Here is a 72,089-nt window from a genome sequence, read left to right as displayed (position 1 = left end):
CTGGTGTCATTATAAGAAGAGGAAGAGATACACAAGGGCAAACACCAGGAGAATGTCATGTGACAATGGAAGCAGAGATTGGAAAGCTGTGTCTATAAGCCAAGTAACATCAAGGATTGCTGGCAACAACAAAAGCTAAGAGAAAGGCATGGAACAGACTCACCCCTTGAGCCTTCAGAGACAGCGTGGACCTACAGACACCTTGATTTCAGACTTCTAGCCAGAACTTTGTGAGAATAAATTTCTGTTGTTTGAAGCCCCCATGTTTGTGGTACTTTGTTACGGCTGCCCAACTGTATCCCATTTGGGTAAAATGAGATAACGAAATATTTCTAAAATGAAATCTAGCTCTAAGGTTGGTGGATTTTATGGATAGTAATTAGTAAGGGTATGAAGGTAAGCACAATAAAGTATTTGGAGGACCTGGAAATGATTTCTAAAGCACGTCTTATTCCTCGAAGGTAAAACTCTCTAACCCAAACTCTAATATTTCATCTGAACCAGTGTTACCTCAACCCTTGGAGCAAAAACATGACCTATTTGATTCATTAAGCAATTAAATTCCTCATTAAACTTTTGCCACCAGACCTGGAAGAACAGGAAATCGTATTAGGGTGATGTTAGAAGATGTTCTTATTGTTTATTTTAATAGCTATAATAGTTTTAAAAGTCATGTACTGATAATAATGTTACATCAGCCTTTTAGGACACCTTTGAACACAAACTGTATTAACTCAGTTGGTTCATCAACAGTAATGGAATTATTATTGCTATAAGCCACAATTTCCATGGAAATTAAAATTGCAATTTTTTAAATACTATAAATGATGTTTGGAAGTCCTGTAATCCTTGAATCAGAGAACTTACATTTTTATCTGTATTTTCAAGATCAATTGTAGTGTAAGAAGCACATTGGAAGAAAATCTATTCATATATTAATTTATAAAAGTGGTAAATATTGAAAAAGAAATTGCCGATGGTTGAATGCTGGGTCGTGAAAAGAACGTGGGCTAGAATCGCAACATCCAGATCCTTCCCAGACTCTGCTGCTTACCTGATGGTGGGACCTGGGGCTCCTCACTTCCTCTTTGGGCTTCGGGATTCCAAAACTGTAAAGTAAAGGTACAAAGGAAAGAACTGCATTATTTACAAGATCCTTTCAAGCTCTAAAATCCTGTTGCTTGTGGACAGTTTGTTCTCATTCCTCTGCAGCATATTTATATGGGCTCAGGATTTCATAGTCAGGTTTTCATCCTTTTTTTAAATCAACAAATCTCTCACTAACCTCTCATTCCTCTGCCTGCCAAACAGGCCAGCCAGAGGCTAGGACTGAAGGAAGGAGACTTGAAGCAGCATCCTGCAACTGGTACCTCACCTACAATTTTGTAGTCTATTTATTGTGCAACCTTGCCCAGTCCAGGAGACAAAGGAGCCTGAACTCCAAACAGAGCTCCCCTTGCCAAGCCATGCACCCATGAGGTTGCATCGCCCAGTGGCAGCACCTTTTCCTAATTGCACAAAGGCACCAAAGAGGTTAGCAGCAGTCTTGCTCCCACCCCATTGGGCTTCACAGTTTCTTTGAGAGGCTGCCAGATTACTTTCTTGCTTCAGAGAAGACAGCTAAAGAACATATTTCTTACTATCGCTATTAATTTATTACTGTTTATTATTATTCTTAACAATGATGAAAAGCTTACATGCACATGAACCTAGAGAACCCTCAAAAGAAACACATTAGCTATATAATTTCAAAAATGAAAAGTTGTCCTTACACCACCAGACTACACACATGACAACAATCTAAGTCGTTAGCTGTAGTTTAAATTGTTTAGCTTAAATTGTTAGTTTCATGATTTGTTCTATAATCATATTATCCTGATTATAGTGTATCTCAGTTTAACTTCTATCCAAGTTTCTTTTTTTTTTTTTTTAACTTTTTTACTTTTAACTTTTGTGGGTACCTAGGACACGTATATATTTGTGGGGAACATGAAATGTTTTGATACAGGCACACAATGTGAAATAAGCACATTATGGAAAATGGGGTATCCAGCTTCTCAAGACATTCATCCTTTGTGTTACTAACAATCCCATTATACTCTTTTAGTTATTTCAAAATGTACAATTAAGTTATTATTGAATATAGTCACCCTGTCAAGTTTCTGATATCAGCTTGCTCTCACACCATGCAATTCACAGAAACTTGAAGCTAGGACAAAAAATATATAGGCATGCAACACAGACTCAGCACAAGGAGTAAAGTGAAACCTCTTCCATGCAGGTGAGCAATCTCTTGGATGGATGGCCCATACCTCTATCCCCTCCTGAGCCACCTGGACTCCAAGTTACCTTACCTTGGAGACACAAGTAGATGCATTGGGTCTTGATATCAAGCCTCTGGCTGGGTGGTTTCCCTGAATCTTTTAAAGAGTTTTTAAATGATCCATCAAGATCCTTGTAAACACTGCCTCCATCATTGGTTGTCATTGGCTTGTTACACTTGGGCGAGGTCTAATTGGGCTGGATTGAGGCTAGTTCTTGTCCTTCCTTTTTTCCTAAATAAGACCCAAATAGGAATTTACTGTGAAGCTAATAATGTTTAAGCTTCAGAAACCCCTCACTTGTACCAACCCCTTCCAAACTTCTGGGAGGGACCTTAGCAATTCATTTACATGGTGAATTTTTTTGTAGTAAATAAAATATATCATCAGCAAAAACTATACAGCCAAAAAACACAGGCTAAAAATTATGACACTGAACTTCTACTTTGGGCCAAAATTGAATAACAGGAATTGTGTTTACCGTCCCACCTGAAACAACAAAAAACTAGATATGTATATGTGTGTGTGCACGTGTGTGGGGGGTGGTGGGCAGTGGGTTCAGACTTTGGACATCAGGCAGTGCAAGTTAGTGATCCCTTATTAAGAAAGGATGTAAGCCCTATGAGTGCCCCAGCTTACTGCCTTGAAAAAGTGTACGGCTCAAGTAGAGGGAGGACAAACCCAGTGGTCTGAGTTGAGTTGATGAAGCTGGGAGTCCACTGAGGCCAAGACGGCAGGGCAGAGTGTGGAGAAGAGAGTTGCACAGAGAAAAAGCTTTGAAGATCTGTAGGTAAGTCTATTTGTGTCTTCAGCTAAGTAATGATCAACATATGCATAGGGAGAAACCATCCAAGGCCAGGAAAAAACATCTGAATGATTAAAAACAAAACAAAAGAAAACAAAAGTCCCTAGAGCTCAAACAGGGGGAAAATCATTTGTGTTTCTAAGAGCCTGGTGGAAAGCAGAGGAGGGAATAACATTCCCAGGGCATGAAGTACTCAGAAGGATATCGCTTCAGGAATGTTCAAAATTATCTCTGGAGAAAAGACTGATCTCTAACAAAGCTTAAAAATCAAGCTTTGAAATAAATTGTTCCCAAGTAACTGAAGTGCATCTAAGAACAAAGATCAAGAATATCTACAGAATACTAAAATAATCAGCACGCAACAAGGTAAAAATCTGAATTATCTTTTACATGCTGAAATTACATTTAAGCTTGGAAAATAGAAACATGGAAGATGTTAAAATGACTTGAATCCAGAGAATTATAAAATACAATATCTGAGGGTTTTTTTAAGATACACTAGATGAGATTAACAACAGATTAGAAACTACAGAAGAAAATATTAGTAAACTCAGAAATACAGAAACAGACATATCCAAAATGAAACGACGAAAAAATTGAACAAAGCATCAGCGAGTTGTGGGACAACCTCAAGTGACTAAATATACATATAATTGGAGACCATAAAGTGGGGAGGGAGGAGAAAGAAAACATATATGAAGAAATAATGATTAGAAAATTTCCAAATTTAACAAAAACTCTCAACACAGACTAAATAAGCTCAAGAAACAACAAGCACAATAAACATGAATAAACCTACATCAAACACATCATAGTCAAATTGATTTAAACCAATGAGAAAAGAGATCTTAAAAGTGGCTACAGGAAAAAAGCTGCATTCTGTGTAGAGGAACAAGAATGATGGTAGACATCTTGTTGGAAACAGAGTAAACCAGAGTTCAGTGGCAGCATATCTTTAAAGAACTAAGAGAAGAAAAAAAAAATTAATTCTATAGCCAGCAAAAATATCTTTAAAAAATAAACTGACACAAAAACTTGTTCAGCATGCAAAAGGTTGTTAACGTTAGCCTAAAGCTGTCTCTTTACACATTTTAAGTTTGACCTAACAGTTTCTCTGTACACAGTGAACTCTAACCTAACTGGACGAATAATCTACTCATGAGCTAATCACTGAGTTCCAGCCAATCAAAGGCAGCCAGCTGTTCAAACTGTGTTCAAATAAGCCAAATGCAGGGCTATAACCAATCTGGCTGTTTTTGTCCCTCACTTCTGTTTTCCGTACATCACTTTCCCTCTTCTGTCCATAAATTTTCTTCTACCATATGGCTGTGCTACAGTCTCTCTGAACCTATTCTGTTTCAGGTGCTGCCCAATTCTTGACTCATTCTTTGCTCAGTTAAACTCTATTAAAGGTAATTTGTCTAAGGTTTTTTTCTTTTAACAAGGTGAAAGAATCCATCCTCAGCAGACCTGCACTATAAGAAATGCTAAAGGATGTCTTCAGGCAAGAGAGAAATAGTGTGAAGTAGAAATCTGAATCTACACAAAGAAGTGAAAAGTACCCTGAATTGTCAACCTATGGGTAAATATGAGGAATTTTTTATTTTTTAAATAAAACTGACTGTTTAAAGCAAAAATAACACCATATTGTGGGGATTTTCACACATATGTTAAGTAAAATGCATGATAAAATTAGCACAAAATTGGGAGTTTAAAATTGAATGAATATTATTGGAAGGTTCTTATACTATATATGAAATGGTATAATATTACATAAAAGTAGACTGTGATAACTTTAAAAATACACCCACTTCACAGACACACACAAAACCCTAAAACTACTCAAAAATTAAAACAAAAAACTTTAGATAATAAGCCAACAGAGAAGATAAAATGGAGTTTTAAAAATATTCAATTAGTTCAAAAGAGGACAAATAAAGAGGAAAAAGGGAACACGAATAGAAGAGATAAGTAGAGGACAATAGCAAGGTGGCACATTTAAATCCAGTGATCTCAGGAATCACATTCAACACAACTGGCTTAAACACTCCAACTAAAAGGCAGAGATTGTCAGACTGGATAAAAAGGCAACATCAAACTATATATTGCCGACAAGAAGTGCACTTTAAATATGAAAATACAAATAAGTTTGAAGTAAAACATAGGAAAAGATTATACAATGCTAATAAAAAAATGAAACAAATTGTAATTGCAATGCTAGTATTAATTTCAGAAAGATTTTAAAACAAAAATATCAGAAATAAAAAAGGTAATTTAATAATGATTAAAGGGTCAGTTTAATATGAAGATATAACAATCTGAAACATTTATGAACCAAATAACAGCTTCAAAATACATAAAACAAAAACAGAACTAAGTTGGTGATGGTAGTTCATTCCTGTAATCCCACCTACACAGGAGGCTGACGTGAGAATTGCTTGAGGCCAGGAGTTTAAGACCAGCCTGGGCAACATAGTAAGACCTTATCTATTAATTTTTTTTTCTTTTTTTTTTTTACTAGCCGGACATGCTGGCATGCACCTGTGGTCCTACCTACTCAGGATGATGAGGCAAGAAGATCACTTGAGGCTAGGAGTTTGAGGCTGCAGTAAAGTATCATCACATCACTGTACTTCAGCCCAGGTGACAGAGCAGGACCCCATCTAAAAAACCAAAAACAAAAAGGGTGGGAAGCAGAGCAATATGGCTGAATAAAATCCTCCACTGATCCTCCTCCTCACAGGAACACCAAATTTAACAATTATTTACACAAAAAAAGCACCGTCATAAGAAACAAAATCAGGTGAGTGATCACAGTACCTAGTTTTAACTTAACATCACTGAAAGAGACACTGAAGAGGGTAGAAAAGACAGTCTGGAATTGCTATGCTACCCCTCTCCCATCCCCCAGCAGCGGACATGTAGTGTGCAGAGGGAATATGTGTGCTTGGGGGAAGGAGAGTACAGCAATTGTGGGACTTTACATTGGAACTCAGTGCTGCCAACACCAGACAGAACTCAGCGGACACCCACACAGGGAGCATTTAGACAAGCCCTAGCCAGAGGGGAATCGCCCATCCCAGTGGTCAAAACCTGAGTGTCAGCAAGCCTGACCACCATGAGCTAAAGTGCTCTAAATAAACTTGAAAGGCAGTCTAGGCCACAAGGACTGCATGTCCTAGTGCTGTGTTGGGCTCAGAGCTAGTAGACTTGGGGGGCACATGACCTAGTGAGACACCAGCTGAGGCAGCTAATGGAGTGCTTGCACCACCCCTCCCCCAACCCCAGGCAGTGCAGCTCACAGCTCTAAAAGACGCCCCTTCCCTCTGCTTGGGAATAGGGGAAAGTAAAGAGGACTATGTCTTCCAACTTGGATACCAGCTCAGCCACAGTAGGATAGACACCAGGCAGAGTTGTGAGGGCCCCATCCCAGGCCCTATCTCCTAAATGACATTTCCAGATACACCCTAGGCCAGAAGAGAACCCGCTGCCTTGAAGGGAAAGACACAGTCCTGGCAGGATTCATCACCTGCTAACTAAAGAGCTCTTGGGCCCTGAATACTCAGCAGTGTTGTGAGCCTTGGGTGAGACTCTGAGATATGCTGGCTTCAGGTGTGACCCAGCACATTCACAGCTGTGGTGGCTACAAGGAGAAGCTCCTTCTGCTTGAGAAAAGCAGAAAGAAGAGTAAAGGGGACTTTGTCTTGCAGCTTAGATACCAGTTTGGTCACAGTAGGGTAGAGCACCAAGCAGCCTCTTGGGATCCCCGATTCCAAGCCTCGGCTCTTAGACAGCATTTCTAGACCTACCCTGGGCCAGAGGGGAGCCAACTGCCCTGAAGGGAGAGATTCAGGATTGGTAGCCTTCACCACAAACTGGCTAAAGTGCCCTTGATCCTTAAGTGGACATTGTCACTGGCACTACTCCTTGTGGGCCTGTGATGATGGTTGACATGGGGAAAGACTCCTCTGCCTGGGGAAAGGAGAGGGAAGAGTGGGAAGGACTTTGTTGTATGGTTTCTTTTTTTTTTTTTTTTTTTTTTGAGGCGGAGTCTCGCTCTGTCTCCCGAGCTGGAGTGCAGTGGCCGGATCTCAGCTCACTGCAAGCTCCGCCTCCCAGGTTCACGCCATTCTCCTGCCTCAGCCTCCCCAGTAGCTGGGACTACAGGCACCCGCCACCTCACCCGGCTAGTTTTTTGTATTTTTTAGTAGAGACGGGGTTTCACCATGTTTGTCAGGATGGTCTCGATCTCCTGACCTCGTGATCCGCCCATCTCGGCCTCCCAAAGTGCTGGGATTACAGGCTTGAGCCACCGTGCCCGGCCTGTTGTATGGTTTCAATGCCAGCTCAGCCACAGTAGAATAGAGGACCACATAGATTTCTAAGGTTTCTGAGTCCTGGTCGTGGCTCCCTGACACTATCTGTGGACCCACCCAGGGCCTGAGGGAACTTGCTGCCCTAAAGAGAAGGGCAAAAACCTGGCTGGCTTTACCACCTGCTGACTGTAGAACCCTAGGGCCTTGAGCAAATGCAGGCAGTAGCCAGGCATTAGTTACAGCAGGCCTTGAGCAAGACCCCATGCTGTGCTGGCTTTAGGTCTGACTCAGCACAGTCCCAGTAGTGGTGGCCACAGAGGTGCTTGTGTCACCCCTCCCCCAGTTCCAGGCAGCTCAGCACAGAGAGAAAAAGACTCCATTTCTTTGGTAGAAAGTAAGGGAACAAGAGTCTCTGCTTGGTAATCCAGAGAATTCTTCCATATCTTTTCCAAAACCACCAAGGCAGAACCCCTACAAGTCTCCAAGAACCATAGCATTACTGGGCTTGAGGTGTGCCCTACCAAAGATATGGCTTAGATAACACCACCAAAGTCCCTTCAAATACCTGGAAGGCCTTCTCAAGAAGAACAGGTGCAAACAAGCTCAGACTGCAAAGATACAATAAATACCTAACTCTTCAATGGCCAAACACTGATGAACATTCATAAGTATCAGGACCATCTGGGAAAACATGACCTTGCCAAATGAACTAAATAAAGCACAAGGAACCAATCCTGGGGAAACAGAGATATGTGTTTATTCAGACAGATAATTCAAAATAGCTGTTCTGAGGAAACTCAAAGAAATTTGAGACAACACAGAGAAGGAATTCAGAATCCTATCAGATACATTTAACAAAGGGATTGAAATAATTAAAAAAGAATCAAGCAGAAATTCTGGAGTTGAAAAATGCAAGTAACACACCAAAGAATGCATCAGAATTCTTAACAGCAGAATTAAGCAGAACAAAGAATTAGTTAGCTTGGAGACATGCTTCTTGAAAATACACAGAGGAGACAAAAAAGAATACAACAGAATGAAGCACACCTGTGAGATCTAGGAAATATCCTCGAAAGGGCAAATCTAAGAGTTATTAGCCTTAAAGTGGAGGTAGAGAGAGATAGGAGTAGAAAGTTTATCCAAAGGGATAATAAAAGAGAACTTCCCAAACCTAAAGAAGGATATCAACATTCAAGTACAAGAAGGTTTTAGAACACCAAGCAGATTTAACCTAAAGAAGACCTACCTCAGCCAGGCGTAGTGGCTCATGCCTGTAATCCCAGCACTTTGGGAGGCCAAGGCAAGCAGATCATGAGGTCAGGAGATCAAGACCATCCTGGCTAACACGGTGAAACCCCATCTCTACTAAAAATACAAAAAATTAGCCGGGCGTTGTGGCAGGTGCCTGTAGTCCAAGTTACTCAGGAGGCTGAGGCAAGAGAATGGCGTGAACCCGGGAGGCAGAGCTTGCAGTGAGCAGAGATTGCACCACTGCACTCCAGCCTGGTCAACAGAGCGAGACTCTGTCTCAAAAAAATAGAAGATCTATCTCAAGGCATTTAATAATCAAACTTCCAAAAGTCAAGGATAAAGAAAGGATCCTAAAAGCATTCAGAGAAAATTTAAAAAATAACATACAATGGAGCTCCAATACATCTGCCCCAGACTTTTCAGTGGAAAACTTACAGGCCAGGAGAGAGCAATATAACATATTTAAAGTGCTGAAGGAAAAAAAAAATGTTATTCTAGAATAGTATATTCAGTGAAAATATCCTTCAAACATGAAGGAGAAACAAAGACTTTCCAAGACAAACAAAAGCTGAGGAATTTAATCAACATCAGACCTGCCTTATAAGAAATGCTAAAGGGAGTTCAATCTGAAAGAAAAGAATGTTAATGAGCAATAAGAAATCATCTGAAGATACGAAAGTCACAATAGTAAGTACACAGAAAAACATAGAATATTATAACGTTATAATTGTGGTGTGTAAACAACTCATATCTTAAGGATAAAAATGAAAAGATGAACCAATCAAAAACAATAACTACAGCAACTTTTCAAGACATAGGCAGTATAATAAGATATAAATAGAAACAACAAAAGTTAAAAAAGGGGGAGATGAAGTTAAAGTGTAGTTTTTATTAGTTTTCTTTTTGCTTGTTTATGCAACCAGCATCAAGTTGTCATCACTTTAAAACAATGAGTTATAAGATAGTATTTGCAAGTTTCATGGTAACATCAAATCTAAAAACATACAACGAATGCACAAAAAAGTAAAAAGCACCAGAGAAATTCACCTTCACTAAAATGAAGACAAGAAAGAAGGAAGGGAAGACCACAAAACAACCAGAAAGCAAAATCAAAAGACATAAAGTGGCTGAATGGATAGAAAACATGACCTAACAATCTGTTGCCTACAAGAAACACACTTCACCAATAAAGACATATATACTGAATAAAAATGGATGGAAAAAGATATTCCACACAAATGGAAACCAAAAAAGAACAGGAATAGCTATACCTATATCAGACAAAATAGATTTCAAGACAAAAGCTATAATAAGAGACATAGAAGGTCATTATACAGTGATAAAGGGGTCAATTCAGCAAGGGGAAACAATGATTATAAATATATATGCACCCAATTTGGAGGCACCCAGTTTAGCAAATATCATTAGAGCTAAAGAGAGAGATAGACCCAAAACAATAATAGCTGGATACTTCAATACCCCACTTTCAGCATTGGACAGATCATCCGGTCAGAAAATCAACACAGAAATCTTGGACTTAATCTGCTCTATAGACCAAATGAACCTAATAGTTATTTACTTAACATTTCATCCAATAGCTGCAGAATACACACTCTTCTTCTTAGCACATGGATCATTCTCAAGGATAGAACATATGTTAGGCCACAAAACAAATCTTAAAACATTCAAAAATTGAAATAATATCAAGTACCTTCTCTGACCACAGTGGAACAAAACTAGAAATCAGTAACAAGAGGAATTCTGGAAACTATACAAATACATGGAAATTAAACAATATGCTCCTGAATGACCAGTGAGTCAATGAAGATATTAAGAAGCAAATTGAAAAATTTATTGAAACAAATGAAACACAACATACCAAAACCTATGGGATACAGTAAAAGCAGTACTAAGAAGGAAGTTTATACCTGTAAGTGCCTATATCAAGAAAGCAGAAAAACTTCAAATAAATGATCTAACAGTCTTAAAGTACTAGAAAACCAAGAACAAATCAAACCCAAAGTTGGTAGAAGAAAAGAAATAATAAAGATCAAAGCAGATATAAATGAGATTGAAATAAAATAATACAAAATATCAATGAAACAAAAAGTTGAGTTTTTGAAAAGATAAATAAAATGAACAAATCTTTAGTCAGGCTAAGAAAAAAAAAGAGAATAACCAAATAAATAAAATCAAAGATGAAAAAGGAGATGTTATAACTGATACCACAGAAACTCAAAGGATCATTAGAGGCTACTATAAGCAACAACATGCCAATAAATTGAAAAACCCAGAATAAATTGATAAATTCCTAGACACATACAATCTACCAAGATTGAACCATGAAGAAATCCAAACCCCAAACAGACCAATAACAAATAATGTGATAGAAGTCATAATAAAAAGTCTCCCAGCAAAGAATAGCCTGGAACCCAATGGTTTTCCTGCTGAATTTTACCAAACATTTAAAGAACTAACACCAATCCTACTCAAACTATTCCAAAAAATAAAGGAGGAAGGAACACTTCCAAATTAATTCTATGAGACCAGTATTACCTTGATACCAAAACCAGACAAAGATACATAAAAAAAGAAACCACAGGCCAATGTCCCTGACAAACATTGATACAAAAATCTTTAATAAAATACTAGCAAACCAAATTCAGCAACACATTAAAAAGATCATTCATCATGACCAAGTGGGGTTTATTCCAGGGAGGCAAGAATGGTTTGAAATATGCAAATCAATGTAATACATTATATCAACAGAATGAAGACAAAAACTATACGATCATTTCAATTGATGTTCAAGATGCATGTGATAACAAATTCAACATCCTTTTATGATAAAACAAAAAAAAACTCAAAAAGCTAAGTATAGAAATAACATACCTCAACATAATAAAAGCCATGTACAGCAGACCCACAGCTAGCATCATACTGAATGGGGGAAAACAGAAAAGCCTTTCCTTTACAATCTGGAACATAACAACGATGCCCACTTTCACCATTGGTATTCAACATAGTACTGGAAGTTCTAGCTAGAGCAATCAGACAAAGGAAAGAAATAAAGGGCATCTAAATTCAAAAAGAAGAAGTGCAATTGTCTTTTCTTTGTAAATGATATGACCTTATGTTTGAAAAAACTTAGACTCCACTGAAAAATTATTAAAACTGATAGACAAATTCAGTAAAGTTGCAGAATACAAAATCAACATTCAAAAATCAGTAACATTTCTATATGCCAATAGTGAACAATCTGAAAAAAATCAAGAAAGTAATCCCATTTATAATAGCTATAAATAAAATAAAATACATAGGAATTAACCAAAGAAATGAAAGATCTCTACAATGAAAGCTACAAAACATTGATCAAAGAAATTGAAGACACACAAAAAGATGAAAAGATACCCCATGTTCATGGATTGGAAGAATGAATATTGTTAAAATGTCCATGCTGCCCAAAGCAATCTACAGATTTAATGTAATCCCTATCAAAATACCAATGACAGTCTTCATAGAAACAGAAAAAAATAAAAATAAAAAAAAAATCCTAAAGCTTATATGGAACCACAAAAGACACAGAATAGCCAAAGCTATCCTGAGCAAAAAAAAACAAAACTGGAGGAATCATATTACCTGACTTCAAATTACACTACAGACCTATAGTAACCAAAATAGCATGGTACTGGCATAAAGACAGACACAGAGACCAATGGAACAGAATAGGGAACCCAGAAACAAATCTATACATCTACAGTGAATTCATTTTTGACAAAGGTGCCTAAAACATACATTGGGGAAAGGCTAGGCCCTTCAATAAATGGTGCTAGGAAAATTGGATAAGAATAAAACTAGACAGCTACCTCTCACCATACACAAAAATCAAAACAAATTAAAAACTTAAATCTAAAACCTCAAACTACGAAACTACTAAAAGAAAACACTGGAGAACCTCTCCAGGACATTGGAGTGGGCGAAGATTTATTGAGTAATACCCCACAAGCACAGGCAACCAAAGCAAAGACAGACAAATGTAATTATCAAGTTAAAAAGCATCTGCCTGGCAAACAAAAAAATCAACAAAGTGAACAGACTACCTACAGAATGGGAGAAGATATTTGCAAATTATCCATCTGACAAGGGATTAATAACCAGAATATACAAGGAGCTCAAACAACTCTATAGGAAAAAGAAATCTAATAATCCAATTTAAAAATGGGTGGAAGAGCTGAACAGACATTTCTCAAAAGAAGATATACAAATGACAAACGGGTGTATGAAAAGGTGCTCAACATTTTGCTTTCTGTTCCCAGCAATAAGGACTATTTGAATCATCTGGATTTGGTTAATTTACTATCCTAAATCTTTATTTGAAATAGACCCTGTGTGTTACATCTGACACAGCTGCCCACAACTGACTTTTAGCGTTCTCTGGATGCATCTTCATCTAGTTCTCCATGGTTCTCTCTAAAAATTCCCAGATTCCTATTCCTACCCATCCATTTAATGCAAATGTCTACAGGGTCTTTTCCTCGGACAGTTTCTCACATGCACTCTTGGTGAGCTCATCTACTTGCCTGATTTTAACTATCATTGTTTGAAGATTACTCCCAAATCTGTATCTCTAGCCCAGACCTCTCTCCTGAGCTCCAGGTCTATATCTACCACAACCTTCTGGAGTCTCCACTTAGATGTAGCAAGGTACCCCAAGTTCAGTACATCTAAACCCCATAGCCAGGTGTGGTGGGACATGCTTGTAGTCCCAGCTACTTGGGAGGCTGAAGCAAAAGGATCACTTGAGCCCCAGAGTTCAAAGCTGCCGGGAGCTAGGATCATGCCACTGCCCTTCTGCCTGGGTGACAGAGCAAGAACCTGTCAATGAATGAGTGAATGAATGACCCTACTTCTTGCCCTGGATTTCCCTACCTCACTGAGTGGCCCCATCATCCACCCACATACCGTCACTATAAATCTCAAGAGTCACCTGAATCCTCCCACTTCCTCACTTGTGGTAGGCAGAATTCTAAGAATGACCCCCCAGTGACCCTTGCCTTTGTATATTCTCCTCTCTTTGAATTACGAATATGATTAGTTGCCATTCCCATGATTATGTTATGTTACATGGCACAAAGGGAATTTTTTTTAGATGTAATTAATGTTACTAAATCAGTTGACTTTGGGTTAATCATAGAAGAGATTATCCAGTTGGGACCAATTAAATCACATGACCCCATTAAAAGAGAATTTTCTCTGGCCAGTGGCAGAAAAGGAAGTCAGACAGATTCTAAGCATGAGAAGAATCTGATGTAAGCTGTTGGCTCGAAAATGGAAGAGGGGAATTTGAGAAGAAGGTGAGTAACCTTTAGAAGCTGAAAGCAGTTCTCAGCTGACAACTAGGAAGGATGTGGGAATTGAAATCTGTCCCAAACCTAAATGGGCATGGAACTGGATTCATCCCCAGAGCCTCCAGATAAGAGCCTACCTTATCTGACATCTTGACTTCAGCCTTGTGGGATCTTAAGCAGAGAACCCAGGCAAGCCTTCTTTAACTCTGACCTACAGAACTGTGATATAATTTTGGCCGGGCGCGGTGGCTCAAGCCTGTAATCCCAGCACTTTGGGAGGCTGAGGCGGGCGGATCACGAGGTCAGGAGATCGAGACCATCCTGGCTAACACGATGAAACCCCGTCTCTACTAAAAATACAAAAAACTAGCCGGGCATGGTGGCGGGCGCCTGTAGTCCCAGCTACTCGGGAGGCTGAGGCAGGAGAATGGCGTGAACCCAGGAGGCAGAGCTTGCAGTGAGCCGAGATCGCACCACTGCACTCCAGCCTGGGCGACACAGCGAGACTCCGTCTCAAAAAATAAATTAATTAATTAATTAATTTTAAAAAATTTAAAAAAAAGAAAGAAAGGAAAGTACTCAACATCACTGATCATCAGAGAAATGCAGATCAAACCTACAATGAGATTTCATCTCGCCCCAGTTAAAATGGCTTTTATCCAAAAGACAGGCAGTTACAAATGCTGGTGAGGATGTGGAGAAACGGGAACCCTCATACACTGTTGGTGGAAGTTTAAATTGGTACCATCACTAGGGAGAACAGTGTGGAGGTTCCTCAAAAAACTAAAAATAGTAGCTCATACTCCAGCCTGGGCGACTGAGCAAGACTCCGTCTCAAAAAAAAAAAAAAAAAAAAAAAATTGGAGCTCATGCCTATAACCCCAGTACTTTACGAGGCCAAGGCAGGTGGATCGCCTGAGGTCAGGAGCTTGAGACTAGCCTGCTTAACATGTCAAAACCCTGTCTTTACCAAAAACACAAAAATTAGTCAGGTGTGGTAGCACTTGCCTATAGTCCCAGCTACTTGACAGGCTGAGGGAGGAGAATCAATTGAACCTGGGAGGAGGAGGTTGCAGTGAGCCGAGATCATGCCACTGCACTCGAGTCTAGGTGACAGAGCAAGACTCCATCTAGAAAAAAAAAAAAAAACACCCTAAAAATAGAGCTACCATATTATCCAGCAATCCCACTGCTAGGTATGTACCCAAAAGAAAAGAAATCAGTATATTGAAGAGACATCTGCATTTCCATGTTTATTGCAGCATTATTCACAATAGCCAAGGTTTGGAAACAACCTAAGTGTCCATCAAGAGACTAATGGATAAAGAAAATGTGGTACATATACACAATGGAGTACTATTCATCCATAAAAAAGAATGAGATCCTGTCATTTGTAACATAGAAGGAACTGGAGGTCATTATGTTAAGTGAACTAAGTCAGGCATAGAACGACAAGCTTCCGGTCGGGTGTGGTGGCTCACATCTATAATCCCAGCACTTTGGGAGGCTGAGGCAGGTGGATCACCTGAGTTCAGGAGTTCAAGACCAGCCTGGCCAACATGGTGAAACCCCATCTCTACTAAAAATACAAAAATTAGCTGGGCATGGTGGCAGTGCCTGTAATCCCAGCTACTCAGGAGGCTGAGGCAGAAGAATTGCTTCAACCTGGGAGGCAGAGGTTGCAGTTAGCTGAGATTGCACCACTGCACTCCAACCTGGGCGACAGAGTGAGACTCCATCTCAAAAACAAGAAAGAAAGAAAGACAAGCTTCACATGTTCTCACTTATTTGTGGAAGCTAAAAATAAAAGCAATTGAACTCATGAAGATAGAAGGATGGTTACCAGAGGCTGGGAAGGGTAATCAGGTGGGTAGAGGGGAAATGTGGGGATGGTTAATGGGTACAAAAAAAAAATAGAAAGAATGAATAAGATCTAGTATTTGATAGCACAAGTCACTATAGTCAATAATAATTTAATTGTACATTTTTAAATAAGTAAAAGAGTATATCTGAATTGTTTGTAACACAAAGGATAAATGCTTGAGGGGATAGATACCCCATTTACTCTGATGTGATTATTACACATTGTATGCCTACATCAAAACATCTCATATACCCCATAAATATATACACCTACTATGAACCCCACAAATATTAAAAATTAAAAAGGAACCAAACTAAAAGAAATAAACAATCCACAATCCAGTTGGAAATTTCAAGACTTTGAATTGATAGAAAAAGCAGACTGAAAATTATTAAGTATATAGAAGATTTGAACACCACTATCAAGCAACATGACCTAATTGGCATTATAGATTACTTCACTCAACAAAAGCAAGACACATTCAAGTGCATGCAAAACACCACAGTGGATTAAAACTGTGGACCGTAAAAACTGTCTCAGACAATTTCAAAGGAATTAAATCATACAAACGATGTGTCCTAACCATGATGAAATCAGTTACAGAAAGATCTTAGAAAATTCTCAAATATTTGCACACTAATTAATACACATTTCAATAACCCATGGATCAAAGACAAAAATCTAAGGGAAAATTATGAAGTATTTTGAACTCAATGAAAATGAAAATACAACATAGCAAAATTTGTCAGAATACAGCTAAAGCAGTGCTTTGAAGGAAATGTATAGCACTAAATACTGTATTAGAAAAGAAAGGTCTGAAGTCAATGACTCCAGTTCACACTTTAAACTAGAAAAAGAGGGCAAACTAAATCCAAAAGAAGAAAAAGAAAATAAATAATAAAGAGCAGAAATCAGTGAACTACAAAAGAAAAATTGATGACAGTGAAATCTGATTATTTGAGAAAATAAATTGATCAACCTCTAGCTAGATTGATCAGAATAAAAAGAGGAAGACACAAGTTAACAATATTACAAGTGAGAGAGGACATCAGTATAGATCTTACTTGTATTAAAAGGTAATAAGGAAGTATCATGAATAACTTCATGGCAATAAAGTTGACAACTTAGATAAAATAGACAAATTTCATTAAAGATACACAACATCAATGCTCATTTAAGAATAAATAAACAAGGGCCAAGCATGTGGATGTGTGCATGTAGTTCCAGCTACTCAGGAGGCAGAAGGAGGAGGATCTCTTGAGCTCAGGAGTTTGAGACCAGCCTGGGCCACATAGTGAGAACCCAACTCTAAAACAAAACAAAACAGAACAAATAAACCCTAAGAATAAATAGCATGAATAACTCTAAATCTAGTTTTAACATTGAATTTGTAGTGTGAAAGGCTATTCCAGGCACAGGTTGGCTTTTTTGAGGTATTCTTCCTAACAATTTGACACAAATTCCTTCAGAAAAGTGAAGAGAAGGGTATTACTTTCCAACTCATTCTATTAGGCAAGCATGACCCATATAGAAAAAAACTCAGACCAATTTAAATACATTTAATCAAGTATCAACATACGTTGAAATGAATTTGAAAAAGGTCTGGGGTTGGAAGACCAATTCGTAGGCTACAGAAACAGACTAAAAGGAAAATGGCAATTCTAATACTACAGTTACTTTTCTGCTAGAGTGATTCTACTCCATGTAACTAAAATCATACAAGGGCATACTTAAGATATTCCAGAGGAAATGCAGAATTGGGAGGACTTAGCAGATGTGACTGAGGGTGGGGACAAGATGGAAGTTGCAGGCATTCTCAGGAATATTAGGGGTTCAGTTCCAGGCCACCATAATAAAGTGAGTATCACAATAAAGCAAGTCACATAAATTCTTTGGTTTCCCAGTGCATATAAAAGTTATGTTTTATAACTATGGCCTATTGAGTGTGCAATACCACTATATCTAAAAAAGTATACATACCTTAATTTAAAATGCTGCTAAAAAATGCTAGTGATTGTCTAAGCCTTCAGTGGGTCATAATCTTTTTGCTAGTAGAGGGTCTTGCCTTGATGTTGATAACTGCTAATAAATCAGGGTAGTGATTGGTGAAGGCTGAGGTAGCTGTAGCAATTTCTTAAAATAATAAAGTTTGCCACACTGATTGACTCTTCCTTTCACAGATTTCTCTGTAGCATGTGAAGCTGTCTGATAGCATTTTACCCATGTAGTACTTTTAAGATCAGAGTCAATCCTTTCAAACCCTGCCACTGCTTTATCAATTAAGTTTAATTAATATTCTAAATCCTTTGTGGTCATTTCAACAATATTCATAGCATCTTCACCAGGAGTAGCTTACATCTCAAGGAGCCAATTTCTTTGCTCATCCATAAGAAGCAACTCTTCATCTCTTCAAGTTTTATCATGAGATTGCAGCAATTCAGTCACAACTTCAGGCTCCACTTCTAATTCTAGTTCTCATGCTATTTCTACATCTGCAGTGAAGTCCCTCACTGAAGTCTTAAGCCCCTCAAAGTCATCCATGTGGGTTGGAAGCAGCTTCTTCCAAGCTCCTGTTGATGTTTTTATTTTTATTTTTATTTTTTGAGACCGTTTCCCTCTATTGCCCAGGCTGGAGTGTAATGGCGCAATCACAGCTCACTGCAACCTCCGCCTCCCAAGCTCAAGCAATTCTCATGCCTTAGCCTCCTGGGTAGCTGGGATTACAGGCATGCACCCGCCATGTCTGGCTAATTTTTGTATTTTAGTAGAGATGGGCTTTTGTCATGTTGGCCAGACTGGTCTCAAACTCCTGACCTCAACTGATACACCCACCTCAGCCTCCCAATATGCTAGGATTACAGGCGTGAGCCACCCGGCGTGGCCTCATGTTGATGCTTTATTCTCCTCCCATGAATCACAAATGTTAATGGCATCTGGAATGGTAACTCTTTCCTAGGTTTCCAATGTACTTTGCCCAGATCCATCGGAGGAATCGCAATCTATGACAGCTATAGCCTTATGAAATGTATTTCTTAAATAATAAGACTAAAAAGTCAAAATTACTCCTTGATCCATGGGCTACAGAATGAATATTGTTTGTATAGGCATGAAAGCATTTAATCTCCTTGTACATTTCCATCAGAGCTCTTGGGCAACCAGGAGATTGTCAAGGAACAGTAATATTCTGAAAGGAATTTTGGTTTTTTTTTTTTTTTTTGAGCAATAGGTCTCAAAACTGTATTTAAAATAGTAAATAAAGCTGTAAACAGATGTGTTGCTACCTAGGCCTTGTTCCGTTTATAAAGCACAGGCAGAATAGATTCAGCACAATTCTTAAGGACTCTAGGATTTTCAGAATGATAAATTAGCGTTGGCTTCAAGTCACCAGCTGCACTAGCTCCTAATAGGAGTCAGCCTGTGCTTTGAAGCTCTGAAGCCAGGCATTAACTTCTCTCTAGCTATGGAAGTCCCAGGTGGCATCTTCTTCCAATATAAGGCTGTTTCATCTACATTGAAAATCTGTTGTTTCATGTAGCCACCTTAATCAATGACCTTAGCTTCTAGAAAATCTACTTCTAGATAACTTGCTGCAGCTTCTTACATCAGCACTTGCTGCTTCACCTTACACTTGTTAGAGATAGCTTCTTTCCTTTAACCTCATGAACTAACTTCTGCTGGCTTCCAACTTTTCTTCTGCAGCTTCTTCACCTCTCAGCCCTCACAGAATTGAAGAGAGTTGAGGCTTTGCTCTAGATTAGCCTTTGGCTTAAACAAATATTGTGGCTGGTTTGATCTTCTATCCAGACCACCGAAAACAGCAATACAGCTGTTTTGCTTTCTTATCATTCATGTGTTCACCAAAGTAGTACTTCTAATTTCCTTTAACTTCTTTAAATTCAAACTCGGCTTTCATGCCTGGCTAACTGCATTGTACAAGAGGCTTAGCTTTCAGCCTGTCTGGGCTTTCCACATTCTTTCCTCAGTAAGCTTTATCATTTCTAGCTTTCAAGTGAGACACGAAATTTTGTCCTTTCCTTGAAAACTTAGAGGCCATGATAACATTATCAATTGGCTTAATTTTGATAATGCTGTGTTTCAGGGAATAGGAGACCTGAGGAGGCAAAGACAGAACTGCCGGTCAGTGGAGCAGTCAGAACACAAACATTTCTCAATTATTTTGCTATCTTATATGGGTACGGTTTGTGGACTCCCAAATCAATTACAATAGTAAGATCAAAGATCAATGACCACAGATCACCGTAAGAAAAAGTCTGAAACACTGCAAGAATTACCAAAACGTGACAGAGACACCAAGTCAGCACACGCTATTGGAAAAACAGTGCCCACAGACTTGTCAGATGCAGGGTTGTCACAAACCTTTAATTTGTAAAAATACAGTATCTGCAAAGTGCCATAAGATGAAGTATGTGGCTGGGCCCAGTGACTCATGCCTTTAATCCCAGTATGAGGCCAACGTGGGTGTATCACCAGAGGTCAGGAGTTCGAAACCAGCCTGGTCAACTTGGCGAAACCCCATCTCTACTAAAAATACAAAAATTAGCCGGGCATGGTGGTGCATGCCTGTAATCCCAGCCACTCGGAACACTGAGGCAGGAGAATCGCTTGAGCCTAAGAGGTGGAGGTTGCAGTGAGCCGAGATTGCACCACTGCACACTGCACTCTATCCTTGGAAAGAGAGTGAGACTGCATCTCAAAAAAATAAAAATAAAAAAAATAAAAAACTGTATGACTGTAACGATGGCAATGTGGAATTAGAAAAATGGTAGTGCTGGTGAAAGACAATAAACAGTATAGGCATACACTTGGGATTGGAAATTCAATGTTTTATTTGGAATGAGATGAGTTTAGAGTTCTAGCAAGATACCCAGTACTGTAATAGCTGATATTCAGTGAGTTCTTAGTGTCAGATAGTTGAAAAGGTGACTGAAGCTCAGGAGAGAGGGAAACATGGTACTGAAGGTCATGCCTATATAATTTATTTCATTTACCACCTCTCATCATCAATTGTGGCTATTACTACATTAAATACAGTAGTATACTTTTTAAAAGAGACTTTTCTGCAAATCTTAGCATGTTCTTCCCAAGGTAAGAAAATGATAATTATAAAAACTAAATTATTATAATGGTACTCCTTAAGTAATTATGATTTGGTAGAAGTCTGCTGTTCAAAGCAGCTCCTATTCCAACCTGGCATTGCTTTTAAGAAGTCCTGTGGAGAAGGCCACACACACAAACCCAAACCCACTACCAGCAAGGGGTGCATTTTAAAGGCCTCTGCTCTCCCACCCCTACACATGCAGTTTAACACATCTGAAAACCAAAATGGCAGCTGGGCACGGTAGCTCACATCTGTGATCCCAGCACTTTGGGAGGCCAAGGTGGGAGGCTCACTTGAGGCCGTAAGTTTGAGACTAGCCTGGCCAACATGGTAAAACCCCATTTCCACTAAAAATACAAAAATTAGCTGGGCGTGGTGGTGGGCGCCTGTAGTTCCAGCTACTCAGGAGGCTGAGGAACGAGAATTGCTTGAGCCTGGAAGGTGCAGGTTGCAGTGAAAGAAAAGAAAGAAAAGAAAGAAAGAAAGAAAGGAAGAAAGAAAAGAAAGAAAAGAAAAGAAAAGAAAAGAAAAGAAAAGAAAAGAAAAGAAAAGAAAAGAAAAGAAAAGAAAAAAAGAAAGAAAGAAAGAAAGAAAGAAAGAAAGAAAGAAAGGAAGGAAGGAAGGAAGGAAGGAAGGAAAGAAAAGAAAGAAAAGAAAGAAAAGAAAGAAAAGAAAGAAAAGAAAGAAAAGAAAGAAAAGAAAGAAAGAAAGAAAGAAAGAAAGAAAAGAAAAAGAAAAGAAAAAAAGAGAAAAGAAAACCAAAATGGCTCATGTCCTTTAGCCACAGAAGGCAGCTAAGATAGCTGGCCTATGTAGATAAATCAATATACATAGCCTCAACATCTCTAGGCCAGCTAAGCCAACAGGTCAGGCAGGATTCTAAATTTATCTAACGTAATTTTTTTTTTAGACTAATAGGCTAATAGGCTGTCTTACCTAAGTGACCACCCTGAGCACACAGCTCTTTCACCAAATGGAGAGTTACACCTGTTATAAATGGGAGAAGGCATTCCACCTGCTGTTAAAAGACAAAGTGATAGTTTTCATTGTACAAATATCCTAGCAAGAAGCTGAATTTGTGGGGGCTGGGGGGAAGGGAAATTCAGAGAGCAGCTATCACTTACTTGGGTACTGCAAAATGTTTAATATGAAAAGCCTTGACTAGAGTTAACTGCCACAGAACACGAAGATTGCCCAGTATGCAAAACCTTCCATTTTTGGTAGTAATCTTGAACCCTGGAAAAGCCTATTATCCCCTTTCAGTTACAGAAATAAGATGTAAATATGCAAATAACTGTTCCAGAAATAGTTGAAATTACTACTCAACAGTGGCAAGATTTTAAGATTTTCATTTTATTAAAAATATAGCAACATAATAGCAGCATCATTTGATAAATCTTTACTAGTACCATTCAAAAGTAGTCCTACTCACAAATAAACACCACCTATGCAGCATGTTTATGTTTACATTCCAAACTCTTCCCTTGATAATCTAACACTGTTCTATTAACCTAATCATTAAGGAGGTAATTTTTTAAGCATTAAGTTGATCTACACAGCTACACAGTATACTCAAATTTCATACTTAAATCTACTGTAGAAATCAGAAATTCTTTAGTTTATTCCCCAACAGTGTGTTACCTACCAGTACCCTCAAAATGGTTGAAATCAACCTATTCTTTCAGTGCGATTTTTATGAATTTATACTTACATATATAGTTATGAAATTATGTCTAGCAAATAAAAATAAACCAAGAATACAAGGTAGTACTCCTCCATACCAATCCTGGAAAAATAAAATTTAGAGGTAAAATATGTGAAATCTCCCAAAAGTTGGCAATTTTCAAAATTAAAATGTTAACTAGATATAAATTTAAAAATCAGGCAACAGACTTAGAACCTTTTATAAACATTATATTAAGAAATGTTATATCTGATATAAGCTAATTGTAACAAACTGCTAGAAACTATAAAAGTACTTTAGAATGGAAGAAAGCTAGTTAGTAGTTACTAAATCCAACTGACTGAATATAACCAAAGTCATAAATGGCTTAGCGTTCACTTTTAAAATCATGTATTGCCAGGTGCAGTGCCTCACACCTGTAATCTCAGCACTTTGGAAGGCTGAGGCAGACGGATTGTTTGAGCCCAGGAGTTTGAGACCAGTCTAGGCAGCATGGCAAGACCCTATCTCTACAGAAAAATTCTACAATTAGCTGGGCATGGTGGCACATGTCTGTGGTCCCAGCTACTCAAGAGGCTTAGATGAGAGGATCATCCATGCCCAGAAAGGTCAAGATTGCAGTGAGCCATGATCATGTCACTGCACTCCAGCCTGGGTGACAGTGAGACCCTGTCTCAAAAAGAAAAGTAATAATAAAAACGTATTACTCTTCACGCAAAACCACCAATAAAAGTGTACTAAAAACAAACTCACCCACAAACCCAAGACTAAGTAGGGAAGTCAATTTTATTTTAAAATTTTATTACATTTATACTAAACTCCTGCTTCCAGAAATATAATTTAGCTCTTTCAAGAGCACTAGCTTTTAAAATTTGAAAATAAACAATCTAATTTTAAGTGAAAATTACATTAGTAAATAAACATGAGAAAATAATATGTATGTAGTAAAAATAAATTTAAACACAAGAAACACATGGGCACTGCACATTTACTTCGTAGGAATGGCTCTACTTCATAATGCACCCAGTTAAAATCAGATACTGTCTTCCAATGAAAACATAAATGATTCACTGAAATCATAAGTTATTCAATGCCATCCCTCCAAAGGGATTCATTTTAATTGCTAATTCAACAATAATTAAATCATGCTCTTTATTTCTAATAAGATTGAAAAAAACCTTAAAGGCCTATTACTCTACATTATAACTCTTGAATCTACACAGTATCTTCACTTGAGAGGGGAGTTTGATCAGGGTTCTAAGTTTTAAAATAAAGATAGCAACATAGACATAGGAATGACTGAAGGTCTTGAAAATTAATACTATCACAAAATAAATTCTCTTGGACCACCCCCCTGCCCCCCGCCGGCAAAAAAAAAAAAAAAAAAAAAAACCTTTTCATTATAAATGCCAGTGTTTATTTTTAATTGAGCATGTCAAAATTTAAGCCTCTGGCACTGCCAAAGATCAACATAGTAGGTACTGAACCTCTTGAAGAAAAGAACTTGAAACACAGAGATCACAAGCTGACTAGTGTTTGCAATTATAAGCTAATTAGATAGAAAATAACTAAGACAATAACTGCAGAACTTCAGGATTTGAAAGTTTTGACACGAAACCGATGCACTAGCTTATGAACTGATGCACCATCTTATGATACTAGTTCAGTATACGTTGCTGAAAGGCAACAGAATTTGTCTACAATGATAAATAGCAACTACAACTTAAGGAACAGAGTGTACTCTACGTAATCAAGCTAAAAAAGATAATTACAGAAAGTATCAAGTATAAAATGTCTGTCTTCTTGGCCTTACCTCAAGTTTATCTGACAACATCTACCTGGGATTTAAAAAAAAGAAGTCTTAAAGAAAAAAACAAAATACCCTGAAAGAAAATAAACGAATGAAAATATGAGCTCTTTTAAGTCAACAGAGAAAGTATGTCTCAAACAGATACACACGTGCGCATACGCACACATGGACACACACACATCCCTCTAGACCTTAGAATGCCTTGCTTCCATAAGCCCAAATAAGAAAATGTTAAACCCCAATAACAATCTGATTTGTTTCTCCAGATCTCTTGTATTCCTACTCATTCTTAGCTTTTACAAATCAGTGTTTCAAGATTATAGTAAGATTATTTTAAAGCTGAATAAATATCAGCAAAGAAAATAATTAGCAGCAGGAACCAAATTAAATGTTAATTACCGACATAAAAAAACATGTAATAGGTCCAGAGTACAAGAAAACACTCATACCTTAAATGACTTGTTTCATAGACACCACACACACACACACTCTCCACGTCACAACAATCTCAATGCCAACTAAAACAAGCAGGATAAAACTAAAATGCTTTTTTGAAATGCATAAACAAATATTTTCCTCTAAAATACTTAGCTTTATTAAAGAAATGGTACTAAAAATAACAGATTCCAACAACATTTGCTCTATTTCTACTTATATATCATAAATAAGACAGCTGTTGATGCAAGACACTCTTTCACAATCTTTCCATATGCACCCAAGCATTCTTGTATCAGAATAAGCTGTTTACCAGCCAACCATATGTGGCTGAATGATTAAAATGACCATCTATACTTTACATAGTAAAGCATCTTCCAAAATTTTAATGTACACAGTGACAAAAAGGAAAAACAAACAAAAAAACAGTAATTCTGAACACATGAAGAGTGATTAAGCAGCTTCATAATCAAATCAGGCTTCATTACTTGCAATAAGGGCAACTCTTTCCATTCCCCACCAAATACTAAAGTTTCAATCTTATTAACATTAAAAGAAAACTCTAGTTGAAACCAAGTAACGAACATGCTATTCAGCTTTTTAGATCTAGAAAAGTAACTCTTCCCATGAGGTAAGGCAACTGAGTAATCTGATTGTATTAGATTGCATTAAAATAATTATACTTAATTTTTTAATACACTAATTAAAAGGTATTACTTTTTTGAAAATACAATAATAATGAGTTCAGAAACCACAAGTTATAGTACTGGGGAAAAACATTAGCAGTGTTGTCACTTTACTGTTTGCATACTTTCTGTAAAAAGTGAGCCTAAGAATGATGGATGACCTGTATCTTAAACTCAAGTAAACGTATCCTTAAACATAAAACCAATAACCTCCCATATACTCCTAAGTCCTTAAGTACAATTTCTGCACATCATTTATGAAAAGATGATTGAGAGGTAATAAGGCCATCCAATGTAGAGAACTAAAGGGTTTCCTTCTATTTAAGGAAAATAAGAACACGTTTCATTTTCAATTATCACAGTATAAAACTGATGGTCCCAAAGCTGCATGACTCTAATGTCATTCTTGAAAACAGGACTTCCTTCTCATATCAGGTGAAATCAGTAAGAAGCTGTTCTGACATACCACTTACACACTTCTCTACAGGTATGAATGAAATATCCATCTAGATTCCGTATGAATTGAGAATGACTAGCACATATAAAATTCTAGAAAACAGTATACCACATTGTAGAAGGCACTAAAGCTTCAGCTTGTGCTCCCATAGCCCATTTTGAAAAGCCAGTTTTCTTTTTATAAGGGCACCTTTGCCACCTACAGCTGACAAGACACACTGCAATATTATTCATAATAAGCTTGGAAATGTCAAGAAAATTTAAAAAGAAATACTCATTTTGCAGGTAGACCCAATGATTCTAAACACTGAATACTAATTCATTATTAGTATTCAACACAGTTGCTCTTCCTTTTGAAAGAGAACAGTAGCATGCATTGTCAGTTTTTGAATCCACTTATTTAAGCAATTTTAATCTGCAAAACTATTTTAAAGAAAAACTGTCCTAAACAGTGAGCCAAAGAAAACACAATAGTGAGAATTTAACACAATCACCATAAGTCCTGTGAAGTAAATGTTAAAACTTCTTACATACTTTGCACTTACAAGGGTGTGTATATATTTGCACCAATTTCAAGCACATCATCAAACTGTATATACTGAAATTAAAAAAAAGTAAAACAATACAAAATTCAGTAACTAGCATTTTTTAAAAGAGCCTCCAATGCTTATCTCCAGTCTTTAGGGATAGTACAAACTTGGATCTTTGATGTTCAATTTATTTGCAATGGTTCTTGGCAAACACTAACAAATCACATGACAAGTGTGTCAGCCACCATGGAAATACACAGATTTTTAGAAGATGAGTTTGGGTAACATCTGTTATTTTCATGATGTCCATGCTTTATTTTCTTACTCAATAACAAGATGGTCACAAAGTCATCTAACAACTGGAAAAGCTGTTAGATCCTATCTTTACGCTCAACTAGATTTCTTTCCTGTTTACATCTTGTTGAGAGAATTAAAAGCTTTGGATTTGATTCCAGCATTGAGTGCAGAGGTACACTTGTCGGTCCTATACTGCTTCTGTTTTGGTAGAGAGGTTTTCTTCACTCAGCTGACAATTCCCGTTGTGCTGTACTTTGTTTTCCTCAGTCCTTGGTGCATCCTTGTCATCTACTTCTTTGCTCACACTTGAATCTGGTTCTTTATTGTGCTCCTTCTCCTACAAAGAGTAATTAATGTATGCATTTACTATTTTCCTCAAGAACTGCCTCCTATTATGACAAAAATGTGAAACTTTATCTTTTGCGAATTAAAAAAACTGGGTATTATTTTCTCCCATTACGTTTTCACATGTAAAGAATACGCAAACACTATCAATTTCCCCTTTGTATTCTCATAAAAAGATGGACAATCCATGGAAATTAAATTAGAATTGGTGAAAAGAAATTTTAAGCAGGTACTCAATAAATGTTGCTGACAGACTTGAAAAAGTGAGACAGATCTATTGAAAGAGTGAAATAATTTCCAAGGATGCCAGGATATATTTTTAATCTGGAAACCAATGCAGCAAAAATAAGGAAATGTAGAAAAGGAAGTCATTATGCCTCCTGGAAAAGGCTGTTCAAGAACACTCCAATTTCTACCCTCAATTTAAACGAGAATTAAATAAGAACAAACAGTGCCTGGAACATCGTAAATGCTTAATAAATGTTATCAATGTTATTGATGATGATGATAATCCTCTACCAGTATTATAGTACATAAAAACTGTAAGACAGATGTTCCAAAATTCATAATTTCAAAATACAAATATACTTTACCAGTGTAAGTAACTTAATTCACAACTACTTATTTATCCAAGTGACAAAAAAGCTCACTTGGTGGAATGTGGTTTTCCATTAGGTATTCTAACACAACAAACCTAATGTTAACCACACAAAGTCTTTTCAAATTTGTTAAAACATAAATTGAGGAAAATGGCATCAGGCAGAAATACTATCTATATAAAATCAAATACATTTGTTACTGTTGATTTCTTAAAATTTTTCTTGCATGCCACGTTATGATTTAATTTAGTTTTATTTTAGTTTTAATTGGCTCTTATCTCTTCAACATTTAGTTTTTTTAATTACCAATTAAATATTTTAAATATTTTAAAATGCCAACAATGTACAAGACACTGTTCCCCAAAGAGCTTTCAGTCTAAAACCATTTGTATGCAATAAAGAACAATCTCAAGTGCCAGACACCGAATGACTACTGCTTACTTTAAGTGAAGTACTGTTCTTCTCCAACTTCTCTTTCCCATCTCTATCATTAGAACTCTTTCTCATAGACGTTGAACGTTCTCTCTCTCTTCTTTCACTGATGTGGTCCCTTTCTTTTTCTCTCTTTTTATCCTTCTTATTTCTGCTATAAGAATATTGATATGTCAGTTAAATTCTAAGCAATTGAAGATCGATTATATTCTTGACAAGATATCCTTTTCTAACACTGGATATCTAAAATAATGCATTGTTAATAAGCATTAACAGTAAGCTGGTTTGCAAAGTAACATAAATGAGACCTACAACCTGACCTACTCCACCCTTACCCCAGTTAGTTTCTTAAGGATACACAAGTCATTTTGGCAGAGGCACCATACGTTCTCATAAAACACTGTTTGGTATAGCCTATTTAACAGTTTTCGAATATTCAAGACTTGTTTATGTACTGCAATAAGGAGAAAATAAAACCAAATGAATATGTATCTGCCTCATTTTGCAAAGAGAAACAAAGAAAAGACAATCAAATGATTGGTCAATTACACAGGATGAATGGGAACAAGGCAGAAGGAATGGAGACAGGAGTGACATTTTCTGAATGTATCTGTTCGTAAGACAAAAGTTTTGACTTTCCTGGGTAAAGCATTTGTTTCAAAAATACAAATATGGCCTGCATCTACAGTATCCTAAGCCTTCCGTTATTCTCACAAAAGCCAAAAACCTATAAGCAAATTAACAAAAGATCCCTCTGCTGGAAAATCACAGAAAATCATCTAAAAAACCATATCAATTAGTAAGGCAGTGGGATTAAAAAAATAAATATACAGAAATCAATAACTTTCCTACGTACAAACCTAACCTCCAATTAAACATAATGAAAGAAAATACCTCATTTCCAACAGCAACAACAAAAATTTCTAGGAATTAAGACATGCATAAACCCTGTATGAAACAAACGCTGAAATACTCCTGAAAACACTAAGGATGGCCTAATAAGATATACCACATTCCTTGTCTACAGCCATTATCACCCTGAACGTGCCCAGTCTCATCAGACACACCACATTCCTGGACAGAAGACTTGTCATCATAAGTCTATAAAACCACAAAAGTTCAAGAAAAACAAAAAGTTCGATCATAATCTTGGAATAGGAAAAGCCTTTTATCAGTTTTTGACTCACATAAGAAGTCATAGAAGAAAAAGAGAAAGTTATTTTAAAAATGAAAAACCTTTGTAAAATCAAGTCTCACCATTTTTTAAAAGAAACAGCAAACTGAGAATGATATTTATAATCACATCACTAAACAATAAACTCCCTATAATAAAAGAGTTATTGGAAACAGAAAAGGAAACAAAAAGGCCAACAGAAAAATGGGCAGAGTATACAGACAATTTGCAGAAAAAGAAATACAAATGGCTTTCAAATGTATGAAGTGGTCACTTCTCTCATAATTAAGACTGCAAACTGCTGTAAACCCTTATAGAGGATAATTTGGAAATAGCTCTCAAAAATTACAAACATGCTTATTACCTAACCTAACAATGCCACTTCTTCAGATTTTTCCTACACACATGCACACTAAAAACAACTTAAGTCCAAAGTTATTAATTATAGCATTACATAATTTATGGTAAGAAAATTCAAAAAAACCCCTTCTACTGTAGCCTAGGTTAAATAACCAAGGTACTGCCATACAATGGAAGCCTATGCAATTATAAAAAGGAATTGAAGAGGCTCTCTCTGACCTCGTCAAGTGACAAAAAGACTTCCTGGTAGTTAAATGACAAAAGCAAGTGCACAACAGTGTGTATTTTGTGTTACTTTTTGTATTAGAAAAAAATGATACATGCTCATCTTGTTATCTGTATATGAAACTGGAAACATACACAAAAAAACCTCATGAAGTCATTACTTATGGGGACAGTGTAGATGGGCACGAGTGGAAATTGAGACTTCCTGATATATAACTTTTTATCTTTAATTTCTGAATGATGCATATATATTATTCATTCAAAATATAAAGTTAAAAAATAAAGAGATAAATTTAAAATTTTTAAAAATATTTCTTGCTTTCTCCTGTTTAGTTTTAGCACAAGTTTCCAACCTACCTCCTAGGGGACGGAGATCTAGAAGATTTCCTTTTTATGGTTTTTGACGTTCTTGGCGATCTGGAAGAACTCCTGCTCCTCCTCCTACGCCTTTCCCTGAAAGCCAAAAATACATCATTTTTAAAAACAGCCATTAAAATAAAGGGCAATTCAAATATACAAAAGCAAAAGGGTCCTTGATATTCTCATATGAACAGTATTTTTTAGAGGCCAGTTTAAACTTATGTCCTTTATGAACATGTTCAATTACCTAACTTTAGAGTGGGTCAAATTATGAATCATAAATTTTACAGACTGATGAAAACATCATCTAAGACTTCATATTAGGAAGGGTAGAAGACCTCCTCCTTTTCACCTCATTTACTCGAACAATTTCTTCAGTAGAAAAAATATTAATGGTGTTTCTGCTTCTCTCAAGTATGTTCTTTCTCAGTAGCTAAAACATGTTTTGTTTATCAAATACTTTGTCAGGTATCTAGCTCCTCACTGCCCCACTGTGGATTATAATGAAGTAACAGGCCCTTTTCAAGAACTGAAACATAAATTGGCTTGTAAAATGTGAACTTTCTATACCCAATTATTAACAATGTCTACTTTAAAAAGCATTTACATTACTATCATTTTAGAGAAATTGTTTTTCCCTCCAACCTCCTATCATTTCATTACTGTTGTTCTATTAATTCAAAATTTAGTGTAAAAGCTGCTTAGATTTAAGCAAAATAGTTACAATCTGAGATGTAAGTATGACAGGAATAATTATAAAATAGATTACGTTTTTATTATTAACCATTTTGCTTATCAGATTAGCAAATGATACATATTCTACACTACTTCAACTCAAAAACAAGGAACTTCACTAGGTCTATAATTTAAGGGATATGGTATGAGGACATATCCAATGATCTATCTCACAAGTTCTGATCATCAGTGACCACATAGCTGAAAAACCAAATCCTCTGGAATTCATGTTATCCTTACCATCTCAGGAAACTGATTCTAAGAGACTAATAAAATATTTTCAAAGTTTTTCATTTCTAAAATAAAAAACGCTCACACGGTATATATAATAGACATTAAAATACAAAGTTCAAGAACTCTGAGAACAGAAGTCAATTCTACCTCTACCTAAGACTCTCTCCTCCACTTTTATTCCCAAGACACTCCAAAATTACACTTCCTAAAATGGAAATTAGATACCTTATTTCACTACATCAATGCCATTCTCTTAACAGCTCAGCCTAAGAACCAAAAATACTTTTTACATAGCATGTGAATGTCAGTGTATTCCAGACTTTAAGATTACACAAAATGGCTCTGCCTTGATCAGTGTAATTGTTTTACTTATTTGTTCAGAAAGCAGTATGTACAAGTGGATGTCTAATACCCACTAGCTGATGATAAGGAGAGGAAAGTCCCCATAGACAACAGCAAGCTAGACAATAACTTGAGAAAGAAATAGTATTAACAACTAAAGTTGGTGAGATTTAGACTTAAATTTGAGTTACACACCTTACCCAGCTACACAACCAGGATCATATTACTTAACCTAATCTGTTTTTTCAACTGAAAAATAAAGACAATTAATAATTTAAGTCTTACGAGGTTGTTGAGGATTTAGGATAAAATCTGTAATGTACAAAGCATAGAGTGTGACACAGAGTAGGTGCTCAATAAATACTGTTTTCTCCTTCCCTTTCTTGGTATCACCTTTATTGACAGTAACTTTTAATCATTAAAAAATTCTTTAATATCATTTTCTTTAAAAGTATAAATTAGGAGACAATGTTAGAAATAAGAATATTAACTATTTTTTGAACAGTTAAAATATTTTTCATTTAGTAACAAATCAGAACATCTGAAATGCAGAAAAATGCTAAAAGACAAGAAATTGTAATTCTTGGCTTGGCGCAGTGGCTCAAGTCTGTAATTCCAGCACTTTGGGAGGCTGAGGCAGGTGGATCACCTGAGGTCAGGAGTTTGAGACCAGCCTGGCCAACTTGGTGAAATCCCATCTCTACTAAAAATACAAACATTAGTTGAGTGTGGTGGTACACGCCTATAATCCCAGCTACTCAGGAAGCTGAGACAGGAGAAATCGCTTGAACTGAAGAGGCGGAGGTTGCGGCGAGCAGATATCGCACCACTGCATTCTAGCCTGAGTGACGAAGTGACACTCTGTCTAAAAAAAAAAAATTCAAAGAAAGAAATTGTAACTCTTTACCAAGCTCTTCTGAAAGCATGAAATATTCCAAATTGCTGCCTTTATGAACTAATGTCAGTCATCTTTTATTCTCAAGGCCCCAGATGTTATTGAAGAATACATTTGAGCCAGGTGCGGTGACTCACACCTGTAATCCCAGCACTTTGGGAGGCCAAAGAGGGCAGATCACTTCAGGCCAGGAGTTCAAGATCAACCTGACCAACATGGTGAAACTCCGTCTCTACTAAATATACAAAAATTAGCCAGGCATGGTGGTGCACACCTGTAATCCCAGCTACTCTGGAGGCTGACGTACGAGAATCACTTGAACCGGGAAGGCGGAGGCTGCAGTGAGTCCAGATCATGACACTGCACTCCATCCTGGGCAACAGAGCAAGACATTGTCTCGAAAAATATATACATATATATTTAGGAATGAATGTGAACACTTGAACTTTCCTCTACACCAAACAACTTAAAATGGCCCAAGAAAAAGTTAAATATTCCCATGTCATCAGAAAAAGTAAATTCAAGTTATTAAAAAGGAATTAAAATAGTATTTGGTGCTGTGAAAGGTAATGTCTAAACAATCACAGAAACACAAAGGCACGTGTGACTCAGAATCAACAAAATCACTTTGCAGTAAAGGTGCAGTTACAAGGCTCAAACCGATACCCACAGCAAATGAGGTTACATTAATTCTTCAATTTGTGGTTCAACGTGCTGAAATAAAGCAGTGATCTGTTTATTTTCAGCCTTGTTTTAACATATACTATTGCTTTCAACTTTGTGCTTCTGAGGTAGTCTTTAAAAGTACCAAGTACTAGTGAGAGAATTCTCAAACTTAATCTCTAAAATAAACTAAAAAGGTTACTATACTTCTTGTACAGAGCGTCAGCTTCCTCATGTTTTAAAACAGTGATGATAATAATCTTCTCCCAGGCCTGTTGTGAGGATTAAACAAGGTGAGACATGAAAAAGTCTGCTGACATGATGTCTGGCATATAGTAAGTGCACAATAAAGGTCTACGATTATCTTTTATTATCTAGTCAAAGGCTGGTATTAAAAATAAACTACTAAAGCACAAGTTTTAAAAATGGGAAACATATATTCCTTTATCTCAAATTATTTTCTATTAAAAAACCATCTTAAGAATATCTTTAAAAACATGCTAATATATATTTAATATTTTTAAGATAGTATAGTACAAGTTAGGAACTTCCATTTATAGTCATGGTATCATCTGAAGTAAAGGATGTAGGTTTAGATAATCTCAAATCTCAAGGTTGTTCTCATTGTTCAGCTGTTACTATGGCAACCTGCTGCCACCTGGTGGTAGTAAACCTATTAATAAACTGAAATCACAGTCTTAAGGAAAAACTCCAACCTCTAAAACTGACGAAATAAAACATAACCAAAATTTAAATGTTATGCACTTAACAAAATAAGGATAAAAATTAACTTAGGTGACAAAGAAAGCTAACACTGCAACTTCAGAAACCATTTTACATATTAAAATTAATCACACCATTCAAGAAAAGTCCAGGAAAAAGCCTAAGAGGCAAATTCTTACTGTGCATTTTTTAAAAAGTAACCTTTCCCTGCCATCCCACCCTCTAAGAAAATAACAATTATTATTATTCTATTAAAATAGTGGTTACAGAGAATAGCTAAAACTTTTCAAATAATGTCCAGTATCATCTCTTTCTCCACTCTGCTAGAGAAATGTTTACTCTGAAATTAGGAGAAAATGTTTTTATATTACTTTACAGGTTCCACTTGCATACAGTAACCTTTTCTCCCTCCGTAAAAATTTTTGTTTCCAATTGTCATCAGCAAATCCCTTTGTAAAAATTTTAAGCATCATCAAACCTGCTGGAACTACGAGATCTTCGCGATGCATTATAACTCCTGGGTGGTGTTCTGGATTTTTTATCCTTCTTTCTTTTTTCATCTATCTCTTTGGATCTGTCTTTTTCTCGTTCCTTTTCTTTGTCCTGTTCCTTTTCCTTCTCTTTGTCTCGATCCTTTTCATGCTCTTTTTCCCGTTCTCTCTCTCTGTCCTTTTCCTTGTCTTTTTCCCGGTCCTTTTCCCGTTCCTTGTCCCGGTCTTTATCTTTGTTTTTACCCCGTTCCTTTTCTTTTTCACGTTCCTTTTCCCTCTCTCTCTCTTTTTCCCTGTCTTTCTCTTTCACTCTTTCCTTTTCCTTGATCTTTTCTCGAGTGTCTTTTCTCTTGTCCCTTTAAAAACAAAAATAAATAAATTGGTAACTAAAATAATTCTACCACCTCCAAAAAGACCTCTCTCTCTCTTCAACAATTACCAACACAAGACAATTTATAGCAGCTACAGACATTTACATATACATTTTCATGAAACTCAGGTGTACAAGAAGCTGCTAAACAAAGCTATTAATATTATACAAGCTGAAGTGAGTAGTTTGGAAACCTCATGAGTCACACTGACATCAGATTCAAATCAATAGTAATCAATATTAATACTAGATTACTAAAACAATAAAAAAGGTTTCATTTCTCTCATTAAAAACCTAAACTACAACAGATTTTTTTTTTTTTTTTTGAGACGGAGTCTTGCTCTGTCGCCCAGGCTGGAGTGCCATGGCCGGATCTCAGCTCACTGCAAGCTCCGCCTCCCAGGTTCACGCCATTCTCCAGCCTCAGCCTCCCGAGTAGCTGGGACTACAGGCGCCCGCCACTTCGCCCGGCTAGGTTTTTGTATTTTTTAGTGGAGACGGGGTTTCACCGTGTTAGCCAGGATGGTCTCGATCTCCTGACCTCGTGATCCACCCGTCTCGGCCTCCCAAAGTGCTGGGATTACAGGCTTGAGCCACCGCGCCCGGCCTACAACAGATTTTTAACAAATGAAGCCAATTAAAATATTATCCCTGAGCACTAATAGAACTCTGAGGAAAAAAAAAATTATTGTTAATTTCTCTAAAACTCACCGTGAACGCGAACGACTCCTTGACTTCCGTCTCTCCCTTGATTTAGAGCGTTTTTTATGTGGGCTCTTAGATCTTCGTCTGTCTTTCTGTCTTGAACGTGATCTATTATGGGATCTACTTCTAAAGAAAAACAAATTGTTAGAATATCAAAACTTATTCTTAGAATTTCAACTTTTAAGAATTTACGATCCTTCAAACAAGAAAACTTAAAATCTGTCCTAACAGTATTTGACAATATTTTTTAATTTTCTCTTAAATAATACTTTAGTTACATAATCCCAACGTTTATTGGAAACTTTCCTGGATATTTCACTGTCTGGAACAGAGACAGAAACAAAGAATTTAACAGTTATTTCGTGTAGTTTCAGATGTGGCTTTTGCTAGTCATTTTGTGCCTCCAATCAGTATAGAAGATTTTTCCCTGTTGACTTGCATGTAATCTGGTCACAACACATCATGATAGGGAGTAGTGGTTACATGGTTCAGTAGTTCCTGTGAATGTGTACTGTTTGTCAACAAACAAAAAGAATATACAAGGAAGCACAGCCCTAATGACAGCGCTACTGTGACAGGAAAATAAAAATCATTAATCATAAGTTAAAACTAGATATAATCAAATATTGGATTTACAATGCCTTGATTTAACTATATCAAGTTAAAAAAATTATGTGTAACTACAATCACAGCTACCGGTTGAGTATCCTTTATGTGAAATGCTTGGAACCAAAAGTATTTTGAATTTCACATTTTGGGAGATTTTGGAATATCTGCATTATATACATACACACATGTATAAAACTGGTTGAGCATCCCAAACACACAACTGAAAAATCCAAAATGCTCCAGTAAGCATTTTTTTGAGCATCACGAAAGCGTTCAAAAAGTTTTGGATCTTGAAGCCTTTTGGATTTCAGATTTTCAAATTTGTGAGTCTCAACCTGTATGAAAAGAAACCTTTAACTGCAGGAAACGTTCAATTGCAGGGAAGGTAACTGTTATTCTAATTTGGACTAGGCCCCCTTTCTCACTGAAAAAGTGTTTTGAGAATTTGATTTTTTTCATAATGAGGTATCCTAACTACTTACTAAAATGTTAACAAAACAGAAGCACACAACTTAAATAGCAAAGTGATTAGACTCAACAGCTTTGGAGTCTGACAATCTGGCTCTGAGAGTCAGCTCTGCCACACACTACCTGTGAGAACTCCGGCTAGTCACTTAACCTCTCCAAGCCTGAGTTTCTTCCTCTATAAAGTAGACTAGGAATCATACCTACATCTCTTAGGGCTGTCATGAGGATTAAAACTGATGATGTATGTAAAACTGTGGAGTACTCTCTAGCAAAAAGTAAATGTTTAAAACTCTTAACTCTCAATGTCATCATTATTAAAAGTTAACATTAAATGTAAACTTTATATCTTTATGTATATATTCCAAGGAAGCTGAATGAACTTCCATAAGTATCCTTTATACAGCTAAAACTCATCTTGATAGTCATGTTTTAATAAATTAACTTAGAACAATTATCAGTAAAAGAAATATAGTTGGGCTGGGCACAGTGGCTCACACCTGTAATCCCAGCACTTTGGGAGGCCGAGGCAGGTGGATCACTTGAGGTCAGGATTTCAAGATCAGCCTTGCCAATGTGGTGAAACCTGTCTCTACTAAAAATACAAAAATTAGCTGGGTATGGTGACATGCACCTGTAGTCCCAGTTACTCGGGAGGCTGAGGTGGGAGAATCAATTGAACCCAGGGGGCAGAGGTTGCAGTGAGCCAAGATCGCGCCACCGCACTCCAGCCTGGGCAACAGAGTGAGATTCCATCTCAAAAAAAGAAAAGAAAAAAGAAAAAGACCATGCTTTGTGGTATGCTCTGAACCAGAAAAACCTCCAAATAATCCTCATTAATAACAAAATCATTTTTTGTTTTTAAACACATTTTTCAGTTTAGTCAAAATGTTGATTAAAATACTAATCAACACTACAAATCAAAATTTCAATAGCTAATTTCCATTTAAACTACTCATCTACTATTTGGCTTTAAAAATAATATACAATTGTCTTCATTCCATATATATTTTTTTAGCCTCATTTTTTTAGCATGTATCCTTGCTAAAAATACAATTCTTTTGTTTTCCTCAAAGCAATGCTTTCCAACCTTAAGCAAAAAAACTTACTTTAAAAAATTAAGTATAACTCTCATAAATAAGTTAATAATAAAAAGCACTGATCACTTGGCTTCCAACCTTACCCTGCAGCTGAGATGTCAAAAGACAGTGACTAACAGTAATTATTGCATTTTAACTGTGACATTAAATATTTTCATGTCAATCTTACCCACCAGTAGTTTTCTGATTAAGAATGCTAAAAGCAGTCAAGTGCAGATCTAATCTAACTAAAGATTTATCACTAGTAGCTCTCATTTTTAATGAGAAATTGTATTCTGAAAATGTAAAATCATATTTTTAAATTAAACTGTAAATAAACAGCAACTTACCATTATGCTGCAAAGTTCATTTGTAAATCAGTTGTTTCCATTAAAATATTATAAAATGTCTAGTAGTTCCTGTGCTAATCTATAAACTTAAAATTGTAACAATTATAGTACTATCAATCTTTTCTATGTCTCAATAAATAAAACAGGCATCAAAACTTGGACAAAATGGAAACATACCTCCCTAGTCCTAGCCAAGGTCACAGTGACAAGAAACTCCTTCCTCTCTCTAACCATAAGAAGGGGAAGGAACAGGGAAAGGCTGTGGGGGGGAGGGCTGGGAGGTAGGAAGCATGGCTCTAGAAGCATTTGAAAATGGTGAAAAAGTAGAAGGTGGGCCTTTAAGTTAAAGGGTTCCTGCAACCCACGCTCGTGCTAAGACTAATAGGTCAGGGTGAGATTCAAGAACATCAACTTCCGCTAGTAGAGGAAGAAATGACATGAAAGGCCTATCATCCCCTTCCTGATTTCTGGGGGATAGCGGGATCCTTCCAGGTCAGAATCTTCAAGTCAAATGTTTTTAGGTAAGGAATTTTTTTTTTTTTTCTCATTTAAAGAGAACTCATTCTCTTTTGTATTTGTTCATGAACTTAAGGCTACATTTCCACATGCATGCACAAAAACAGAATATGCTGACAAAAATATGTATGTATGTATACATGCCAGTTAAGAACATGTATACCACGCCTGTAATCCCAGCACTTTTGGAGACGAAGGCGGGAGGATCACTTGAGCTCAGGAGTTCGAGACCAACCTGGGCAGTATGATAAAACCCCGTTTCTACAAAAAATACAAAATTAGCCAGGCGTGGTGGTGCTTGTCTGTGGCTCAGCTACTCAAGCAGCTGAGGTGGGAGGACCACTTGCGCCTGGGAGGTGGAGGGTGCAGTGAGCCCAGATAGAGCCACTGCACTCCAGCCTGGGCAACAGACTGAGACTGCATTTAAAAACAACAACAACAAAGGAACATATATACATTATTTCTAATGCTACGTAGACCTTTTGTGTACATTTGTATAGACAGATCTACACAAAAGTACTCCCATAAATAATACTAATCAACAAATTTCAGTTTAGACTGAATAACCCCTCCCCGACAAACCCTTGGAGGGGGAATATCTGTATATACTTAAAAACAAAAACCTCACAGTAGATAGCAAAATTATTTGCTATAATTTCAAAAAGCACATAAAACTTCACTTAGATCATCAAAGAAACAACAATGTTATTAATCATCAAGTTTCAACTCGTTCCAGTCTTGGACATTAGCTCTCTCTTACAATCAACACAATGAGATTCAGGTCATCAATCTTCCTCAGAAAAGAAGTTGTAATATTACTCTTCAGACCAATTCTATTATTTCCTTGATTTCCTTTACCCTCACCACATCCTGTCAACGTATGGAAATATCCACAGTCTAGTACCACTGCAGCTTCTGTTGCACTATCCTTTCCTAATTTTGGCCTCTGCTGCACTGCCTTATTTCTTGTACATGAAACAACCTCCTTCACTTGGTTCTGAAAGTGCCTTACTGTAAGTCCTTGGATAAAGGCAGTAAAACCAAATTCTAAAGGAGATTTTGCAAACTAAGGATAGACAAGTATACACTAGTATATCTGGTGTATACCTGTTCACTAGAATCTAAGAAAGAACATCCTATTTTTCCTCATTCTTTGAATCTCCTTGATCAACACACACAAACACACAAAAAAGTAAACTGAGCCTGCTGGTAAAACAATGGACAATAAACTGGTTCCTTTTCCCTCCCCCAAATCCTTTCTCCTTCTTTAAAACCCCAACATACACAGATATACTCTTCCCTCTCTGTTCTCTCAAGGCATATGTATGAGTACATATGTACATATAACATGCAATTAGGATCCACTATATATATTTTCACATTTCAACAACAGCCCCCTCCGTACCTTAAAAAACACAACAAAATTTGTAACTTTAGTAATGATCTTTAGGGTACTTCCAATCAAGATGGTATTGCCAAGTTTGCATTTTGAGGTTCCCTTTATACCAAAGAAATGACAGATAAAGAAAATCAAAAGGACAAAGCTATGATGAAAAATAAGAGAGCTTAAGCAAAGTACTATAACTGAAGTTGAAACTGCATGTTACTCCTGTGTTTCAGGTCCAAAAGTGGGCAGAGGAGGCTCTTATCACCAGCAATACCAAGGACTCAAAGTGTTCCTTTGGACACATGGTAGAAAAATAGGGAACTGTGCGAAACTAAGATCTGGGGTGGTGTTCCCCAGACCTGGAATAGACTGGGAAAAGAAAACAAAAAAGCTGCAACTTGAGCAATTATTTTCAGCATAGTCACTAAGTATGTTCCCTTTTCTCAACATGAAGAATGAAAACAGCTTTTGTCACTTCTACATAAAGACTAGTTTACTCTTAGAAAAATCTGGAATAGAGTATCTTTAGACACAAAACTAATTTCTAAAAATAAAAATAAGTTCAAATATTTAAAAATTAAATATCATTAGACAAAATTTCATTCTCAACTACAGAATTACAATTAGAACAGTATTTAATGGTGATCACACTTCAGGTGTACACTACTAAAATTTCTAAATTCTGATATTTTGACAAAAACTCATGAACTCTTAATATTTTAAATACAAAACTAAAATAAAATTTAAATATGACAGCAGAAATTCTCACCTGTGCTTTGATTGTGATCTTTTCCTTCTAGAATGTGATTTTGAGCTAGACCTGGATTTTGAGCGAGTATGGGAACGAGATCGACCGCCTTTTCTTTCATTGCTCTTTCCAGACTCTGGGAGGAAAAAACCACTTTGCAGTGTAAGCTCAGAACAATTAAAGATCCCAGTTAATAATCAGGCACAAGTGGAATGTACCACATATAGTGCAAGGGGCCTACTCTCTGTACATCCTCCTCCTTCAGAAACATCCAAGAAAGTCATTGCATAAACTCGTTGAGTGCAGCCACCCTGCAGCAGTACATATAAACCAGATGATTATAAACAGCTGTTCGTAATATTATGTTGCTGCCGTAACGTACGATTATAACATGTCTGTAATTCCTGTGACAGTGATTTTAAGTCCTTTCTCCACTTACTCTGCTAGAATTGAAGCTTAAATTCCGAGTGTTGATTTAGAAAATCTGCTCAAATGTAAACCACCTAGATGTTTTTAGAATGGGTTTTTAAATTATTTTCATTAGCAACACAAAAGTTTGAATAGGTGTTCCTTTACCTTGCTAAAATACAGTAGCTGTATTTTTTTCTAAATCACGGGCTCTCTTTTCTATTTTCAAAATTAAAATGTTGAGGAAAAGTAAACCTGCCGAATCACAACATCTTAAATATATTTACTCTTTTTAGCCTTGCAATAACATTTTTGCTTTCAGCAAATCATTTTTGAGCACTGATTTTGCTATGAAAATTCAGGGCTGATTAGCTCAGACTAAAGTGCCTCAATTCAGTATCACGGAAAAGAATAAAATATGTGCTAAGTTTTTCTTTGACATGAGTACGCTACTTACTATTTCTTGAGTTTCAGTCTTCTTGTTTGTAAAACGAAGAGACTGAACAAGATGATTTCTAAAATTCCTTCCAGTTCTAAGATTCTATGATCTTTAAACTATGACCTATGTAACAACGTTATGGACTTACCTGGTTCAATAGCTGCTGAGATAAATGACTGAGCTTCTCGTACTCGCTTCATTACTTCTTCTAACTCCTTAGCTGCAGCCTGAGGTGTCATCTCAGGGGGTTTTACTATTGCATTGTTGGAGTGATTTATTCTAAATTAAAAATATTAGCATATCACAAATACACACATTTTATAAAACAAACATTTATATGATACACATATTTATAAATTTGAGGACATCTCAGAAGCACATGAGAATGATATAAATACAGAATACCCAAAAGCAACCTCAAAACCATGATTAATCTCTCATCCCCACTTCCTATCATTCCTTGCTAATATAACCAAAAACGGCAGAAAAAGAAAATTGGACCCTAGCTAACTTAATTCAAACAGACAAGATTAAGTGCTTTTCCACAGCTTAGAATTAAAATAAATTAAAATGCTGATACCAATATGAAAATGAATTATTTGTATTTTCAGATCAAAAGATCTTATTGATATCCTGTACACTCTAGAAGTGAAAGCTATCTGTATATTATCATATTATGTACATCATTGTAACCAACCCTGAACCATGGCTGAGTCAGACATAGCTTTGAATGTACAAGGCACATTCTTCCTCTACGAGATAAGAATGCCTTCTCTGATGCACATGAATGGATGTCATGTGTCTTGCTTTACCCCTTCCACACTGAGAAGACAAGTACCCACTAACAACAATTAGTTATCATTTAACAGAAAAATCCTGATCAAATTGTGTAACTAAAGCAATCTATGAAATTCAAGCAAAACTATATTTGCCTCAATAATCTGCATGAAATAGAGTATCCGGTCTGGAGTTCATCTCGAAGGCTATATCAACGTTTTACAAACAAGGATGTAAGCAAACCTTAAAAGTCAAAATGTCTGGTTTAAAACACTTGTGGGCACTTATAATTTCCTTCCGGAGATTTTGAATTTACCACAGTTATTACTGGAAGTACTATAGTTCAACCTACATGTTAAGTTGCTCAATTAAGTCTAGAGTCATAATGTAAAACTAACCTGATTTATTAAAGTCTATGGAAAAAGACCTACAACTGTTGTGCAAGGTATATAAATAATGTTAACATTGAATTAGAACCTAGAAAACAGAAAATGAGAAAATAAATGTCTCTAAATAAAGGAATTTAAAGACTAAAATGGTAAGTATCTCATGTATTCATTTATACTTAACACAAAGTCTTCCTTTCCACAAATTGCCAATTACTATTAAAAAGAAAAAAAAAAGCCTTAATTACATCAAAAATACTTTAAATTTTTTCAAAATCATTAAAATTTCTTTGTTTAGGATTTCTTACTTCAGTGGCCTGTCTCCAAACATAACTCCATTAAAAGCAAGGGCCCTTGGTACAGAATTTTGGTCTGCAAATTCCACAAAAGCAAACCGAGTTGGCTGAGTCTCATCACCTGCCATCCGTACAAACTTCACTTCTCCAACTTGTTTAAAAAATTCAAGTAGCTGATCAGCTGTGGTTGTCTAAGGAAACAAAGTGACACTTTGATAAAATACATCCATTTAAAAAATCAGGTAAATATTACTGTATCCACTGATACGATTTTTAAGAAGAGAAAAAGAATAAGGGCTACTGCTGCTTTGTTTCTTCCTAAATTAGTTACCTGGGAATTCAAATTTCCAACATAAACCGTTCTCCTAATTTCATCTATTTTGGAAGGATCCACGTTTCCCATAAGTGGTGGCTGTGGTATCTCTCCAAGTGTTGCAATGTTGGGGTCTAGTGCTGCTGCTGGTATAGCTCCCAAACTGCTAAGTGAAACACCAAGCTATCGAAAGAAGAAAAAAAAACACACAGAACACATATTTTCTATTAGTATCCAAAGCTACCATTCTCTAATCTTGAAAAGAATGAACTCAACAAGAATGAAAGGAGACTAGGGACTCCAAACTTTAACTCATATATATGTCTGACTTATTAAAATTAGGTCACATTAGTTTTAAATGTAATTCAAAATATATTTTACTGTCTGGATATTTTAGCCACTTTTAAACTTGACCCTAAAAAACAAGCTGTTTCTCATTACTTGAGGTAGCTATGTTCTATAGTTTCCACAAACAATGAATTATTGAATATTGAACCATTATTCCCAGGGAAAATACAGGGTGAAGTTCCTATGAGCCTCTGGTCACATTTACATTAACTAATAAAATATTTAACCTTATTTTATATGTGCTTCTGTTTAAAGACACCTTATCTGTTATATACTGTCGATTCATTAACACTGAACTCACAGCCAGCAGCACCACAACTCAGGCCTGAATGAAGCTTATCTAATACATGTATTTAATATTTTCTCCATGAGGCACTTCACAATCTTCCTGTACTTAGGAACACTAGACAGCAGTTTGGCACCACACTTGTGGGCCCATCTTAACAGTGAAATCACCAACAAAAAGTACAATTCGAAGAACATAGCACTAAACAGACTACGTGCCTGTTTACAGCCTGAGTGCCAAAACAAGAAGATTTTGACCTCCATGCACATAGACGAACCCAAATTTTTCATCACTCTGTGTATGTCCACAAATGACCACAAAAGTGCTGCAACTGTTGATGTGGGGTTTCAAAAAAATTTTACTTACTAAGTGAATTCAAAAATACAGAATTCACAAAGAATGAGAATAAACTGTACCTTGGTCATTGAAAAACACAGACTATGCGTTCCTAATAGTCAACAATTATCATAGCATCGAATTTAACTGAAGTAGTAACTTAATCCTCATATCAACCCTAAGAAATGGATATTATTATCATGCTGAAAGTTTACCTAAGAATATATATCTAAAATATTGAGCCCTTATTTATGCCATGGTAGGAAAAGGACAAAAACCTTAAAAACTTTGAATAATCTTTCTATAACTACTAAATTCAATTTTTACTTTCAGCATTAAGGAACGTATTATTTTTAATGTGAACGTAAACTAGAAGAAATACAAGATCTCAGAATTTGAAAGCAGAAAAAAATTTTTCAGAATTAAAAGAGCTTTCAAAAAAAAAAGACAACTCTTTTCATTTCCACTTTGCTATTAGAGAACATTTTGACCATTAATGACTATATATACAAACATGGCGCAGAACTAAGATTTAACAACTGTTAAGTAACGGCACTTCCTAAAGGTGAAAGCAGAAGTTTAAGAAATCAATGTCACTTATTATCGCAGCAGCCAGTCTGATCTTTTTAAAACATGTCAAATCATGTCATATCCCTGCTTAAAACCCATGAATGGTTTCTAATTACCTTAAGAATAAAATTCAAACCCCTCTTTCGATGGTCTAAAAAGCCCTATGATAATCTGTGTCCTGTCTATCCCCTCCAATCTCAAACACTCATGACCCTCACTCACTATGCTTCACCCATACTGACCACCATTCTGTTCCTTGAACATATAAGTTCAATTAAAAAACATTTCCCCCTAAGAATCAGAATGTAGGTCTTTAGCATAGCAATGTTATGTAAAAACTACAAATCTAAAATTTTGCACTTCAAAATTTCAGGAACCACTCTTACAATCTAGATAAATTAACTACAATCACATAGTTCATTTCTTAATTCAATCCCTATCCAACACCACAAAGCTAGATTCAACTTCCAATTAAGGAGAGCTTTCTATTTTGCTTTAGGTTGCCTTCTGAAGAAAAATGGCACTTCTTTTAAAATAAATATGGCCAGAATTTTTTAAACAAAAACCAAGAGCCAGTAACAGTAATATCCTTTTTAAATCCCACTTGGAAATCACTAAGGAAGCATTACTAAATTATGATTTAATTCTGCATAGTTAATGGAAAAATATTTTGCCATGTTTTCACCTTATCACATTTTCTCAATATCAGACAAAGGCCTATTTTTTCCCATTACCAAAGTTGTGGATTATTTCACATATTTTAAATGGACTTAGTCCTCATTAACTGAGAAATACAGTTACCTAGATAATCTATGCTATTTAAAATATTGAGTTTTAATAACTGATTTTCTAATGAATAATCTATTTGGGTTCTCAAATTTAAATGAATCCCCTATTACTTCAGGAGTAAATCCAAAACACAGTTTAAGTCAGTGATAAAGTGAAAAAAAAAAAAAAAGTTTAAGCAGTGATTTTTGAATCCTCTCCATTTAAAAAAAAAAAAGATCCAAATGCAAATAATTTGAAGCTCTCTATTCAACTGGTCACATAGTTTAACGTTCACCTCTTTCATAAGAGGGCTTATAGTACTTACAGTAGTCAAAGGATTTGGGGTCGGTATTGGAAGCAATCCTGCACCAGGCATCAGACTTGTCATGGTTGGAGCAGGAGCCAATAAAGAGAGGGCTTTGGATTCCTCTGGGATTTTACCTGCAGAGGCAAGTTCCAAACATTACAAAAAGCAGAAACACCACACAAACTTTACACTATGATTTTATAATTACCCTTGCAGTTAAAAAATAATAATAATAAATGTATCTATCTATCAGATCCGTATAAAGAAATAAATAAGAACTTAAGTCTTTCCTTTTATCCTGCTCTACTAGGAAAAATAAAAGTGAGCAAAACTTCAAATATTAACAATCTCATTAATGGAATATTATTTTAAAAACTGAATAATGTAGACAATTATTTAACACTTTGAGCTATGGGTCACCTGTACTGGAAACTTAATGTTCATGAACCAAACGATATCAAGCATGGACGCTTTCCCAGGACGGTGTTTTCGCGGTGATCGAAAGTTGTGTTACACATGACAACCGTTCGTGTTGGCTGCATCACTAATAGCACACAGAACATCAGATACAGAAAAGAAGAACATTTTTTAAAGTTTAATCCCCAGAAATGGCAAATAACCAAATTAGTCAAAAAAAAGAAAAAGAAAAAACAAATATGTGCGAATTGAAATTTCTTAATGAGTGCCCCTATCCTGTTACTGAAACTACCTATTTGTGATGCAAACAATTTTGATAACCCTCCAACAGATTCCATTTAATTTCAAATAGAAAACAAAAACTTACTCCATGTAATCAACTTCAATGTAAAAGAAAGCCTACATCCGTTCAGTTAATAAGGCATCTCACCAACATCGGAGATGCCTAAAAGAATTCAGTTCCAAAAAATTTGCCTTGGGAAACTACTAAAAATGTTTTAGGAAACAAAAAAGTTCCCTGGTTTCAGAAAACTTCTTAAAATATTAACTTTTAGAACCAATTTATGTATACTTATCTGAAGGGGGAGGTTAATGCCTTAGAGCTTGCTTAAAAACATTTTAACTGCCTAATAAAAATAGTAACACTAAAATAATCTAATAACATTAACTAGGAAAAAAAAATCCCTACAACCTAAAAAAATGAAAAACTTACTCTGAAATAGTTACGATTTGTCATATTCATTTCTGAATTCTAACCAATTACTTCTGATAAGGACTGCAACTTTCTCATTATTTTTCCTTATCCCCTTAGGCAAAAAAAAAAAAAAAATTCTTAAATAGTCGACTACATGTGGATATATTTAGAAGAACACTCAGGCGGTAGCTGGTGAAGCATTTCCATTATTAATTCTCCAAAAGTGTTTTAAAAGACAATGTACAAAAGCATGCTAAACTGAAATATAGCATATGTAGTAAATTTTCACAAGCACCATGCCTGGTTTCAGTTGTAAAAATATTTAAAACAACCAGATGTGCAGAGATAAATCCCTAAACAATATTATCTGAATATATCTCTAAACATGGATGGAACTCAAGTCAGAATTTAAAACTTGATTTAAATAATGGCTATGCCTTCTTTATAGGAAGCAAATAAAAATTACATTTTATTAGCTTTAGCAAATGCCTACTATTTTCTAACTTTGCAGCTTCTAAGTTTATGTTATTTTATTAATTTCAAAAACAAAGTTATCTTTATTATTTCAGTATAAATTCTGGAGAACAGATTTCTTAACATGCATCAACAAAAGGCAGGTGGGCCTTATGGAAAACATCAAATAACAATAATCTGCTTTATATGTATTAGTTATTGATAGTAACACATGTATTTATATATACCCACATATACACTATACTATTTATATTGATTTCACCTGTTTTATCTGTTATAAATTGGTATCTTAAAAGGTTTGTAAAACCTGAACATTCTTGATAAATTGAGGTTTTGAGGCAGAAACTCCATCTTCACTACCTTAATGTATGCACCTAAAGAAATTAAGAGTTCTAATCTAGTAATGTTCCAAATTTAATATCACTTGTCCATTAACAAGCAAAACTACCTATTGAAGACATTGTAGAAAGACTATACAAACAAAAAGGGTATTCAACACCGGCCAAAAGTTGACTACTTAGTGTTATGAAGTCTTTTACTTTTAGCTTAAATAAAATATCAGTAGGTTGTCAGACTCTCTCACTGCCTTTCACAAGAGTTTACTATAAATGTGTAACTCCACTATAAGCACATTTTTAAACAAATTAACTGTTAATTACCATTCTAATTACTCTATATACTTATTCTAATTACCTAAAGGTAATGGTAAAAGTACTTTAAGAAAAAGCTCCATTGCTTAATTTCCAAGACAGAATTCTACCAAATTTACCCTCCAAATAACAGAGTTTATAAAAGTATAAAACAAATAAGCATTTAGCATTTTTCCCAAACTATACTCCTCAAAATCAACTGAGGAAAACATCTCTCACTGTATTAAAGTAACAGTCCTAATCTCAGAATCCATTTAGAAGCTAAAAACCTCTGAAAAATATTCAACGAAAAATTCAAGCTAACAAAAACCTACATGCAAGTAAGCTTCTCAAATATCCATTCCCCACATAGGCAACAAAGTCTTCGTAAGTCAAGGAAATAAGTTCTATAATAAATAACCATTATAAAAATGAAAGGCTCTTCTCCTCTACTCCCAGATTGTTATATTTACTTATTTTCCTTGACGATTTTGTATGCCTAAAATTTCAGGGGGAAGGACAAAAATTAGAAGCTATCAGTTTTTATGAGAGATGTATACTAGGGGGAAAAAAAAACACTGGAAAAATGTTGCACTGAGATCAGAAAGTGTTCCTGAGATACTTATAAGTGTTTTAATGTTTCAAGAACAAAATGTACCTTATCAGTCCATACACACGAATTAAGACTCACACTGAGCTTCACAACACTGTATCCTAATTTACCACATGAAAATTTGCTTTATCTTAAGGTTGAGCTCTGCTAATCATCTCCCAATATAATTTGCAACACGTTATGAACCCTTAATGAAATACCATTTACAAAGAACTGGGAAAACCAGCTCACAAGTTAAAGTGAAAGAGATTTAACAAAACAAAAACAAAAACAAAAACAAAAAAAGGGACAAAATAAAGAAAAAGAAATGAAATTAAAGTAAAACAATAAAAAACAGAGACAGGGCGTCCATCTTCTGCGGTTCAGACTCCGATCTCATTTCCCCAATGAAGATTTCACTTGACGGCAGGTTTAGTGGCATGGCAAACAATGCCTAACTCAGGCAAGTGTAACAGGTCTGCCTTGGCCAGTCTAGTCATCTAATAATGCACAAATATCACATAGAGAAAACATACAAAACCAAATTAATAGTCAAAATCCATCTACTAGAAAATGTGGACATAAAGTTATGACTGATGATTAGGCTGACACCCTTGTTATGTTTGACCGTATCTTTTTCTACGTGTTAACATTTATAAAAAGAAATCTGAAATGCACGCAACAACAAAAAGAGGTCATATTTGGACAAGTATAATGAAAGCATATTTTATTTTGAAATGGCATGTTTTATTAACAAAGGCTAAGGCTTAATATGCATGAAACTGTTACACATCAAATGTTACTTTTACAACTTACAATCTTCTCACATTACTGTCTGCACTAAAAAACAGCAATTCAAAGAAACTGAAAAAACTTCTTAAAATTTTTTCTATGGTTTTTCTCACTTATGATGCTGTTTGTTCAACATCAAGGAAAGGATGCAGTCAGTGAGGTCAACAGAACACTGCTTGCTTATAGCACCACAGCACATCTCCTCTTACAGTACTCCACTGGAATACTTTCCTTTGGTTATTTCACACTCACTCTGCTATCTCTGCTATCTTTTTTAATACAATAACGCACTATTTCTTTGCTTGTAGTGCATAATCAGACTTTTAACAGCTCACTGTGAAATTCTCAAGGTTCCCTAAATTCATCTCTGCTGTATTTAACACAACTAATGAAAAACATATATTTGAATGTTTCACCAATACCAATTGCAGGTTAGTGTTTTAAAATATTTACTTACTTATAAATTGCGATAAAAGTATGCTTAAATTTTTCTGTTCAAAAACGGTAAAACTGTCCAAGTTATAATATTAAAAATATTAAAAAGGTACATCTGACTGTGCATTTATTCATCTCTATCAAGTAAAATAAACAATAAAAGGGACATCTACATACCCATAATCTTGAACATTTATAACAAAATACAGTAGGGCTTCTCAGATATATGAAAGATTCTATGGGAATATAGCAGTTTCCAACCAAGCAACACTGATAAAATTATTCCTTCCAATTAAGTAATAAGCTAACATAATAAAAGATCCTGTGTTATTGGTGGCATTAATTTTCTGATATAATTAATATTCCACTTTAATAAACCTTTTACCTGATTTCTTTTTTCCCAGGCAGTTTCTCAGTATGAAATTTCACTACAAAGTTCGTAGAACGACACCATTAACCAGCTCCTTTCCCACCTCACCAATCTGGAGCTCACTGTAGCCTTACAGATCAGCAGATAAAGATATATTTGGCCAATAATGAACTTTAATCCATTTTTATCTTCCTTACCTACTCTAACCCCCAAGCATGGGAAAGACACTTCCAAGTTTATCTGAAAAATACTGAGAATGTCCTATTCTGGGACTTCAAAAATGCCAGCCTGGTACTCACTATATTATATATATAATAATGATCTCATAGTAACAATTAAGGTAAATTATCTTAAGAGTGTACTTGAAAGTATAAATTACAAATATTTTTCTTATAAATATCACTTAACCCCAATTTGCCAAAATGTGTACATTGTTTTCATTTGTAATAGTATTAATGTTTTTGTAATGTTTTTGACGTCCCAGAACAGGCATTCTGAAATACGCATAAAACCTTGAAAGCGCAGCAAACTGCTTCTTATATGTTATTTTAATGGTAGCCTGGCCACTAAAAGAGGTTTTAAAAATTACATATGAAAGCCCATCAAACTGTTTCCCATAAACTTTTATGTTTAAAACAGTTTCAGTTACAATCATCCACCGGAGAAAATCTACTTAAAGACATTTTAATTTATAATAACCCAATTCTAAAATCCTGTACACACGCTAGTCAGTGCTCTGAATAAAAGTTTATTACACACCAGAAGTGTCAAAATTCAGCACAGTCTATTATACGTGAGTGGCTCTGTAAACAGAAGTTACTAAAAAATATTAGTAATAATTAGTTCTTAAAGCAGTTTAGGTCATAAAATTTAATGGATACTTTAAGGCCTTTGTTCCTATCTTCAAGAACTATTTCCTTTATGGAGGCTTTGGAAAATTGCTTTTCTTTTTTTCCAACACTCCTCCTGCCCCTTTTTGGGGCCAATAAAAGAAAAAATTAAATTCCAGTTGCAAAGCAAACAATTACACTGAATATAAAATAATGATCTCATAGTAACCATTAAGGTAAATTACCTTAAGAGTGTACTTGAAAGTATAAATTACAAATATTTTTCTTATAAATATCACTTAACCCCAATTTGCCAAAATGTGTACATTGTTTTCATTTGTAATAGTATTAATATTGAACACACAGGGTATATGCTTAATTACACATTTAAAGTAATTTCCCATATCAATTTTTTTTTTAATTTCCGAAAGCTTTCTTTGCAATCTGCAAATTGACTACAGAAAGCCAAAGCAAACCAGAAGCCAATTTATGAATGTTAAATCGTAAAATCTCAAATGTACATAAGTCATAAATTAACCATTTTAATAATACTATTAGGTAAAAATGTTTACCTTCTCCAAATTTCATTCTTACTTTCACACACACACCAAGAGTATTGTCTACTTGCCAATCTCTAGGAAAGCTAAAGGCAGTAACAGACAGGACAGAAATTAAAATAAGAGGAAAAAAGTGAGATACCAACCTTCTGCACAAGGAACAACTATCAGAGCTCTGTCAATAAAAACCGTGTTAGTTAGATGCTGGGCCACGCCAACACTTGATGGATCACGAAACTTAACATAACATACTTTGGAGGAAAAAGCAAGAGGTGCGTTGCTGCAAGATAAAAAGAAAAACAATTGAACTAATAAACATTTGCTTGGTTTTATCATTTTCACTTAAAATTTCTTTCTTAATCTTTACATAATCTTACGAAATTAAGACTTTAAAACTTTTTGTTGTTAAGGATCATTAACACATAAAATAGTGAAACTTAGTCATTTAATGGTGATTTGTCTACCAAGACAGAAGGCAATCGAGGCAGGCCTGTTGCGTTACTTGTAAAACTTGGAACTCGAATCAATCCTTAATCCGAGTGAAATGTAAAAAAAAGGTAATTTAACCCAAAAATTAACCTAAAAAGTGTATCATATGTAAGCAAAAATCCCTTTATAAAAGCTCCAATCCTCAAGATTTCAAATTTTATCATCATTCCAACGCTTCTTAAATGTGTTTCCCAAGCATTTAGATGACTAAACTTCACAACAGTCTTAGAAACAATCAGGTAATATGGAATTTAAATTAAGGTCTTTTGCATACACCAGAGCTGTACAGTGATATGGTTTTCCAGACAAAAGATTTTACAAACAAAATCTTACATATTTTATAGGCAAAACAGCATAGACTCTAATTGGTCCTACTTGATTCAGTTCAACCCAGGCAGGCCTATAGTAAAAATGAACCAGACAGCACAAATGAAAGGAGCCTTTCCTAAAATGAATACATCCTGTTAGATTCGAAAATACACTATCCTCATGGATAATCATTTTGTCAGCCTATCCATAATTACTTTTCATTAAAATCTGTAATTGTTTAGCAGGACAAAACTAGGTATATATGTAAACTGTAACATAGATTTTATCCTAAAATCTATTTGAAACATTTAAGATTTTTCACACTAAAAAAAGAGAGATCACTTGAAAAATACATGACTTAATAGTCAGTTACTTTTGTTTACAAAACAGGAAAGAAAACCGACTACAATTCTGGAACTAGTAAATGGCAAAGTTAACATCTAACATCTAATCATCTAATTCCAAACTTCATGCAACTGTAATCATTCAACTAATCAAGAATCTTTAAACCATTCTGATATACTATTAAATTAGCAATTCCACAGTCATTTTTAAAATCCAAAAATCCAGATTTCTTTGTAATTATTCACGTTCAGAAACAAATCCATCTTTAAACAACGTAGAATAACCACATTAATAATGGTTAAATTTATATACTTATGCTATTAACCAAACAATGTGATAATAAAATGTATCTACATTTAGAACTTAAAACTATTAACATTATTAACACAATTAGTAAGGCCAAAGTTGAAAATAAAAGATGTACCTCTTAGCATCCAACTCACTTCTGCCTAAGGGCAACCAATTCAGGATTCACATCAGCCCTCACCGAAAATCCCTCCTTACTCAACCCAATACCTAAGACAAATCAATTTGTGTACTGACACTGAGGTAATCATATCCACATCCAGACTTAACTGACCACCTTTACATGACCAAATCGCCAATTCAGGCCTCTTGTGAGCTCTAGACTCCCAGGTCCAAGTGCCTGCTGGAATATTACACCTTGACGGTCACTAAGTAAGTCCAAAATACATTCATCAACCTCCTTCCTTACCAGTCTTGCCCTCTGTCCCCTATATTCCATATCTCATCATATTACCCAAGTCTGAAAGATACCATCATATTACCCAAGTCTGAAACCTAGGAGTCACTAGAGTGACCGACCTAAGCGCTGCCCACCAACTACTTCCAAAGCTCTTTCCAGGTACACAATAAAATTTCCTTTTTCTGTTCCTTTAAGTTAGGTGTGGCCATGTAACCTGCTTTGGTCAGTTAAATATGAGCAGAACCAACATGTGTCACTATTCTGAAGAAGCTTTGAGAACCACTATTTGGCTCTTTTCCTCTGCCACAATGACTGGCAACATTCAAAAGATGGTTGGGACTCATCAACTTCATCCCAGAATGAATAACCACAATGAATAAAGTTCCCACCCCCACGAATTTAGTCTTAAAAATAGTATTTTGTCAGCCAGGCAGGGTGGCTCATGCCTGTAATCCTAGCACTATGGGAGGCAGAGGCAGGCAGATTACCTGATGTCAGGAGTTCGAGACCAGCCCGGCCAACATGATGAAACCCCATCTCTACTAAAAATACAAAAATTAGCTGGCTGTGGTGGCACACGCCTGCAATCCCAGCTACTTGGGAGGCTGAGGCACAAGAATCGCTTGAACCTGGGAGACAGAGGTTGCAGTGAGCTGAGATCACACCACCGCACTCCAGCCTGGGCAAGAGAGTGAGACTGTCTCTCAAAAAAGAAAAAAAAATTGTCAAACTACAAAGATTTGAAGTTATTTCCAAAACTCTACTTATTCTAACTGAAAAATTATCCTTGACCTTTCTGTCCTCCTCATCCAATTGGTCAATAAATCCTGCTTAGAGTACCTTCTAAATATTTGTCACATTAATTTTTTCATCATTCTCATTACCAATGCCTTAATTCAGACCCTCATCATTTCTCATGTGGATTACTAAACAGCCCTTAACAAATCACACAGCACCCAACCTCAAATCCTTATTAATGGTCTTCCAAAAAACTCCCACAGTGATCTTTCTAAACACTAAATTTCATTGTGTCACTCCACATATTAAATTTCCTTAAAGTACTATTCTGTTCTTGCCTCATCATGTAAATGATGATAACCAAAAATTATACCTGTGGTTTCAACAACACATCACAAACATAAGGATCTTTATATATGCTGTTCCATTTGGTTATGGTATCCTAACTCCCATTTTGAATGCTAATTCCACTATTCTTCAAGGCTCAAATTTCCAAGTCTTCTGGTAAACCATCTTAAGATACCACAATCATTAGGTACAGCCTCCTACATGTGCTACCAAGACGTTCTATATTGCTTCGGCGCAGGCCTTAGCATGGTTTCCTTATGTGAAACCCTCAACAGATCCTGTAAGCTTCTCTAGCCACAAGTGATTAGTCACCAGTCTCAAGGGCCCATTTCCCTGGCTGACCAGCAACCTATAATTTGGGAAGTCAGGCTCAACCAAATGCACTAGATCAATCAATCAGGTTCTCTCTATTGGGCTGGAAGGTGATTTACAGTAAGCTGTAAGCCAAATGATGAGTACAGAATAGGTATGCAAAGAAATAGAGTAGATAGAAATAAACCGAATTGATAATAAACACTGGAGAGAAAGAAGCAAACAGTCATCTTGATTGCTGATACCCTTTCAGTTCCCAGTCATAGTTCCCATGAGGCCTGGCTGTACTACAATCTTTATTTTTCAATGTAGTGAAATCTTTCTTTTTAATAATAATGTCTCTTCTTGATCTACCTTGGGTAACACTGTTTCTGTCCTTTGTAACCGAAAGCAGTCTATGATTACAATAACCTACTAAAGCCCTAGCAATTCCAACAAGAGTAACTCTTTTGCCTCTGAAACCTTCAAGAGCCTGACAGTCATCACTGAAGCAACAATTCCTAAATTGACCAATCCTTTGGTAAAGGAATGTAAACGTAAGAAAGAACTACTGAAAACTAAAACCACATTTCCAAATACCCCTAGTTGAAATCTACTTCATTTCAAATTTAAAACATCCACAGAAATATGCACTCTGAGTCTGGATTGTAATGTAACTATACGTGAAGATACGCCACCAACATTTCACAAGCCTGGGAACTGGTTAAAAAAATGTTGGTCTCTTCTGAACAGCATTATAATGGAAGTATGGATACTAGGTATGGCTACTCCACTAATTTAAGCAATGTTTTTTGTTTGTTTGTTTTTGTTTTGAGACAGAGTCTCACACTGCCGCCCAAGCTGGAGTGCAATGGCGGGACCTTGGCTCACTGCAACCTCCACCTTCCACGTTCATGCGATTCTCCTGCTGCCTCCCAAGTAGCTGGGATTACAGGTGCACACCACCACACCCAGCTAATTTTTTGTATTTTTAGTAGAAACGAGATTTCACTATGTTAGCCAGACTGGTCTTGAACTCCTGACCTTGTGATCCGCCTGCCTCAGCTTCCCAAAGTGCTGGGATTACAGGCGTGGACCACTGCACCCAGCCAATTTTCTTAATTTTCATTTCCAATTACCTTCCTTAAAATAGAATAAAGATCAACTTACATTTACTTTATAAAAATACAAATATTTGGAATTTTCAGGAAAGGTAACACTATTTTATTTTGACCATTATAAACTACAATTATTAGAGTGGCAAGCCAACATACAGACAGCTCATCAAACAAATGTGTACTTGCTTGTGCCCAGGAGTTCAAGACCAGCCTGGGCAACAGAGGAAGACCTTGGGGGAAAAAAACAAATAAAAGGGGGTGACATATTCCATTTGGTCTAAATGTATGTATCTATAGAAACAAGCAGGCCAGGCACAGTGGCTCACATCTGTCGTCCCAGCACTTTAGGAGGCCAAAGCAGGCAGACTGCTTAAGCCCAGGAGTTTGACTCCAGCCTGCGTAACATGGTGAAATCCTGTCTCTACTTACTAAATAAATAAATAAATAAAATTTTAAAAATAAATTTTAAAAAAGAAAGTAGCAGTACCCAAATTTAGCAGATTTTAGTTTGATCTCATTTGTTGACTTAAGTTTTGGTTTTTTAAAATACAAAATCTTACCAATTTTTCAAAAAAAATTAAAACTTCTCACTGGGTAGTAAACGCAGAAACCAAAGAACCAACTTTTTGGGCATCAATTAAATTTCTTGGCCCTAATGGGTTATTTTGTCTTTTATTAAACATAATAATAGCACTATACAATATTTTTAAAGCTAATGAGGTAATAATATGTCCAATATTTTATCAGTACATTAATATATACATCCTTTAGAGGACAGAGGACCTACCAAAAAAGATACGCCAAAACATGAGCAAAGCATACAGTATCATGTACAAAAATATTAGTTGGTGCATTATTTATAACACGGTTTCTCCACTGGGCTTCAGTGGCCCTATGGATTAGCACAATTCCTCCTGCTTAAGACTACTTACGCATTGCTAACATTTACCCACTAAACGCCTACAGGCCCTCCAATCATTGTTGACAATCAAAAATACACACCTACCAATGTTTCTAGCTAAAATCCACTAATCTGAAATACCAAAAAAAGCAATCAAACTATCCAACAATAGAATTTCAAAAACACACAATACACTCAGAAATTACTAATCTCTAAACATTATTACTATAAATAAAACAGCAATATGGAAAATGCTTATGACAAATTAAGTGAAAAAAGTTTAAAATCACAGTGTATGATTCCTTTGATTACACTATATTACATATGTTACATAATGATAGCACTATACAATTATTTTTAAAACCAATGAGGTAATATGTCCAATATTTATTAATGCATGTGAAAAGGACTGCAGGGAAATACATGGAAATGGAAAGAAGCTTTGATAGAGTGGTGGGATCACAAGTGCTGTTTCCTTTTCTCTATTTTCTATAAAGTGGTTTTAGTGGTTATTTTTTTTTTAAACTAAATAAACTTAAATAAGTAGTTGACAGATTTTTCCATTCTTTCTTAGAACTTTTGAAGACCAGAGAAGTGAAGGAAATCAAGCAAAAAAAATTAACACAGGAAAAATATCTAGTGTAACAAATCAGGATAGGCTTACCCTTCAGGGTTTAGTTATCTGAAGGGGGTGACGGGGAACTTACAGGGTGCAGATAATCCTGTGTGCTGGTTATACAGGTATATGTCTACTTTGTAAAGATTCACAATCTGCGCTTACCATCTGTGCACTTCTCTGTAGGTACATTAAACCTCAAAGAAAAATTTACCGAAAAAACAACAAGGATTTCTTACTTGTGTAAGGAAGTTTTCACAAGCTGCGAGATTGATTTATCGTACAAAAAGTTAATAGTAATTCTACATATTTATCAACTGGCAGCACAAAAAAAAGGATGACAAATTGCAAATAAAAATTAATGCTTACAGTGAATGTTCACAAGAATTCCCTAACCTTAAAAAATTCTTAACGTTTAAAATATAAAGATGAAACTCAACCACTGCATCATGCCAAAAGAATTAAGTTTAAAATCTGAATTTTCATATTAGCAACTTAAGTCATTTTTTGTTTTTAAGAGATAGGGATCTCAATATGTTACTCAGGTTGGAATCAAACCGTGGGCTCAAGCTATTCTTTCACCCACCACAGCCTCCTGAGTAGCTGGGACTATAGGTGCACACCACCACACCTGGCTCAATCATAAAATTTAAATGAGAAACTATTTTCACATTCTATTACTGTATTTCCAATATACTTGGAAATACATATATGGAAATAAATATATGAATATATTTCCAATTTTAAAACGATTTTCTACTCGGTTCTAAAGATGTCATAAAATAATTTATGTGACACTGTAAAACAATATATTTTCAATACAACTACTACTATTGCAATTTTTATCCATTTCGGTCCAAATCTGCAAACACGTCTTCTAATATAAGGACCAGGCAATGACAACTTCATTACGAAGCAGAAAACCTGTGAATAAAGCATGTTAATATTGCTTTAAAACATGAATGAGGGATCTAGTATTGCACTTACGGAAAAACTAGTTAAGGATTTTGCCTGGCCTATATACGTTACATGTATGCAATAATTTTGTTTTATGTGTTACAGTTTGTGACACACACTACCGTAATCTTTCATATGTTTAAGTACTTTTTACTCTCTTTGACTTTTAAACTCCAAGTAATAACACCTGATTTCAAAAAAGTAGCCCATTACTGTCAGTTAATAACTGGTAATGTGTTGTCACCCAAACACAGGTTTCAACCAAATAAATGTTATGTTGATAATGAATAACATTCTGCAATATATTTCTTCTACCTATGAGATACCTTATTACCACAGCCTTGAAAGCAAGATTTACAAAGGTTCATGTACAAAATATTTTACTGATTGATTCCAATGCCTGCAGGATACGGCACTCACCCCAAATAATTCTCAATTATTAAGAAATGTTCTGAGAGCTTAAATTGAGATGGCTGAAAGCATTTCCAAAAGTTAATTAAAGCAATAATGCCATGGTTAATCAATCAAAATGTATGTGCGTGCACTTATGCAGTATTCTCGTCAAAAATGTACTACCTGAATCTCGTCATGAAGAAATATAAAGAGAGAGAGATATATACGCACATATCTCTATACATCTCATCTATATAAACTCAGATTATGGGTCATTTTACAAGACAAAATGAACTACAGAACAAAATGTCAATGTCACAACTTTCAAATGTTTTAAAAGGTGACGGGACTGTACTAGATTAAAGGAGATAACTATTAATACATGGATTACTTGGCATATTCAAGGGAGACAGTATAATTATATACTACATCAAAAACAGACAAAAAAGCATTATTAGAATAACTGGGGAAATTTTAATAATCAACTGTAGCCAAAAAAAGACAAAATGCTCGTGAAGGGAACATGGATGTTCAATGTATTACTCTTTCAACTTTTCTGTATGGATGAAATATTCCAAAACAAAAAGCAGATAAGAAAAACTTAAAAAGTAAAAAATAACCACACAACTTTTACATAGCTATGCAGCAGCACTGTTATAACCTAAGATAGAAAACTAAAGAAAAACAGGTCTAAATGCATCACTAGGAAATAAATCAATTTCTTTTTTAAAGAAAGAAATCTTGGCAATTACCCCTTCCCTCAAAGGATTTTGATATAATGAACAAAAAACAGAGGATCTTAATACTGTAAGATCTACTATCAAAAAAAAAATGTTTATGTGTGCAAGAATGTGAACAACCTGCAAACCCCTTGCGAGTTTTCTAAATAGATATCGTACGAGGGAAATTTTACCATTCCAAAATACACCATCTGGGAAGTGGCCGCGACCCGTGAATGCCAGCCAAGATCTGGATTTTAAATGTATACGGCAGGGATAACCCTGCACCGACTGACACTTTTTCTGAAAGCTCTGGGACAGTGTGACCTTTCAGGAGGAAAATTTAATCTGTTGCCAAAACGGCGAACAGACATATCTTTGGGAACATGGATGCGCTCGGTTAGATAAATCAAGATGCTAAGTTTTGTGTGACCGTCCTGGGAAACAAATACAGCCCCAGTTCCATCTTGTCATCAGCAGCAGGCTTTCTCGTCAGCAAAACGGCCTGACACCAAGGCCTTAAAAACCGGGCAGTGGCTCACGCGCGGTCTCCGCGATTTTCAGAGTGCAAAAACGCGATGAGGCGTTTGCCATGAGGGCTGTTCCGGGCCCACCTGCGGCCATCTTAAGTTCGGGGGGAAATGAGGAGGAGGGGGCACGGAATTCGAAGACCCATGAGCTAACACAAGTCCCGGAGGCACGGAAAGGGCAACCATTCTAAATCCTTGGTAAGGGCTCCGTGCAGTAGTTAACCCCCCAAATCCGACTAGTAAGGAGACCCGGACGGCGGAACCCGGTGCCGTAATCAAATATGGGCACCAAGGTAAGCCCGGGCGATCACGTGACACGCACCGCGCGCCCGCGTCCGCGCTCTCCCCCACGCCTCGGCTCCCGAGGTCTCTATGGCGCCCGCGCCCCTCCCCCAGCCGAGCTCCAGCACTTACTCCGGGGGGTAGAGCCGCAGCTCCTCGATTTCTCCTAGGAAGGAAAAAAGCGTCCGCATCTGCTCACTGGTCACCGCCGACGACAGATTCGTCACCTGAATCACCGACGTGGGGGTGAGGCCGAAGCCTAAGCCCAAACCGAAGCCGCCGCCGCTGTTCATCCCGACCCCGCTGCCGCTGCCTTCCCGCTCCCCAACGTCTACGACGCGTCAGCGACGGAACCGGGAAAGCGGAGAACGCGCGGCCGCGAGCGCGCTCCCGCTGGCGAATTCACAGCGCCGGGCAGATCTAGCCGCCCATTTCACAACTCCCCTGCTCCCGGGGCTGCGCGCGCCAGCCGGAAGCGTCGCCCCGGCAACCCGGCGGGTCTCGCGGGGCTGCGGCTTCCTGCTCCTGGGTGCCTGGGGCTGTTGCTGCTGCTGGTTTCTCCGCGAGTGTTTTGTTTATCGGTGTTTTTGTTTTCCCCGAAAGTCGATGCGAATTTTGTGCTCCTGTCTACCCGGTTCCTTCCGGTCTCGGACTGGGAAACCAAGCGGCCTGGCCTGGTGCGGGACTGTAAAGGAGGAATGACTCTTGGGTGACACAGAAAAACACTTGACCAAACTATAGGGCATCCTTATCACATACAGGCAGCACCCCAACTCCAACTATTTAAAAAAATTGGCAAGCGTCCTAATTGTGAAAAAAACAAAATTTTACAAAATGTGTAGGTTCAGGTTGAATTAAGGAAAGAGGCAGTAAGATGAAGGTTTATAACCTGTATTTACTCGCTCTTTCCACAGGTATTGATGTTTATTGAGTGCTGTGTCCCAGGCACTATGAGGCAAGGGCACGTAACAGACAGTTACAGACAGTTCACATAGAACTTGCAACCTGATGAGAGACAACAGTAGTGAGTCCAGGGCAGCTGCTCCCAAAATGCCCTCCGCAGATCCCTAAGGGTACCGAGACTTTTTCAGTGGGTTGGCAAGGTCAAAACGATTTTCATAATAATATTAAGAGTTTGTTGACCTTTTTCACTTTGTTGACATTTGCACTAGTAACGTGAAAGATTAAACTGCTGACACCTTAACAGCAATCAAGGCAGTGGCGCCAGTCTGTACTGGTAGTTGCATTTTGTATTCTTCACATCATACATTTCAGGTTTTACAATATGCTAGTTTCACTTTAAAAATGTCCTTCATAAAGAACTAAAAATTATATATATATTTTCAAATCCATCCTTGCATACACATCTTTTAAAGAATATGTGTGAAAAAATGGAAACTACTGCCGCTACATGCCCAAGTGAAATGGTTGTCTCCGGAAAAAGCACTAGTGTAGCTCTGAATTTTCACGGGAAAATACAAATTTTGTTACACTTGTATCCACCAACTTAAGCTTGACAGCTTTCCAGTACTTAGAGACTTTTCTAGTAAGAGAAGCATGATATTAACAATTTATTTTTGACATTATATAATGAAATATGTCAACATTTTTGTGATTTTTACAACTTAGTGGACACCTATTTTTCAAATGGCCAGTGGGTGCCGTTACAAAGGCAAAAAGATTCTGGTATGTGCAAGATAGACTGTTGGATTTCAGTACTTAATTGAAGTGGTTTCAGATTCAGTCCACACTGCAATGCAGGCTAAGAAACTACCACATGTAAGTTTGGTACAGTATCAAAGAATAATATCTAGAACTACTTGGAAAGGCTATAAAATAGTTTTCCTTTTTCCAACACCTTATCTTCATGAGATCAGATTTCCCCCATATATTTCAACCAAAACATATCACAACAGATTGAATACACAAAAAACTCACGATCACAAAGAAGGAAACGTCAGACACTGGTCTACTTGAGGGTGGAGGGTGGGAGGAGGGAGAGGAGCAGAAAGTTATTGAGCCCTGGGCTTAATACCTGGATGATGAAATAATCGGTACAACAAATCCCATGACATGAATTTACCTATGTAACAAACCTTCACATGTAACCCTGGATCTACAATAAAAGTTTAAAAAAATAAAGAATACATACATAGGAGAATTCAGCTGTCTTCTATTAAACCAGACATTAAAAAGGTTTGAAAAATGTAAAACAATGCCACTCTTCTCACCAATGTTTTGGGAAAATATTTTATCATAAAAAAGCATCATTTTTGCCTTAGGTCTCAGTTTCTAAGGAAAAAAATGCATTATTTATATTAACAAAATGGGCTTATAATTATTTTTAAATGAATCTCAAAGTACCAAATTTCTCAGGTTTAATTTCTAATATGGATAGTAATAAAAGCATTTTAGAGTCCTTAATAATTTTTAAGAATGTAAAGGGACCCTAAGATCAAAATGTTTGAGAATTATTATTACCATAGGGATAAGCGTGGGGGGATTCAAAGCACACAGGAGGGCCTCTTAAACTGAGTTCTAATGGAAGACCCCAGAAGAAATATTGCTTGAGCTGAATATTGAACAAATAGGAATTACCCAAGCAGGGAGGGAAGGAGGAGCAGTAAAGAGCATTCCAGACGGAGCATGTACAATATACAAAGGCAGGGAGGTAAAAGAGAGCTCGAGTGAGGTCCAGAAGATTCTAAGTCTATTATTGCTGGGCTGAGAATGACTAGAGATGCGTGCACAGGAATAAGCCTGTATGAAGGATATTATTTGTCGTGGTAGAGGTTGCTTTATCATAAGCAGGAAGACCTTGGAGCTGAAGAATGACCGTGATCAGATTCACGTTCTAAAATGATTGGCCATGCGCGGTGGCATATGCCTGTAATCCCAGGATTTGGGGAGACTACTGCAGGAGAATTGCTTGAGCCCAGGAGTTTGAGACCAGCCTAGGCAACAAGGAAAGACCCCGTCCCTACCAAACAAACAATAACAGCAAAAAATCAGCCAGGCATGGTGGTGCATGCTTGCAGTCCCAGCTACTGGGGAGGCTGAGGTGGGAGGATTGCTTGAGCCTGGTGGTTTGAGGCTACAGTGAAAAATGAGTTGTGATTGTGCCACTGCACTCCAGCCTGAGTGATAGAGTAAGACCCTGCCTCAAAAAAGGAAGGAAGGAAGGAAAGAGATGACTGTCACTGCAACCTGGAGATACATTGGAAAGGGTGCAGACTAGAGGCAAAGAAGCTGAGTAGGTTATTGCAATAATCTGAATAAGCTATAATGAGGTCTTGAACAAAGGTAAGAGGTAGTAGTGATGGGAAGCAAGGAACAGCCCCAAATTTGAGGATCATTGAACTCATTTGAAGACAAAAGGAATAAAAGCTCTCCACTGAGAAAAATATATATGGGCATACACTCAGTTTTAGCTACAGTTACTGATGCTTTCTGATCCTCCTGAAGTCCAACCATAGATCTCTCAGATTAACAACTAGTTTTGAACAGTTCTCAGACTTCAGTGTGCATCAGAATCAGCACGTCAGCATGTTACAACAAATTGCTGGCCCCATCTCCAGAGTTACTAGTTCATTAAGTCTGGAGTGGGGCCTAAAATTTTAAATTTCTAACAAGTTCCCAGGTGAGCTCCTTCTTGTGGTCTGCAAACCCCATGTTGAGAACCACTGGTTTAGAAGGTTGTAAAAGCAGTATTCTTTTTTTTTTTTTTTTTGAGACTGAGTCTGGCTCTGTCGCCCAGGCTGGAGTGCAGTGGCCGGATCTCAGCTCACTGCAAGCTCCGCCTCCCGGGTTCCCGCCATTCTCCTGCCTCAGCCTCCGGAGTAGCTGGGACTACAGGCGCCCGCCACCTCGCTCGGCTAGTTTTTTCTATTTTTTAGTAGAGACGGGGTTTCACCGTGTTAGCCAGGATAGTCTCGATCTCCTGACCTTGTGATCCGCCCGTCTCAGCCTCCCAAAGTGCTGGGATTACAGGCTTGAGCCACCGCGCCCGGCTGTAAAAGCAGTATTCTTATTGGACTTAATCTACTCTTGACAGTAAAGCAGAAGGAGGAGTTTAGATTTATGTCTTGGAGGATTAAGTAAACAGTGCATAATTTAGGTCCAAAAATATGAAGGAAGAGCAGCTGTGGGAGGAAAGAGCAGAAAATATTGAGATCCATTATGGACAACATTCTGAAATGAAATTTAGGAAAGATGTCTAGAACTAAGATATAGCACTTGACTTAAGATTGAGATGAGATACAGATATGCCGGGAACGTTTGTAGCAGGAAAAGTGCTGTGGACAACATTAAACAGACAAATACAACAAACAGCCAAAAAAAAAAAAAAAAAATCAAGCCACAAGAAAAACTGGGAGGGAGGATAGTCACAAAATGTAAGGGAAGAAAAAGTTTTTGGTTTGGGGGAGGGGGGTATTGCTGTTGTTGTTATAGAGATGAGGTCTCACTATGCTGCCCAGGCTGGTTTCAAACTCTTGGGCTGAAGTGATCCTCCCACCTCAGCCTCCCAAAGTATTGAGATTCCAGGCATGAACCACCATGTCTGGCCAGGAAGAAAACATTTTAATATGGAAAAAGTGAGAAATGGGGTGGAAAGAATGGTGAAAAGTGTCAAATTCTGCAAAGATGACAAGATTAGGGAAAAAATATGCCCACTGGTAGATACACTGTGACTACTGAGACAAAAGCGACATGAACATGTGTGGAGAAGAAGAGGTAACAGTATCCCTCTATAAATCGCTCAGGGAAAGTTACCAACCCTGGGCCTATCCCAGCTCTGCCACTCTGGCCAATGTGACTATCCTACCATGGACTTCTGAGATACATTTTAAAATTCCAACCTCCATGCCATGTTCTGCTTCCAAACTCTGTAATCATTCACATGGCTCCAGTTTTCGCCTGTTTCTTTATCTCCAGGCCTCTTGATTTCATCTGCATGCTGACCTAACACCTTCAAAAACAACATCATAGGACCAGTAATGGCAAAGTTTCAGTGAAAAAAAATAAAAAGAGCTCCTCACAAGGAGGCTCAGGCCCATAAGAGCCAACCAGAAACCAAAAATTCAAAAAACTAAACCCCAGTAAATGAAGCAACAGAAAAAAAAAACACGAGAAAGATATACATTACAGATTTTAGGTACTTACCAGACTGAGAACCAGGAGGTGACTTTGGAGAGAGCAGTTCTTGGGTGTACAGGGACAGGAAGAGAATGCTAGAGCTAGGAAAGTATGTAAGATAAGGGTGGGTTGTACGTACAAGAAGAGGCTTTGATGACTGTTAGTCTTCTTGTTTTGGTTTTGAATGAGTGGGATCTGCTATGAATCTACTCTATGGAATCTGAAAGGAAATTCTAATAGTAGGGAATAATTTAACAGTAATTTCAGGTAAGGAAAGATCTGTAAGTAGTCTTATGTTTGAAAGAGGAGTGCTGATTATATTCTTAGGAAGAAAGCTAAATAAGTCGTACTAGAAATAATCAGAAAAAGAGTGAGAACTGTGCATACATAAGTGTGCATGTGTGTGTGTGCATGCACAGGTGTAATGTATTTTGGAGTAGTACTCTTCCAAAACTGAAGCAGAAACTCTTCAGTGCTAAACCACATGACCTTTGCCTTTCAGGATCCAGAACTCTCAATCTGTGATGTCTCTAGTGGGCTAGTTCTGGAACCTTATCATTGGCATTACTTTTTACTACTAAAGAAATGACTCTAACTTAAACCGAAAAAAAGTGTACACAATGATGGCAAGGGTATTTCATGGCATGGAAGAAATAATTGCACAACCAAATCTTGATTTGGGATGTGACTAAGGCATGTTTAGAAACCTTAACAGACTTTGACTATGCAAAAGAAAACAAAATATATTACAAGACTAAAGTACCTAAAAGATTTGCAAGAAGAATTGCACAAATGTTAGAAAAGGAGGTGACCAGGGAACCTCTAAGAACTTTGGCAGCAGACATTCATAGACCACCTCAAGTGTGTTGTTGATAAGGTAAATCAACTCCAGTAACACCCAGCTCCTGCAAGCACTGATAGGCTTTTTGTCTCTATCCATACATTTGCCTCTATCTATACATTTGCCTCACTGGAAAGTGTGTATAAATGGAATTATACAATATATAGTCTTTAATGTCTAGCTTCTACCATTAAGCATAATGTTTTTGAGGTTCATTCATGTTGGAGCATGTATCAGTAGTTCATTAATTTTTGTTGCTGAATAGCAATCCATTGTTGAATATTCAACATTTTGGGTTTTATTCATCAGTTGGTGGACATTTGGATTTTTTCCAGTTTTGAGCTATATGAATAATACCATTGCAAACATTCACATACAAGCCTTGTTTCTCTTGGGTAGATATTTATGAGGGGAATTTCTGAGTCTTATGGTAAGTTTAACTTTTTTTTTTTTTTTTTTTTTTTTTTTGAGACAGGGTCTCCCTCTGTCACCCAGGCTAGATAAGTGCAGTGGCTCAATCATGACTCACTGCAGCCTTGACCTCCCAGGCTTAAGCCACCTAGTAGCTGGGACCACAGACACCTGCCACCACCCCTGGCCTAGGTTTAACTTTTTAAGAAACTGCCAAACTGTTTTCCAATGAGGCTGTACCATTTTACATTCCCACCAGTGATGTGAGAGCATTACGTTTGTTCCATATCCTTACCAACACTTAGTATAATCATCCTTTTTGATTATAGCCATCCTAGTGGGTATGTAATGGTATCTCATTGTGGTTTTCATTTGCATTTCCCTAATGGCTAATAATGTTCAGCAACTTTTCGTATACCTGTTGTCCATTCATATCTCTTCTCTGATGAAATGTCTATTCAAATATTCAAATGTTTTGTCATTTTCAAATTGAGACATTTATCTTTTGTTATACAGTTGTAAGAGCTCTTTGTAATTCTAGTTGCAAATCTGTAATTTTTGCAATTCTAGTTGTAATTCTAATCTTTGTAATTCTAGTTGCAAATCTGGACATATGACTTGCAAATATTTCTGCCCAATCTGTAACTTTTATTTTCATTTTTTAATGATATCTTTTAAAGAGTAAAAGGTTTTTATTTTGATTAAGTTCAAATTATCAATGTTTTATTTTGTGTATTATGTTTTTAGTGTCACAACTAAGCAATGTTTGTTTAATCTGAGGTCACAAAGATTTTATCCTGTGTTTTCTTCCAGAAATTTTATAGTTTTAGCTCTTATATTTAGGTCTTTGATCCCTTCTTGATTATATTTTGTGTATTTTGTGTCTGGATCTATATATTTTTTTCCTTCATATGGTATCAAATTGTTCTAGCACCATTCATTGAAAAGACTATACATTCCCCCATTAAATTGTTTGGCGCCTTTGTCAAAATTCAATTGACCATATGTTGAAAGATTTATTTCTGGACTCTCTTTGATACACTGTCTTACTTACTGTAGTTCTGTTAGTTTTAGAATTGGGTAGTATAAGCTATGCAGATTTATTCTACTTTTCCAATTGTTTTAGCTATTGGGTTCTTTTCACTTTCTGGATCTGCTTGTCCATTTCCTAAGAAACTCCACCAGGATTGTGATAAGGATTGCACTGAATTCATAGGTCAATTTAGGAATAATTGTCATTTGACAATACTGAGGCTTCCTGTCTGTGAATATGGAATGTCTGTTTAGTTAGGTTTTCTTTCAGTATTGTGTTCTACTGGTTTTGCACTTCTTTGTTAAATTTATTCCAAAAGCATTCTTTTTGATGCTATTGGGAAAGGAATTGTTTTTTAATTTTATTTTTGGACTGTTTGTTAGTATATAGAAACCTACAATTATTTTTGTATACTGATCTTTGATATGGTTTGGCTTTGTGTCCCCATCCAAATCTCATCTCAAATTGTAATCCCCACATGTCAGGGGAGGGACCACGTGAGAGATAATTGGATCATGGAGGTGGTTTCCCACATGCTATTCTCATGATAGTGAGTTCTCACGAGAGCTGATGGTTTTAAAGTGTGGCACTTCCTCGTTCGTGCACACGCTGTATCCTGCCATCTTGTGAAGAAGGTGCCTGCTTCCCCTTCTGCCATGATTGTAAGTTTCTTGAGGCCTCCCCAGTCGTGCAGAACTGTGAGTCAATTAAACCTCTTTTTTTTGTTATAAATAAATTACCCAGTCTCGGGCAGTTCTTTGTAGCAGTGTGAGAACGGACTAATACAGTAAATTGGTACCACTGGGAGGGGGGCACTGCTATAGAGATACCTAAAAATGTGGAAGCAACTTTGAAACTGGGTAACAGGCAGAGGTTGGAACAGTTTGGAGGCCTCAGAAGAAGATAGGAAGGTGTGGGAATTTGGAACTTCCTAGAGACTTGTTGAATGGTTTTGACCAAAATGCTGTTAGTGATGTGAACAATGAAGTCCAGGCTGAGGTGATCTCAGATGAAGATGAGGAAGTTACTGTAAAGATTTAGCAAAGACACTGGCAGCATTTTGGTCAAAACCATTCAACAAGTCTCTAGGAAATTCCAAACTTTCCCACATCTTTCCTGTCTTCTGAGCCCCCCAAACTGTTCCAAATTCTGCCTGTTACGCAGTTCCAAAGTTGCTTCCACATTTTTGGGTATCTTTATAGCAGTACCCCATCCTTTTGTCCTGAGACCTTGTTAAACTAGTTCTGGTAGCTTTTTTGTTGATTCTTTTGGATTTTCTACATATAGGATCACATTGTCTATCAACAGGAAAAATTTTCTTTCTTTCCTTCTAATGTGTATGCCTTTATTTTTTCTTTTCTCATTGCATTGACTAGAACCTTCAGTACAATGTTGAATAGAAGTGATAAAAACAGACATCCTTGTCTTATTTCCAATCCTTGGGGAAAACAATCAGTGATTCACCATTAAGTATGAGTCTAGCTCTACATTTCACTGATGTTGTAGTTTTTAAGACACCATTTAATAGGTAAGGAAATGCCCTTATATTCCTAGGTTATCGAGGGTTTTCATCATAAATTAATCCTGGATTTTTAAAATGCTTTTTCTGCATCTACTGACATGATTATATGATATTTCTAGGATAAAGTCCACGTGATTATGATATGTAATCTTTATATGTTGCAAGTATATAATTTATATGTAAATATGCAATTTGTAATATGTTGGCAAAAAAGTGTTAAAATGCCTTATTATCCTTTCAATTTCTGTAATGTCAGTAGTGATGTTCCCTCTTTCAATTTTTTATTTTTTTTGAGACAGGTCTTGCTGTTGCCTAGGCTGGAGAACTGTGGCATGATCATAGCTCACTGCAGCCTTGAACTCCTAGGCTCAAGATATCTTTCCACCTCAGCCTCCTGAGTAGCTGGGACTACAGGGGTGTTCCACCATGCCCAACTCATTTGTAAAATTGTTTGTAGAAACAGGGTCTCACTATGCTGCCCAGGCTAGTCTTGAACTCTTGACTTCAAATGATCTTCCCACCGTGGACTCCCAAAGTTTCTTTCAATCTTAATATTGATAATTTGTGGTTATTTTTTTCTTTGGTTGATCTAGATAAAGATTTATCAAATGTGTTGATCTTTTCAAATAAGTGACTTCGAATGTCATTGATTTTCTCTATTTTTTTTTTGTTTCTATTTCATTGATTTTAACTCTGATCTTATTTATTTATTTATTTTTTTGAGACGGAGTCTTGCCCTGTCACCCAGGCTGCAGTACACAATCTCAGCTCACTGCAGCCTCCGCCTCCCATATTCAAGCGATTCTCGTACCTCAGCCTCCCGAGTAGCTGGGATTACAGGAGCCTGCCACCATGCCCAGCTAATTTTTGTATTTTTAGCAGATACAGTGTTTCACCATGTTGGCCAGGCTGGTCTCGAACTCCTGACCTCAGGTGATCTGCCTGCCTTGGCCTCCCAAAGTGCTGGGATTACGGGCATGAGCCACTGCGCCCAGCCTGATTTTATTATTTCTTTAGTTCTGCTTGCTTTGGATTTAATTTGCTCTTTTTTTCTACTTTAAGGTAGAACTTACCTTGAGACTTTTTGTTTTCCGATATTGTCACTTAAGGTATGTATTTTCCTCTAACCACTGTGAGAAATACTTCATTTATTTCTCATAGTGTTGGGCAAAACTGCTTAGAAGTAGAAGTCTCACCAGAAGCCTATGATACAGCTCCAAATTTCTTTTTGTTATTGATTTATAATTTGTGTTGGTTAGAAAACATACTATGTATAATTTCAGTTCTTTGAAATTCATTGAGATTTGTGTTACAGCCTAGCATATGTTCTATTCTGAAGACTGTTCTGTGTGCACTAGAAAAGAATGTCTATTATGCCGTTGGGTGGAGTGTTTTTAAATGTACCTCAGGTTGACAATGTTGCTCAAGACTTTTATATCTTTGTATGACATTCTGTGCAGTATCCCAGCACTAGAGAAGCTGCCCACGCTACAGAAGAGTGGTGATAGGCAAGCGTGTACACTACAGGGGCTGTATTCTGGTGAAACCATGCATTCTACCAGAGCTGCCCAGTGAAAGACACCACAACCAGGAAGGAAAATCCTTTCCTGTTGTAATGATTCTCCAGCGCCTTCTACTGACAAATTTTGACATTTTGCCATCTGGCAAAGGAAAGATATTTAAAGTACTCAGATTCATTCTCACAGAGCTGACATTCGAGGGTGAATTTGAAGCCAAGAGGCAGTAGACTGATAACCGAACCTGCCTCCCCTGCGGTGTGTGGCCATTAATGTCCCTGCTATGTTTTTTTAAAAATATTTCTCTTATGTTTTAACTTGCTTCCTAGGTGTTGTCCCTCACATAACCTGGCAGTCAGCCACTGATCAGTCTGAGGCTGTACCAAAATTCCTAAAGCCAATAGGGTTTCCAGCCCCTATCAATGGGTTTATATGTGAGTTTATGAGTACATTCAAATTCAGGCAGTTTTGAAGTCTGTCCCAGGTCTTAATTCTTACTAGGCCCTCTCAGGTCTCCCTGTACATGCATGCAGTCCACAGTCAGCCAGAGATGTGTGGTGTGGAGAGCTTGTCCAGTCTCTCTTGGCTCTCTTATTGCCAGAATATATCACTATTCTATTTCTCGCTAGTCTGTGGGTCTCCTACTCATCCCAACCAGAACCAGAAACTAAGATTTGTAGAATTGTGGACCTATCCCTTTCACTTCTTATCAGGTTTGCTACTTTTATTAACTACACTATTAAGTGGTGTTTTCTGCCCTTTGCTCCAAATCAAGTCAACCTCCTTTGGCAGTGAAGCTGCCACCCTCCACAGTCAGTCCCACCCTGCTGGAACCTCCATGCCACTGGAGCATGGAGTGGGATGAAAATGGGAGTAGCCCCAGGCAAGAACCCCACAGACTCCCGCTGCTCGCACCTGAGGTTTAACAGTGTTTCAGGAATAAGCACTTCTCAATTTGTCTGCCTTTAGTCAATTTTCCAGAGCGCTTGAATGTCTGGTTCTGACCATTTCATCCAGTTGTTTGTTAGGAGAGCATTTGCCAACCTCTTTACCTCACCATGGCCAGAAGTCCCTGCCACTGGACTTTAAAAGGAACATTATGGACAACTTAAAAGGGAATTTAAAGGGGGCATT

At 36.7% G+C, this 72,089-nt stretch overlaps 1 protein-coding gene across 8 annotated transcripts; it reads right to left on the bottom strand.

Moving 5' to 3' along the window:
- Positions 1-23,476: 23,476 nt before the first annotated feature.
- On the bottom strand, positions 23,477-61,309 carry SREK1 (splicing regulatory glutamic acid and lysine rich protein 1). Of its 8 annotated transcripts, none has more exons than XM_025388429.1 (13): positions 59,980-61,309; positions 51,900-52,033; positions 46,384-46,507; positions 45,982-46,097; positions 43,367-43,531; positions 43,048-43,226; positions 41,725-41,855; positions 40,751-40,865; positions 35,582-35,701; positions 34,488-34,856; positions 30,415-30,510; positions 28,308-28,452; positions 23,477-27,259 (listed from the first exon to the last, which is right to left on the bottom strand). In XM_025388429.1, the coding sequence occupies exons 4-13, from the start codon at positions 46,042-46,044 to the stop codon at positions 27,110-27,112; spliced, it is 1,533 nt and encodes a 510-aa protein (XP_025244214.1). In that variant the 5' UTR covers positions 46,045-46,097; positions 46,384-46,507; positions 51,900-52,033; positions 59,980-61,309; the 3' UTR covers positions 23,477-27,109. The 8 variants fall into 8 exon arrangements, with proteins under 8 accessions (XP_025244214.1, XP_025244213.1, XP_025244215.1 ...); XM_025388428.1 differs by having other exon boundaries at positions 60,628-61,309; XM_025388430.1 differs by having other exon boundaries at positions 28,308-28,449; positions 60,628-61,309.
- Positions 61,310-72,089: the final 10,780 nt, after the last annotated feature.

The sequence above is a fragment of the Theropithecus gelada genome, chromosome 6, assembly GCF_003255815.1.
Source record: "Theropithecus gelada isolate Dixy chromosome 6, Tgel_1.0, whole genome shotgun sequence".
Taxonomy (NCBI): Eukaryota; Metazoa; Chordata; class Mammalia; order Primates; family Cercopithecidae; genus Theropithecus; species Theropithecus gelada.
This window is presented reverse-complemented; position numbering and strand designations above follow the sequence as displayed.

Bases quoted from the DNA above. Each gene is read 5' to 3' on its own strand.
- SREK1 (XM_025388425.1), bottom strand. From the start codon at position 60,788: ATGAACAGCGGCGGCGGCTTCGGTTTGGGCTTAGGCTTCGGCCTCACC. The intron at 46,098-51,899 runs GTTGGTATCTCA...TTGCCTCTGCAG, and splicing joins AGTTGTTCCTTGTGCAGAAG to GTAAAATCCCAGAGGAATCC. The intron at 41,856-43,047 runs GTAAGAAATCCT...TTTTTAATTTAG, and splicing joins TTTGGAGACAGGCCACTGAA to AATAAATCACTCCAACAATG.